The sequence below is a fragment of the Aegilops tauschii genome, chromosome 2 (assembly GCF_002575655.3).
Source record: "Aegilops tauschii subsp. strangulata cultivar AL8/78 chromosome 2, Aet v6.0, whole genome shotgun sequence".
NCBI lineage: Eukaryota > Viridiplantae > Streptophyta > Magnoliopsida > Poales > Poaceae > Aegilops > Aegilops tauschii.
The window spans coordinates 356886332-356947279 of record NC_053036.3 but is presented as its reverse complement, the minus strand read 5'-3'; the positions used below and the strand labels follow the sequence as shown (position 1 = coordinate 356947279).

Sequence of the window (60948 nt, the reverse complement as noted above, 5' to 3'; positions counted from 1 at the left end):
CTCCGCCGGAGGAGGCATCCATCATGGAGGGCTTCTACATCAACACCATAGCCTCTCCGATGAAGTGTGAGTAGTTTACCTCAGACCTTCGGGTCCATAGTTAGTAGCTAGATGGCTTCTTCTCTCTTTTTGGATCTCAATACAATGTTCTCCCCCTCTCTCGTGGAGATCTATTCGATGTAATCTTCTGTTTGCGGTCTATTTGTTGAGACCAATGAATTGTGGGTTAATGATCAAGATTATCTATGAACAATATTTGAATCTTCTCTGAATTCTTTTATGTATGATTGGTTATCTTTGCAAGTCTCTTCGAATTATCAGTTTGGTTTGGCCTACTAGATTGATCTTTCTTGCAATGGGAGAAGTGCTTAGCTTTGGGTTCAATCTTGCGGTGTCCTTTCCCAATGACAGTAGGGGCAGCAAGGCACGTATTGTATTGTTGCCACCGAGGATAACAAGATGGGTTTTTTTAATCATATTGCATGAATTTATCCCTCTACATCATGTCATCTTGCTTAAGGCGTTACTCTGTTTTCATGAACTTAATACTCTAGATGCATGCTGGATAGCGGTCGATGAGTGGAGTAATAGTAGTAGATGCAGGCAGGAGTCGGTCTACTTGTCTCGGGCGTGATGCCTATATACATGATCATACCTAGATATTCTCATAACTATGCTCAATTCTGTCAATTGCTCAACAGTAATTCTTTCACCCACCGTAAAATACTTATGCTCTTGAGAGAAGCCACTAGTGAAATCTATGGCCCCCGGGTCTATCTTCATCATATTAATCTTCCAACAATTATTTATTTCCTTAGCTCTTTACTTTGCTTTTATTTTACTTTGCATCTTATCATAAAAATACCAAAAATATTATCCTATCATATCTATCAGATCTCACTCTCGTAGGTGACCGTGAAGGGATTGACAACCCCTTATCGCGTTGGTTATGAGGATTTATTTGTTTTCTGTTGGTACGAGGGTACCTTGGTTCTCAAAAACTGAGGGAAATACTTACGCTACTTTGCTGCATCACCCTTTCCTCTTCAAGGGAAAACCAATGCAGTGCTCAAGAGGTAGCAAGAAGGATTTCTGGCGCCGTTGCCGGGGAGGTCTACGCAAAAGTCAACATACCAAGTATCCATCACAATCCCATATCTCCCGCATTACATTATTTGCCATTTGCCTCTCGCTTTCCTCTCCCCCACTTCACCCTTGCCGTTTTATTCGCCCTCTCTTTTCCGTTCTCCTTCTTCTTTTTTGCCCCTCGCTCTCTCTGTCATTATGTCTGAAATTGGGGAAATTATTGCCGATATGGACAATAATAATATCATAGAAAATTCTGATGCTCCTGCTGAAGAACCCCCTACCTTGCATACAAAAAGATTTCGAATTGGTAGTGGTAATATCATTGGAAAAGGAGTTATTCAAGATTTCTTTACTTGTGCCGGTGCTTTGCCTTCTATGGGTGGTTCTATTCTTCATAGAACTAGTAGTCTTGCGGACGCTATTGCCATGCTTATAGTTGAACTTGAAAGGCAATTTATGCACATGCATCCTTGCATACAAAGAATTTTCCTAGAATTCTCTAATATTGAGCATTCTTCTGTTAAGCGTGCAGCCACTATCTTTTTGGCTCATGAGTTTAGGTTCATAATAAAAGAGGCCAAAGAAATCTTTGCGCATTATAGGGTAGATGCTAGTCATCCTCCCATTGAAGCTATCCTTTTTAATCAAGAAGACATGATGCGTTTACAATCTTTGGAACATATTGCTTATAATGAAAATCTTAGGAAAAAGGTTCCAACTGATATTCTAGTTGATAGAATTTCCGAGCTTAATGATGATTTTGCTATTCAGAATAATGGATTAGGTTTTCCTCTTGAACAAAGGCTTGTGACTTTTTGCCAAAAGAATGCTTGTAATGATGAATTGGTTGTGCAATACAAAAGGCCTAGGGAGGAACCCATACCTCCCGAGATTGATCTTGGGGACTTTTGTCCCATTAAATTTAGCCCTTTTGATTATTTTTGCTTGCCTCAAAGAAAACTTGATGCTGAACGTAGAGAATATGAGAAAAGTTTTCATGACTTGCCATACCACTATTATGGCAATACCTAGATCTATCCTTGCTTTTATGCCTAGCTAGGGGCGTTAAACGATAGCGCTTGTTGGGAGGCAACCCAATTTTATTTTTAGTTTTTTTTGCTTTTTGCTTCTGTTTAGGAATAAATCTTTGATCTAGCCTCTGGTTAGATGTGTTTTTATGTTTTAATTAGTGTTTGTGCCAAGTTAAACCTATAGGATCTTCTTGGAAGATAGTTATTTGATCTTGCTGTAATTTCCAGAAACTTTCTGTTCACGAAAACAATTGTTAAAAATCACCAGAACGTGATAAAATACTGATTCCAATTGCTGATGATCAATAAACAAATTGTCTAGGTCGTCCTATTTTTGCTGATTTTTTGGAGTTCCAGAAGTTTGCGTTAGTTACAGATTACTACAGACTATTCTATTTTTGACAGATTCTGTTTTTTCGTGTGTTGTTTGCTTATTTTGATGAATCTATGGCTAATAAAATAGTTTATAAATCATACAGAAGTTGGAATACAGTAGGTTTAACACAAATATAAATAAATAATGAGTTCATTACAGTACCTTGAAGTGGTCTTTTGTTTTCTTTCGCTAACGGAGCTCACGAGATTTTCTGCTAAGTTTTGTGTTGTGAAGTTTTCAAGTTTTGGGTGAAAGATTTGATGGATTATGGAACAAGGAGTGGCGAGAGCCTAAGCTTGGGGATACCCATGGCACCCCAAAGATAACCTAAGGACACCAAAAATCCAAAGCTTGGGGATGCCCCGGAAGGCATCCCCTCTTTCGTCTACTTCCATCGGTAACTTTACTTGGAGCTATATTTTTATTCACCACATGATATGTGTTTTGCTTGGAGCATCTTGTATGATTTGAGTCTTTGCTTTTTAGTTCACCACAATCATCCTTGCTGTACACACCTTTTGAGAGAGCCATACATGATTTGGAAATTATTAGAATACTCTATGTGCTTCACTTATATCTTTTGAGTTATATAGTTTTGCTCTAGTACTTCACTTATATCTTTTAGAGCACGGTGGTGGATTTGTTTTATAGAAACTATTGATCTCTCATGCTTCACTTAGATTATTTTGAGAGTCTTAAATAGCATGGTAATTTGCTTAAATAATCCTAATATGCTAGGTATTCAAGTTTAGTAAAAACTTTCTTATGAGTGTTTTGAATACAAAGGGAAGTTTGATGCTTGATGATTGTTTTGAGATATGGAGGTAGTAATATCAAAGTCGTGCTAGTTGAGTAGTTGTGAATTTGAGAAATGCTTGTGTTGAAGTTTGCAAGTCCCGTAGCATGCACGTATGGTAAACATTATGTAACAAATTTGAAACATGAGGTGTTCTTTGATTGTCCTCCTTATGAGTGCGGTCGGGGACGAGCGATGGTCTTTTCCTACCAATCTATCCCCCTAGGAGCATGCGCGTAGTGCTTGGTTTTTGATGACTTGTAGATTTTTGCAATAAGTATGTGAGTTCTTTATGACTAATGTTGAGTCCATGGATTATACGCACTCTCACCCTTCCATCATTGCTAGCCTCTTCGGTACCGTGCATTGCCCTTTCTCACATTGAGAGTTGGTGCAAACTTCGCCGGTGCATCCAAACCCTGTGATATGATACGCTCTTTCACACATAAACCTCCTTATATCTTCCTCAAAACAGCCACCATACCTACCTACTATGGCATTTCCATAGCCATTCCGACATATATTGCCATGCAACTTTCCACCATTCCGTTTATCATGACACGTCCATCATTGTCATATTGCTTAGCATGATCATGTAGTTGACATAGTATTTGTGGCAAAGCCACCATTCATAATTCTTTCATACATGTCACTCTTGGTTCATTGCATATCCCGGTACACCACCGGAGGCATTCATATAGAGTCATACTTTGTTCTAGTATCGAGTTGTAATCATTGAGTTGTAAATAAATAGAAGTGTGATGATCATTATTTTCTAGAGCATTGTCCCAAGTGAGGAATAAAAAAAGAGAAAGGCCATAAAAAAAGAGAAGGCCCAAAAAAATGAGAGAAAAAGAGAGAAGGGACAATGTTACTATCCTTTGCCACACTTGTGCTTCAAAGTAGCACCATAATCTTCATGATAGAGAGTCTCTTGTTTTATCACTTTCATATACTAGTGGGAATTTTTCATTATAGAACTTGGCTTGTATATTCCAACAATGGGCCTCCTCAAGTGCCCTAGGTCTTCGTGAGCAAGCAAGTTGGATGCACACCCACTTAGTTTCTTTTGTTGAGCTTTCATACATTTATAGCTCTAGTGCATCCGTTGCATGGCAATCCCTACTCCTTGCATTACCATCAATCGATGGGCATCTCCATAGCTCATTGATTAGCCTCACTGATGTGAGACTTTCTCCTTTTTGTCTTCTCCACATAACCCCCATCATCATATTCTATTCCACCCATAGTGCTATGTCCATGCCTCGCGCTCATATATTGCGTGAAGGTTTATAAGTTTGAGATTACTAAAGTATGAAACAATTGCTTGGCTTGTCATCGGGGTTGTGCATGATGAGAGCATTCTTGTGTGACGAAAACGGAGCATGACTAAACTATATGATTTTGTAGGGATGAACTTTCTTTGGCCATGTTATTTTGAGAAGACATAATTGCTTAGTTAGTATGCTTGAAGTATTATTATTTTTATGTCAATGTGAACTTTTATCTTGAAAATTTCGGATCTGAATATTCATACCACAATTAAGAAGAATTACATTGAAATTATGCCTAGTAGCACTCCGCATCAAAAATTCTGTTTTTATCATTTACCTACTCGAGGACGAGCAGGAATTAAGCTTGGGGATGGTTGATACGTCTCCAACATATCTATAATTTTTGATTGCTCCATGCTATATTATCTACTGTTTTGGACATTATTGGGCTTTATTATTCACTTTTATATTATTTTTGGGACTAACCTATTAACCGGAGGCCCAGCCCAGAATTGCTGTTTTTTGCCTATTTCAGAGTTTCGCGGAAAAAGAATATCAAAAGGAGTCCAAACGGAATGAAACCTTTGGGAGCGTGATTTTTGGAACAAACAAGATCCAGGAGACTTGGACCCTACGTAAGAGAAGCTTCCAGGAGGCCACAAGGTAGGGGGGCGCGCCTACCCCCCCCCCCAGGGCACGCCCCCAACCTTTGTGGGGCCCCTGTTGCTCCACCGACGTACTCCTTCCTGCTATATATACCTACGTACCCCCAAACGATCAGAACAGGAGCCAAAAACCTAATTCCACCGCCGCAACCTTCTGTACCCACGAGATCCCATCTTGGGGCCTGTTCCGGAGCTCCGCCGGAGGGGGCATCCATCACGGAGGGCTTCTACATCAACACCATAGCCTCTCCGATGAAGTGTGAGTAGTTTACCTCAGACCTTCGGGTCCAGAGTTAGTAGCTAGATGGCTTCTTCTCTCTTTTTGGATCTCAATACAATGTTCTCCCCCTCTCTCGTTGAGATCTACTCGATGTAATCTTGTTTTTGCGGTGTGTTTGTTGAGACCGATGAATTGTGGGTTTATGATCAAGATTATCTATGAACAATATTTGAATCTTCTCTGAATTCTTTTATGTATGATTGGTTATCTTTGCAAGTCTCTTCGAATTATCAGTTTGGTTTGGCCTACTAGATTGATCTTTCTTGCAATGGGAGAAGTGCTTAGCTTTGGGTTCAATCTTGCGGTGTCCTTTCCCAGAGACAGTAGGGGCAGCAAGGCACGTATTGTATTGTTGCCATCGAGGATAACAAGATGTTTTTTTATCATATTGCATGAATTTATCCCTCTACATCATGTCATCTTGTTTAAGGCGTTACTCTGTTTTCATGAACTTATACTCTAGATGCATGCTGGATAGCGGTCGATGAGTGGAGTAATAGTAGTAGATGCAGGCAGGAGTCGGTCTACTTGTCTCGGACATGATGCCTATATACATGATCATACCTAGATATTCTCATAACTATGCTCAATTCTGTCAATTGCTCAACAGTAATTCGTTCACCCACCGTAAAATACTTATGCTCTTGAGAGAAGCCACTAGTGAAACCTATGTCCCACGGGTGTAGCTTCATCATATTAATCTTCCAACAATTATTTATTTCCTTAGCTTTTTACTTTTCTTTTATTTTACTTTGCATCTTATCATAAAAATACCAAAAATATTATCCTATCATATCTATCAGATCTCACTCTCGTAAGTGACCGTGAAGGGATTGACAACCCCTTATCGCGTTGGTTGCGAGGATTTATTTGTTTTGTGTAGGTACGAGGGACTCGCGCGTAGCCTCCTACTGGATTGATACCTTGGTTCTCAAAAACTGAGGGAAATACTTACGCTACTTTGCTGCATCACCCTTTCCTCTTCAAGGGAAAACCAACGCAGTGCTCAAGAGGTAGCAATGGTCACACAATCTACCACGATCGGACCGTCACCATCTACCCAGGTATTCCATTTTTTAACCCTCTCGCCTTCTCTTTCATTGTTGTACTAGTACTCTACTTACGTACTAGTAGGAGTACTTTTTACCTTGGAGGACGCGTATAGCTAGCTAGGCCCTTGAAGACTTGAACCCACTAGCTGCCACCATTTTTTGTTTTTCCATGTCTTACTATCTCATCCATGTAGCCAAGAGTGGCTATATATAATAAGCCGGTTATTTTACTTCCTCTATACCGGAGTAGTACTATTTGCTGCACAGTATTACTGACTGACATATTTGAGCACAACATTATTATGCATGGACCTTGACTATGTACGTCACCATGTGTCCAGATCTGAGATGCCGCGTGTACCAGATGAACGGCGCCGAGTTCGACCCCCGTGATGCTACGTGGGTGCCGAGGAACACTCTTGGAGAGTACTCGCTTTTCATTGGGGACAGCTACCCCATTGTGAAGCGGATGCCACCTTCCGTGCACAACACGGAAGGCCTGCCGTTCTGAAGCATGGTTGTGTCTTCAATGCGCACCGCCGGATGAACGACATGCTGGGACACGCTATCCCTGATTTATGCCGCTTCAGCTTCGATGAGTCTCCATCGTGTGGAACCGGACTAGAAAGCTGCGACAATGATTCCCGTTGCCCACCACTATGGATCGTGCCATCCATGAAGAACACCTGGGACTGGAACCTGGAGGAGGACATGTAGCCCATCTATAACGTTTAAGTGGAGTATGGTAAATTGTGAACGGTAGCGCTGTGAATATATGTAGACTAGTCGTGCACAAATTTATCACATGAATTGGAGATGAACTTGTGTGGCATACTGGCATTTGTCCTTTAGAATTTATTACTAGTAAATGTGTTATGTGTACGTGCAACTTGTGTGGTTGTTGCACGGGCTCCAATACGCTCTTTGAGAAAAAAAAAGGTGGCACAGCTTTGGATATACGTGACGTGGCGGCATCATACAGTAGCATCGTTCGCTATAGTTGTAGTACGCTCCTACTAGGACGACAACTCCTATAAAACCTTGCGCTTGGCTCTTTGCCTCTTTGGGAGGTTCAACAGTTCGTACTCGTGTGAACCTTGCACTTGGCTCTTCGCCTCTTCGGAAGGTCCAACAATGATGATACTACAGTACACATTATGCTTCTGTCAATCTGACACCGATTAAACTGCTGCACGTCCACCGCGAGGGCGAGGGCGAGGGAGAGGGAGAGGGAGAGGGAGAGGGCGCTGTAGTCAAAACCCTCTCCTCGTCCTGCGAACCACCGCACTCGTGGGCGAGGGAGAGGCGTAGTAAGCAAGCTTCTCCTTGTTCGGTGAGTTGACGGGACACATCAAAGCAGTACTAGTACTAGTCCATACCGTGTCCTTTCCAGTTAATATGGCTTAATTTGAAACGAGAAAATACACTGGCGGTCAACGTATGTAACAATACGCTCTTTACGGTCACTATATATAATTTTGTGGTGATTATACGATCACTGGCTCATCGTAGAGCACCGTATTGCACCCTACTGACCGGCCACATAGTCGACATGGCACTTTGTTGACTGGTTAAATTGTCACCTGGTTTCTGGGTCCCACCTGTCAGTTGGCAGAGCAAAGAAATCAGCTAAAAAACAAAGAGTGTAGTACATCTTCACTTCCAATGCATTTAGCCTTTAATCTAAATCGATATTGATTGACTAATGCACCAACTTGTGCTCTAGGTATAGGCTGCATGTCTATCCTTAATTACAGCATGCAACGACCTTCATTTAATCTTCTTCTCTCAATGGTCGCATGCACACATAAGTCTGCTACTTTTGGGCGTTAATTATGCCCTGGTCAATGTGTAAATCTCTAAATGTACAGTCTTTCACGGACATAGGGAGTAGGTTGAGCACTTGAGCGTGAGCATGTGTGTTGCATCGTGTGCTGTGTGCCGCATGGGTGTGTCAGTGTTGTGTGTGTCCATGTGTACGTGTGAGTGTTGCATGTTGCATGCATGCATGCATGCATGGGGCTTACTCCCTCCCATTGACATGTTCATATTTCAAGCTTCCTCTGTTCCCTCCATATGGTGATACTCCCTCTGTTCCCAAATACGGAGTAAAATACTCCCTCTGTTCCCAAATACGGAGTAAAATCCTCCCTCTATTCCCAAATATGGAGTATTTGTCTTTCTAGAGATTTCAACAAGTGACTACGTACGGAGCAAAATGAGTGAAGTGAGCGTAGAGGCATAGGATAATGTAGGAAGGAAGTCTTCGTGATCCATTATTCCCCATCTCGGTCAGAGAGAACTATTCAACTAGTCTTCCCAGTGAAGTGACAATACCCGCTGCAGCAGATGGGACACTTAATTAATAAGCTGAACCAGCATGCTGGTGTTACTAAATCAGCCTTACCCAGTACTGCCATCATGTTTGCCAGTAGAGCACGCTTCTGTCTTCCATTAACTGACATATGGGCCCTCTTGTGGTAGACACATATGTCATCGATGTAACTATTTACACTCCGAAGGACGGTACATCCTGGTAGTAGTAGTAGTAGAATTGAGATTTAATGCACTTTCTTCCCCGTCTTCCACTCTTCTTCCTCCTCTCTTCTTCTTCCTCCTCTCTTCCCCATCGTCGTCCGCACACCATTTCCCCCGCTCTTTGCTCGTCTGCCCGCGCTATCTTCCTTGGTAGCTCGTGCGTACCATATCCCCCCGCTCACTGCTCGGCCACACGAGGAGAAGCTTCTTCGTTCGCCCGCCTGAATCCACTTCCCCGCTGGCTCGCAGGCACCAAAAACCCCAATGGCAGAACCGACTGACATGCAGAGCCGCGATTGGAATTCCCTCCCCGATGTTCTCTTGGAGCAGATCTGTAATCGTATGGACCTACTCAGCACCGTCTGTCTGGCCGCATGCTCGGTGTCTTTGTACTGTCTACTCGTCTGCAACCGGCCGGCTCTTTTCAAGACACCCTGCTTGCTGATGCTCGATCCTCGCAGGTGGCCCAGACACCGACTTGACGATCCTACAGAGGTTGTCGTGGTGCCCCTCAACATGCTACCACTACCCGTCCACCTGTCCTTCATGCGCGGCCACTACTGGGCGGGCATGAAGGCCAACTGGATCGTCCTCATCCACCAATCCGGTAGTTCGTGGCATCTCGTGGATATCTACACCCAGCGAGAGATCACCCTTCCATCTTTGGATACCGCCGCCATCGAGCCTCGCGGCCCGCCGGACACTCCTGCCTACTACGCATGAGACGCGTCGAGCTTTTGGCTCGACCTCTGTTTGCTGAAGGTTGTAATATGCGAAGTGCCCACACCATTAGAAGACTACATGGATTACAAGCTCATTGTCGTGTTCAACATGGGATTAGTCTATCTGGAATCCGGTTGCCATACATGGTTATGGCTCATCGTCAATCCTCTTTACCCAACACTTCTGTCTGATGCTATAGTGCACGATGGCATCGTTTATGCGGTCGACGCACAGATTGGCTGCCTATACTGGTGGAATCTATCGTCGTGTAATTGTTCTATCTCATCTCATCTTTACCTTAAGAATACGACTGCATGTTCATTGTTACAAATTTAGAATATATAGTATGTCTATAACCACATCATTGCTATATGTTCCTCTCATTTACTAGATTTTTATGACCACACATGTTATTGTTAGAGTTGATATGAGAACAATTGGTATCTAATGATTGTTAGAATAGATATTATGAGTATAACCTCATGATTGCTATATGTTACTCTCATTTCCAGGATTTTTATAACAACGCATGTTATTGCTTAGAGTTGATATGATAACTGTAGTAAGTGCTATGGTAGAATATGAGTAGGCCCTGTCATATCTCTTTTCCTCTTATTGTTACATGATGTTTGAACCATGATATATTGCTAGAATATGAAAGCCATTGGCTTTTTTTAACTTGGGGTATGATTATGACCACGGCATTGCAATTCTCTGTCTATGATATGTGTCACTGTTATAATAATTTTAATTCCACACATACTCTGAACATGATTGTTTATTTTTGTCCTTTTGGTCTCCAATTTGAATTGTTGCAGCAGACGCAAATGCGCTGGCCTTCATGATTCCAGGACCTGGAATCATACCAGCCGATGGGTGGTGCTTTATCACTCGTTCAGCTGACGGTGGTCATTTGATGCTCATTTGCACGTACCAAATTGACCAAACCATTTCATCAAACCACATGCAGTACAATGCCTGGGGCGTTCGTGACATTGATGGCTATGGCTGCTTCGTGTTCGAGAAAGATCCCAGCTCCGTTGGGCCAGGCGTATTCAACTGGAGGCGGGTTTACAGCCTCGGCAACCACTCCATGTTCCTCGGGCTCAATTATCCGATCATCCAACCAATCATCGATCATATCACCGGCGATGATTACCGTGCTATGCAACTTCCATTCGCCAGGGGGGACTGTGTTTACACATCATACCATGGGTTTCATGAATCACCATATCCAGAGATTCGTCGACACAGCTTGTTGCCAGATAATCTTCAGTGTGTGAAAGGCATCAAGCTTCCATGCGATGGATGGCTTTTGCAAACCTGACATGCAGCGATGTGGTTCATGCCAACAGCAAATATGCACAACTTGATTCGTACTGATATGTAGACTGAGCCATGTATTCTACTGCTGTAGCACGACCCTCTTTTGTTGGATATTATGTATTGTTGTTAGTTTGAATCACTCCTCTAGTTTGAAGGATAGATACCTTTCTGGGATCAAGTGCATCCTAACTCACCTGCGCAGGATGTACTGATAATGATGATGGAGATGTTGTGTAGTATGTATATATATATATATATATATATATATATATATATATATATATCACTTAGGCTCCAAGTGCGTACTTGTTAGTTAAACCTATGGTTAAAATGTGACATTAAATACGACTAGTAAGTAGTACAATAGCAGTACTAGTATACGCCGGTCAAATTATTCATCACGTCCAGACATTTAATTGACATGACAACTCGCTGCGCGTGAGGTGACACAAGAATCCCGGTGGCTTGTTCGGGTATTCTGGACTTCAGATTTGGAGTACCACTTATCTATCGAAATATTTCATCATTCACTTAAAACAGTCGATTGATCATACATTGAGTACCATATAACTGGAATTAACCCATGCAAGTCGAAGAAGGATTAGCCGGTGCTGCCGGCTGGTGTCAAGTTCGATCCCACGGTCAGGAGCTGATCGAGCACCTTGAGGCCAAAGTGAGTGCTGACAGCGCGAGATCTCACCCTCTCATCGATTTCTTCATACCAACCATCGACAGCGAGCACGACATATGCTACACCCATCCTGAGAAACTTCCAGGTAAGACACCGATCGGCCGTCTACTTGCACAAACATATTCCTTTGTTTATAGCTCTATTTTTCTTTTTAGACGCAGACCTGGTGAAGCAATTACAATTTGACAGTTAATAAAAAGTGAAACAAGTGACTGCAACATGCCAAAGATGTTATGAAAATGCCAACTACGTACACTAAAACCTGTATTCGACAATACTGCAGGTATCACACTGAGTGGCCTAAGCAAGCATTTCTTCCAGCGCAATTCCAGGGCGTTCAAAAGGGGCACGTGGACGCGTCACAAGATACAGTCGGAGTGCGGGATGCACGCGATGTGGCACAACACCGGCAATACCTTGCCAGTGATGGTCAACGGCCGGCAGACGGGCAGCAAAAAGGTTCTGGTGCTGCACACCAACAAGAACTTCGACCAGCAGAGGACCAACTGGGTGATGCACCAGTACCACGTCGGGGACCTGGAGCAAGAGAAGGAGCGGGAGCTGGTCCTCTGCAAGATTTTCTACCAGACGAACACTAGGGCCAGCAGTAAAAAGATTATAAGTTAGTTTGGTATTGGTACTTGTACTACCTTGTCGTTCGCAAGTTGGTATTGTTGTTAATGATCTTTTGGTATGAACTTGGCATTTCTTCCAACCATCATGCCGAGGGTCGACGTGGATATAAAGCTGAATCATTTGTTTCGAAACGAATTTTCAGGCACCTGATTTTTATTTGATGGGTAGCATAAGCACCTGCCGTTCGAATTCCCAGTTCTCCAAATTTTTCGAAACAAGTGCATGCTCTTATTATCACGATGAAAAAAAAATATCCCTGCTACATCCCAGTTATCAGTCTGTACTTGCAGAATTCTCTCGTTTATTGAGCACGTATATTGTTTTTTCAGGTCGAGCAAGTTTCAACTGGGCTGTAGACTGCCCAGGCTTGGTTTTTTTAACAGGACCAGCCCATGATGATAATGGGGCACAAAGATCCAGCAGGTATCTACTGGCCTCTGGCCCGTCAGCGTTAGTTATATTTTGTCTTATAACATCCGCAGGCACTTTTTTTACTGAATCAAACACACAGCCCAGTTCTACTTTCCTCTTGAAACGCATGTCCTACATCCGTTTTCTAATCTCTACCTATAGTTTTACTAGTTCATATACACGTATCATTATATTGAAAATACATAAAATTCACTTTTCATATTTACATCCTTATTTTTGTTTTTGTTTTCCCTCCTAGCGCTGATTTTTTTACCACTAGTTTTCCCTTAAACCAACTCAATTGTCCCACGTCTTATTTGCTTACAAAAACAAAATGATTTTTTGGCAAATAAATAAGTTCTTAAAAATGTTTATCATTTCGAGATTACAAAAGTTCGGACTCCACCAAAATATGCAAAATAAGGTTGAACTTTTTGACCGTGGTCCTGGGCAGAAAATGGGCTGTAATAAATTACTTAAGAATTAGCAAATGGGCTGCAAATTATTAAAAATAGCAAATGGGCTCTATGTTGTCTACCACAGATTTGGAGGTTGACTTGTGGGCCTACTAAGTTCATGCGTACACAAGGTTTATCAAAAAAGAAACTTAGTCAACAATCGACTCTACCAGCGTCAGACCGTTAGATGTCAATCTAATGGCAATCGTGCTTCTTCAGTCTCTGATCTTCCTGCCCCAGCCGCCCAAACCAGCGCCGTCGGAACCGCCTGCTCCCGCCTCCCGTGGCCGGCTGTGCTGCCGGGCAGGCCTCACGGCCCCATCATATACTCGCATCCCTGGCCTGTCTATCCCTCTACTCACCCACACCTCCTGTTATTTTCCGGCGATGGCAGCCGAACCAGTCAACCCTCATACTCTCTGCCGCGTGGGCAGCCATTGCCGTGTCTTCCCCGGCTCCGTGTCGTTCCCTTCGTAGGCCTCGTCGTCGTCCACCGCCCTGGTGCTCTCGGCGCGGCGTGGTCAACATGGTCAACGAACGACATCCATAGGAAGTGGACTGTACGTGGAGAGGCTGACAGCTGGGTCCACGGCCGCACACAAGGAAATGCCTCCTTATTACACGCAAAATAATGATTCCTCCACCTGACATCTGGGACCCGCCGGAAGGGCCTCTGTATTTCGCGAAAAAAACGTTCCCTCCGCTGACAGGTCGGACCCACCAACTATATCTTCGCACGCAACAAAGTGCCTCCTTATTGCGCACAAAAAAATGAATACCCCCTGCCAGCTGGGACCCACCACAGTGGGAGGCTGACTTGTGGGCCTACTAAGTTGACGGGGATGGAGGGCTTTGTCAACTTAGTCAATATGAACGATTCTAGCTCCAGTGACCGTACGATGTCCATCCAACGGCCTTAGTGCTTCTTCAACCTCTGGTCTTCTTGCTCCAGCCGCCCAAAGCAGCGCCGGTCGTGCCGCCTGCTCCTGCCTCCCATGGCCGGCTGTGCTGCCGCGGAGGCCTCACCGCCCCCATACTACTCTCACCGCTGGCCAGGCCATCCCTCCACTCACCCACACCCCCTATTATTCTGCGGCGATGACAGCCTCACACAGCAGCCGAACCAGTGAACCCTCGTACTCCTCTCCGCGTGGGCATCCACTGCCGCGTCTTCCCCGGCTCCGCGTCGTCCCCTTCCTAGGCCTCGCCGTCGTCCACCACCTTGGTGCTCTCGGCGTGGCGTGGTCAATGTGGTCAACGACCGACTTCCATCGGAAGAGTACTGTACGTGGAGAGCCTGATAGCTGGGTCCACGGCCTCAGCCCAGTTTTTTTGTGATTTGCCAAGTAAGTTGCTTTGTCAGGCATGTTGGGCTGCAAATCTTTCAAGACGAGGAGAGCTTCATTCGGCTGGCCTACAAAATGGCCTATCAGTAATGAGAAATGGGTTGTACATTTTTAAAACACATCAAACCCGCAATTAGTTTTAAATTTCTTTTTTTTCGTTTCGAGATTTTCAATTGCATTGATTTTTATGCATGGAAAATTTGTTGGATTTTATATTGATATACATTTATTTTTTAAATCAGTTTGAATGTGACTCGAAATTTCAGGATTAAAAACAGTTCAGACCGCACCGAAATATCCAAAATTTCGTATAATTTTTTAACCGTGGCTACAATATGGGTTGTAATGCTAACAAAAAGAATATGGGCTCCAAAAAAACCTTAAGAATTAGCAAATGGGCTGTAAATTATTAGCAATAATGGCAGATGGGTTGTATGATGTTTTCCACACATTTGAGGCTTTCCTAAAAAAAGGTTGATGCACAAGCAGTGACTGTTGGATGTCCATCCAATGGCCGTCGTGCTTCTTCAATCTCTGCTCTTCCTGCTCCAGCCGCTCAAACAAGTGCCGACGGGACTGTCTGCTCCCTCCTCCCCGCGGCCGGCTGTGCTGCCGCGCAGGCCTCACCGCCCCACCGTACTCCCATCGCTGGCCTAACCATCCCTCTACTCACCAACACCTGTTGTTATTCTCCGGCGATGGCAGACGAACCAATAAACCCTTGTACAGTCATACTCCCCTCCGCGTGGGAAACAACTGCCGAGTCTTCCCTGCCTCCGTGTCGTTCCCTTCCTAGGCCTCGCCGTCGACCACCATCCTGGTGCTCTCGGCGCGGCCTGGTCAACATGGTCAACGACCGACATGCATCTGGAGTGGACTGTACGTGGAAAGGCTGACAGCTGGGTCCACGGCCGCACGCAAGGAAATGCCTCCTTATTACGCGCAAAATAATGATTCCTCCACCTGACATCTGGGACCCACCGAAAGGGCCTCTGTATTTCGCGAAAAAAACGTTACCGCCGCTGACAGTTTGGACCCACCAGCTATATCTTCGCACGCAAGGAAGTGCCTCCTTATTACGCACAAAAAAATGAATACTCCCCCTGCTAACTGGGACCCAGTATAGTGGCAGGCTGACTTGTGGGCCTACTAAGTTGATGGGGACGGAGGGCTTTGTCAACTTAGTCAATATGCATGATTCTAGCTCCAGTGACCGTACGATGTCCATCCAACAGTCGTAGTGCTTCTTCAACCTCTGGTCTTCTTGCTCCAGCCGCCCAAACCAGCGCTGGTCGTGCCTCGTGCTCCTGCCTCCCGTGGCCGGCTGCGATGCGGCGGAGGCCTCACCGCCCCATACTACTCCCACCGCTGGCCAGGCCATCCCTGTACTCACCCACACCCCCTGTTATTCTGCGGCGACGGCAGCCTCACACCGCAGCGAACCAGTGAACCCTCATACTCCTCTACGCGTGGGCATCCACTGCCGCGTCTTCCCCGGCTCCGCGTCGTCCCCTTCCTAGGCCTCGCCGTCGTCCACCGCCCTGGTGCTCTCGGCGCAGCGTGGTCAACATGGTCAAGGAACGGCTTCCATCGGACGTGGACTGTACGTGGAGAGGCTGACAGCTGAGTCCACGGCCGCAGCAAGGAAGTGCCTCCTTATTACGCGCAAAATAATTATTCCTTCACCTGACAGCGGGGACCCACCGGATGGGCCACCGTATTTCGCGAAAAAACGTTTCCCCCTGACTGCTGGGACCCACCAGCTACATCTTCGCACGCAAGGAAGTGCGTCCGGGCAAAAAAAAATGATTCGCCCCCTAATTGCTGGGACCCACCAGCTACATCTTTGCAGGCAAGGAAGTGCCTGACAGTCGGGACCCACCTGGTCGAAGTGTACGTACCGTTGTCATTCTGGTCGTGAACGTGTACGTACATACTGGTCGATGTAGAGGCGCGCACGTGTCGTAGTAGAGGCGCGCACGTAGCATGTACACGTATGTACAGCGGCGAGTGTGCAAGAAAGAAAATACGGCGGCGTACGTACATACGGGCAGGGTCTCGAACGCCTACTCGCGCATACGTACAGCCCGGGCTTGTGTACGTGGTTGGGTCGAAACGGAGAAACTGCGTCGTCGTCGTGTTCATGGGGAGCCAACCGGCTGGATCGGAACGGAATGCGTCGTCGTGTTCATCGGGAGGGCTTGGATGGAACAACCGATGGAAACGAGGCCTGGCGTACCGCAGAACGGAGGAAACGGCCTTGTGTTTGACCGGCCACGTTCGAAATAGGATCCTGTTCATCGGGAGGGGTCTGGCATACCGCAAAACGGAGGAAACGGACCTCCTACGGTCGAAACGGGGGTCCTGTTGATCGGGAGGGGTGTGGCGTACCGCAAAACGGAGGAAACGGACTTGTGTTGGAGCGCTACGGTCGAAACGGGGTCCTGTTCATCGGGAGGGGTGTGGCGTACCGTAAAATGGGACTCCACGGGATACTGTTCTCTCCACTGTCGACCCCCTCCAGCCTCCACGGGCTACTGTTCATCCACCGTCGACCTCCTCCAGCCTCCACCTGCGACTGTTCATCCACGGGCTCCTGTTCATCCAGCCTCCATCGCGCGCTACTCCACCGGCTACTGTTCCACCAGCCCTCTCCACGGGCTCCTGTTCAACCACCCCTCCACGGGCTACTGTTCATCCAGCCCTCCACCGTCTACTGTTCATCCTGCCCTCCACGGGGTGGTCCTGTTCATCCAGCCCCAACCGGCTCAATCGATCGGGATCCTGTTCATCCAAAGGCAACACCACGGGGTCCTGTTCATCCACCCCGCCGGGAACTGTTCATCCAAACCCCCCAGCAACGCTCACTGTTCATCCAGAGGCAGCATCGATCGGCTTCAGTTAGCAGCAGTAGTGAAGGAATCGCTTGATAGGGTTCAGTTAACAGCCATTGATCGATCGCTCGGGTTCAGTAACGCGTAGCCTGCAGTGCAATCGCTCGGGTTTATTTAGAGCCCAACGCCTCGCTCGGGTTCAGTTAGAGCCCAATGCCTCGCACCCACGCGCGTGTGTGTATGAGAGAAACGCGCATCGCTCGGCCCCGACCACCCACCGTAACCGGGAACACCCCGATATTTTCCTCGCTCTCGCTTCTACCACGGTTTTTTCCGTCATGGACGGCCTGAAGAATGTCATGCAGCTGCGTCTCCGGCCCGCCCAGGACGAAAAGCCCATTTTCTGTCATGATTTTTTGTCATAGAAGTAGGACCCCACCACATCTATGATGATACTAGGTTTTGTCACAATTATCGTCATAGAAGTGTCATAAGTATGACAGAAAAAAAATTCGTTCGGCCCAAAATGTCACGGATGTGTCTTTTTTTGTAGTGTAAGGACCCATCATGGTATGGATTTTGAAGTAAATCTGTACAATTCTCAGAGCGTAACCCATTTTGGTTGCACAAAATGAGAAGCACTTTGCAAGATGTATGGTTTTTATGAGGATATGCTTGTCACCATGGACATTTGGGTTTTATGGTGATCCAGACATCGAGCAAGACAATATGGACATTTGGGTTTCAATTCTACCGCTGTGTGAGTTTCTCAAACATAGTTATTAACTAATTTATATTGTTTATTTCAAAATAGTTGACAGCTTATTTTCATTCTTCAAACAATGTGCGGAAGATGGTAGACAGAACCTACTACACTGATGGCTCCGAATTAACTTATCAGGAGAAAAAGCATATGATCGCATTTTGTACTGAGCTTGAGAATTACAATATCTATTATCAAACTCCTCCACATTATGGTCAATACGTGCCACTAGTGCACGTGTTGAACCACAGTAACATCCATGGAGATTCCATGGTAAGATGTTTTACTATTACGACATCCATGCATCTTCTGCATACTTCTAAAACTGAACTACATTGCTAACTACGAAGTTATTACTATGTTTTTCAACAGAAAATCCCGAAGGATTGTGTGCCTCATCTGATGTATCAGAATGGTCGCCTTGATGTTTTGAACATACAACCAGGTCATCCTACGAATCTCACCTGTCCATATCGGATTTCTAAAACCGGTGAACACATGGTAATCAAAGAATAGAAAAAAATGTATGGACAGTCGTAAGGAGGTTCTTGGAAGCAACATTGTGCGAAAGGCAAAGAATTGGAGACAGGATAATCTCCATTCTCCATAATGGAGAGTCAGGGGCTATCTTGTTTTATGTATTTTACCTAAGAGAATATAGTAGGTCCTAAGAGAATGTAGTAGGTCCTATGAGGTACAATGTTTATTATGTGGTACAATGTGTTAGAGTTGATGATGAGGAGTAGTTGTGATTATGACTAGTGACCAACTTGCTATGTGATGTCTCATTGATGAAAACGATGATCATGAGGAGGTGTTATATGACAATGATGTATTATGATGATAAGTTGTTAATGATATGATGATGATGATGATATTTATTATATCATTGGGTGAAAGAACCGCGGATTAGTTTCAAGTGGATGTTCATCCACTTGAAACTAGTCCACGGTTCTTTCACCCAGTGATGTAATAACTCATTATGATGTAAAAACAATATCTAAATTGCTGATGTATGAAAACTTGTATAAAGGTGTACGAATAACACATGAAATAAAAAAGAAATAAAATATGGAATAATAGTAGTAGCGCGGGCTGGGAGAAGCGCTACTACTAAGTCGATATAGCCGTAGTGTGGGTTAACCCACGCTACTGCTAGCCTTTAGCTGTAGCACCGTACCAGTAGCGCTCCTGCCCGCGCTACTGATAGGCCCAAAACATGCGCTACTACTAGGCTTTTCCCTAGTAGTGGATGCATACAACCACTTTATTAATTATTCACAAAAGACCTTCCAAAGAAATACAATAGTAAGTCTGGAACCACCGTCTAGGCAACATCTGTCGCTACTCCTGTCCAGATGATGAAGGGATGCTGATAGTTCGGGTCTAATACCAAACAGACCTCGCAGCCAAACCTAACATCTAAGACCTAAGGCCCCAACCAAGCCACTTGCCGGGTATGGGGCACACACCGGTCCGACACCCTCTCAGAGGCCGCTGCCGCCAACTGCCACCACTCCATCTTCAGAGTTGTACTGATGCATCAACCTTTCCCGGTCTAGCTGGCGTTGACTCCACCACGATGCCAGACAACGCCACCATCCTGCGCTCGTCTATCAACACACGCCTAGCAGCGAGACCCCCGCTGCTCCATGCCGCTGAGACCCGTCGTTGTCGACGTGTCAGATGCAACGTCGCTCGTCCTTCGCGAATGACACTTGCTGCCACTGGTCCCATCCCCTCCACCTGCAGTTTCTCTGCACTCCCAACCGATCCCCAGTGCCCCTGACGACACCTCCAGGAAGATCAGGACGCGAACAACGCCGCTGCCCCCAGATTCGAAGAGGATTGAAGGTTTTCACCCGGCCGGGGATCGGGTTGGGTAGATTGGGCCCTCAGTTGCGCCTTCATGAAGGAAAGCGGTGCCCATGGGTGTCGCCACTGCCTGGCCGGCCAGACCGGCCAAGGTTTCCCCCGGAACCAAAGTACACCACCAATGCTCACCATCACGGAGCCTGCAGCCGCAAACCACCAGGATGACGAGAGAGGCAGCAGGAGAAAGGGGAACCTCCAAATCTGACGCATCGGAGCATCGCACCACGGCAGGACTCCACCAGCGACTTGCCGCCCGCGCTGCCGAGCACGCTAGCCAGCGTCGCTTGCAGCCGCCGGCCGCCGCCACCTCGCCGACAGGGCCGCCGCCCAAGGATCCGCAGGCCGATGGGATCGATCCGGGCGCCGAGATCCCTGCCGCCACCTTCCCCGGCGCCTGCGCGGGCTTTGCCGGCGGCCATCTCCGATGGCGGAGGGAAGGGGAATGAGGGGAGGCGGCGCAGCGAAAGATCTAACCGCCCCCGAGTCGCCCCTAAAAATGGGAGAGATTTTCACTTCCCGGCCTATGCACCAACTAGGATAAACATGGTCGTCAGATTTTTTTAAAATGAATATCAAGATATTTCTTGATGAGTGGTTTCACCACACACCAAGCTTGATCCTCAATAAATGGGGAAAAGCCCTGTGCTCCACCTATCAAATCTAGGAATTGTATTCGGGTCGTTAGGCTGCACAACGGCATGCCCAACCACTCAGCCAAGGCTCTTTTTGCAAAAAAATTAGGGGAGAATTTCACTTCCCTGGCCTGTGCACCAACCAGGGATGTATACGACCTTTTAAGTATGAGTACTAGGAGGACGGGGCGTCGACCCTTTGGCTGGCAGCTGAGGTTGCTGCCAGCCCACCCGAGTTCAAGTCCCGGCTTGGACGTGTGGTGCTCGCAGAGTTTTTCCTATAAAAAAAATGCCAACGAGGGTTAGCCCTTGAGTTGGTCTCATTTTTTTAAGTATGAGTATTAGGATTTTTAACCTCAGTTACGCATCGAGCCTAGTCCTCAATGATAAGTGCACGAGTACAAGAAAAACCTGATCCTCAAAAATAAATAGGAGTCTAAATTCGCCTTCATGAGGATTTAAATTCAGGTGTTAGTTTTTTTAATATCCACTCCTTCAACCAGTTGAGCTAGGCTCACTCGCGCAACGGGATTGACATCGCAGCTTGGCTACTTGCCGTGCATCGGGCACATCAACATTCCATCGAACACGTCGTCTACAAGAGCCCATGTATCTGCTTCTGGATGATTTTGTACTAATTTGAGCCCACGCAAGTTAGTGGACTGGGTGGTTGCACTTTTGCATTTTCCAGGCTTGTGTATGAAGGTGAACCCAAGACGCAAGTTTGTGCACTGCAGGTGTCATGATCTCTTTTTCCATATGCATGCAGGGTGTGGCGTTTTCAGTCTTTCTCTAGCTTTTCTTTGGACAATTGGACTATTTCTTTCCACGACTCCGATTCTACATCGATATCATCACTTTGCTTTGCAGCAATCGCGATCAGAGCGTCTGAGGTGTTAAGTTATCCTCTTGTTCAACTGCCATGATGTTACGGCGTAGATGGTAGGGGTCGTCGCCGCGGACCGCATCCGTCACCTCTTTCTAAGCTTGGCGCCTATAAATGGCCGGATGCCCGTGATCTTCCTCTCCACCACCCGCGCATGTGGCATGCAGTTGATCCACGATAGCTACTTTGTACGCAACGTGACATTGCAATGGACATGAGCACTGCCAACACCGATCTGCCTCCGTCTTCCGGCAAGACAAACTTCCTCAAGACTTGTTTCAATGGAATCAATGCGCTCTCAGGTTAATCCCTAGCTAAATTTCTTCCTCTGTGATCTGAACGATCCTAATTTTAATTTCAGAAACAACTAGTTGGATCGATCTAGGTATACTGCCCAATGCTAGTAGTTCAAGAAGCACTTGTCACCTGCACGTACACATTTCGATGCATGCATGCATGCACTTGATTAATTAATTGTTTTGTTTGTGCTTGGGCATACGTTCATCCATGCAGGGGTTGGGCTGCTCTCGATTCCATACGCACTGTCTCAGGGCGGATGGCTGAGCCTGATCGTCTTCATGGCCATCGCCGTCATCTGCTTCTACACCGGGCTTCTCCTGCAGAGGTGCATGGACTCCAGCTCGCTCGTCAACACCTACCCGGACATCGGAGCCCACGCCTTCGGCCGGAAGGGCCGCGTCATCGTCGCCACCTTCATGCACCTCGAGCTCTACCTCGTCGCCATCGACTTCCTCATCCTGGAGGGGGACAACCTGCACAAGCTCTTCCCGGCGGCGAGCTTCCGGCTCGGCGCGCTCCGTGTCAGCGGGAAGCAGGCGTTCGTGCTGGCGGCCACGCTGGCCGTGCTGCCGACCACTTGGTTCAGCAGCCTCAACGTGCTCGCCTACGTCGCTGCCGGCGGTGCGCTGGCGTCCCTTCTTCTCATCGCCGCCGTCTTGTGGGTCGGGGTGTTCGACGGCGTCGGGTTCCGCGAGAGGGGCAGGCTGGTGCGTTGGGACACCATGCCCAGCGCCATGAGCTTGTATTCCTTCTGCTTCAGTGGCCATGCCGTGTTTCCCATGCTATACACGGGGATGAAAGACAGGAAGAGGTTCCCCATGGTACGTACGTCCCGTTGCAATGTTACATTGAATTTATTTATTTGAATTGTTTGGATTGCTTACCACATGTGTCATGTGGTTACGTTGAATTCTTGAAATCATGCCATGATTCATCACTTCCTACTCCTATATGTGATTCGCAAAAAGAACAAGATTATTTGCTACTATATGAAATATATGTGAAATTATCAATGGCCGGACATTTTACGTTTGATTCACGCCGCGCAGGTGCTGTCCCTGTGCTTCATCGTGAGCACACTCAGCTACGGCCTGATGGGCATCGTCGGGTACCTGATGTACGGCGACACGCTCAAATCCCAGATCACCCTCAACCTCCCGTCGGCGAGCGTGGCCGCCAAGGTGGCCATATACACGACGCTGGTGAACCCGCTGGCCAAGTACGCGCTGGTGGTCGCCCCCGTCGCCGAGGCCGCCGAGGGCGCGCTGGGCGTCGGCAAGAGCGCGCCGCTCCGCGCGCTCGTCAGGACGGTGCTCGTCGTCGGCACGGCTGTAGTCGCGCTGGCCGTGCCCTTTTTCGCCGACGTCGTGGGCCTCACAGGCGCTCTCCTCAGCTGCACGGCGACTATGCTGCTGCCGTGCCTCTGCTACCTCAAGGTCCGGTCAAAGATCGGCGGTGACAAGGGTATGGGGCTGGAGACTGCAGCTTGCCTGGCCATTGTCGCGATTGGCACCGCGATTGTTGGGCTGGGAACCTACAGTTCCGTGAAGCAAATTGTACGCAAGTTATGATTAACACAAGCAAAACCTGGGGGGTGGGAGCTTACCGCGGTGAAAACTTACGGACTGGAGTTTTTCTACTAATTCTCCTCTGAATTTAGCTTGGGCCTTCTCCTCTTTCAGTCAGATGTTGCAATCTTATCCTGCGAGTTTAATGCCATATTTTTTTTGAAAGGTTAATGCCATAAAATCAGTCCTTAGGTGTAGCAAAAACAATCGAAACGTCTGAGTTAACAATTGATGCATGGACTTGTGGGTCCTGCTGTCATGAGTAAATTGGTGGATGGACTTGTGGGTCCATACCCTAATAAGTAGACTCAAGGCATCCCCTAAAATAAGTAGACTCAGGGCATTTGCGAGAATTGTTACTTTTCGGGCAATGCTATTCAGGGAATGTTCACTGGGATGGAATTTGCGAATGTTTTTCGCAGAAATTTATGTTGCTGGAGCGTGACAATTTGTTCAAGCAAACGCGGCAAATTTCACAGCAAAATCCCTTCGTGTTAAGAATTTGTCATGTGTTTCTGAAGAAATTGTCATGTGCGTTTGGAGAACATGCCATAAAAAACGTTCGCAAATGTCATCCTCCCCAGGCAAAGTTCACTGGTTATTGCGGTCCTATTTTTCTGTAAAAAATATGTGAATTATCGTTATCTATTATGGAAAATTGTGTTTTTTTACATATATACTATTTTGCAGTTGGTTGAATTCTTTTGGGCTTTATTCGAACTTATGTCCGCTTGGTTCAGCATCGTGTTTTTTGGGGTCAACCATCTTGTTGTCTTCATATCAGGCCGAAGTTAGCATGGTGTTATTCAGGTTGCCCCTTGAGCGACACACTCTTTGTATTTTTTGTGTCCTTATTTTTGAATATTTTCTCTCTCTCATTGCTCTATCCATCTTGAATCTCTCAAAGTCGAGGCAGAGGTGAGTGAGAATGACAGAGTGGACGGAGGGAAGTCGACTTTCATGGTGATTTCAACGTCCAAGTCATTGATTGTTGTGGATTTCGGCTAAGGTGTCTCTATTGAGGTCGAATTTAGCTTACGATTGTTACCTTCATGTTCGTTTCTAGATCTCATCCGTGTTTATCTCTCTAGTATCCCCCCCCCCCATTCAATCCTTTTTGTGAGTATTTTTTGCGGCTTTTCATGCATTTCGTAGGTTGGTAGATTGTTGGTATCTTGTTCATCATAGAGATTTGGGGTTCTTCGGTTGCTTTGCAAATTTTTCAGGTTGATTTATAGGTTTTTCCATTCATCTTATCATGCTTCTCTCCTTAGATGTATGCATGGTATTATCATATTGTTTGTGTATGATTTGAGGTTCTTTCGTTTCTTACATTTCGCTTGATTTCGTCTTTTTTATTAAGCTGGTCATGTATCTCTTGTTAGCATTGAGCCAGATGGTCTTGTTAGGGGTAATTTGTGTCGTGTTCATGGGTTTGTTATGGAAACATAGCTACCTTTACTTGTTGGGTATTTTCACCCTTGTTATGATACTTAGCAAGTGTGAGTAGTTGTAGTATGTAATGCTTTGTAGCACATGCTTTAAGGCACTATCTATCATATTAATAGCTATCTTTATTTCTGCTTTTACCTCCATAGGTTCAATAGTTAGGTCGTTGTATGTAGTTCTCTTCATGTATGTAAGTTCTTAGTTTGTACATTGTATTGTTATTTCTTTTGTTTGACACGACTTTTTGGTTCCTGATACTCATATTTGAGTAGGCTAATGTGTTGGATGAATATGTGTGTATTCAATCGTGTAGTGTTTATTTTTATATGAAGTTTTCTATCGGCCCTAGATGAATTATTCTTGAAAATTGTAGTTACTTCTTTGCAGGTCCATACGATAGTATTTAGTTTTATTTGTTTGTCTAATTTGTATCGATAGTTGGACACTTTTCTGTGTTTCTTTATAATGTGGATCTTTGGTCTCTCCTTTCTGTTCTTTATGGCATGTAATCCATTGATGAGTTTATTTATAGTTGAGCTTTGATTATTATAATTCACTTTGATTATTAATAGTTGAGATTTGATTATTATAATTTCTCCAGCGGAAAAAGCACCCGGCCCTGATGGTTTCGCCGGGCAATTCTTCAGAGCTAGCTGGAGCATCATCAAAGTGGATATCATGGCAGCTTTTCACAAGTTTTATCATGCTGCTGGTGATAATTTTGGGGAGATCAACAAAGCCTTCATTGCTCTGCTGACCAAAGAAGATGGAGCGACTGAGATCAAACACTACAGGCCGATTAGTCTGATCAATTCGGTGGCCAAACTAATTGCCAAGGTGATTTCGATGAGGCTAGCTGGAGTCATATCGAGCATCATCTCCCCAGCTCAATCAACTTTCCAAAAAGGAAAATGTATCCATGATTGCTACCTATACGTCCAGAGTTGCGTCAAACATCTACATAGAAATAGCAAACCGGTGCTCCTCTTCAAACTAGATATAGCTAAGGCCTTCGACTCAATCTCATGGGAGTACCTGCTAGAGCTTCTTCAGCAAATGGGTTTTAGTGCACGTTGGAGGATTGGATCTCCATTCTACTGACCACGGCTACGTCCTGCTGTCTCCTCAATGGTGATGCAGGGCCACCAATCTATAACAGACAGGGCCTGCGGCAGGGCGATTGATGTCTACTACGCAACCTTCTTGTAGACGTTGTTGGGCCTCCAAGTGCAGAGGTTTGTAGGACAGTAGCAAATTTCCCTCAAGTGGATGACCTAAGGTTTATCAATCCGTGGGAGGCGTAGGATGAAGATGGTCTCTCTCAAGCAACCCTGCAACCAAATAACAAAGAGTCTCTTGTGTCCCCAACACACCCAATACAATGGTAAATTGTATAGGTGCACTAGTTCGGCGAAGAGATGGTGATACAAGTGCAATATGGATGGTAGATAAAGGTTTTTGTAATCTGAAAATATAAAAACAGCAAGGTAACTAATGATAAAAGTGAGCACAAACGGTATTGCAATGCTAGGAAACAAGACCTAGGGTTCATACTTTCACTAGTGCAAGTTCTCTCAACAATAATAACATAATTGGATCATATAACTATCCCTCAACATGCAACAAAGAGTCACTCCAAAGTCACTAATAGCGAAGAACAAACGAAGAGATTATGGTAGGGTACGAAATCATCTCAAAGTTATCCTTTCTGATCGATCTATTCAAGAGTCCGTAGTAAAATAACATGAAGTTATTCTTTCCGTTCGATCTATCCTAGAGTTCGTACTAGAATAACACCTTAAGACACAAATGAACCAAAACCCTAATGTCACCTAGATACTCCAATGTCACCTCAAGTATCCATGGGTATGATTATACGATATGCATCACACAATCTCAGATTCATCTATTCAACCAACACAAAGTACTTCAAAGAATGCCCCAAAGTTTCTACCGGAGAGTCAAGACGAAAACGTGTGCCAACCCCTATGCATAAGTTCCCAAGGTCACTGAACCCGCAAGTTGATCACCAAAACATACATCACATCACGTGAATATCCTATTGTCACCACAGATAAGCACATGCAAGACATACATCAAGTATTCTCAAATCCTTAAAGACTCAATCCGATAAGATAACTTCTAAGGGAAAACTCAATCTGGTGATGTTCCCCTCTGCACTTCCTTTTCGATGATGTTCCAACACTCCAGGCGCAAGACCAGAACAGTTGCTGAAGCGCTTCAGGAGGAGCAATGGATAAGAGACCTGCAACATGGAGATTGGCAACCCATCGTCACCGATTTTGTTTGCCTGGCTAGGCTAATCCGGGAACAGGCATGCACACTAAACGAGCAACTCCACGACATGATCAGATGGACCCAAAGAAGAAAAAGGTTGTTACTCGACAGCCTCGGCGTACAAGATGCAGTTCAGTCACCTCCCCTCCACGGACATGAAGAACACTATATGGAAAGTCTGGGCCCCTGGAAAGATCAAGATATTCTCTTGGCTGTTACACTTGGACAAACTCTGGTGCAACGACCGTCTTCAACGCCGAGGGTGGCTAAATGCATACTTCTGCCACTTTTGTTTAAGAAACTTAGAAACCTATGTCCATCTATTTTGGAATTGTCACCTCTCATGAGCAGTCTGGACAGAGGTGGCTAAGTGGAATGGATGCTCGGCTTTAGCAATCCCAAGCGAAGAACAGCTCAACACGACCTCCACAGTCAAAGCAGTGATCTCGCGCACGAATGGAGAGTGCAGAAAAGGAGTAAAAATCATGATCATGGCCACCACATGGGAGCTCTGGTGCGAGAGAAACAGCTGCGTCCTCAGAGATAAACGGGCAAGCTTTGCGAACATCATTGCAGCGATCCAGAGGAACATGGAACAATGGCGACTGGGAGGTTCAAAAGCCATAGAGACCCCCTTCGGGGATGTAATTGCGAGATAGAGGGTTACGACAACTAGCAGGAGGAAGAAGGGCGGGCCTCTCCCCCTCTTCGGTCTCCCCTTACCCTTTGTCTTTTTTTCGTTTGGCCCCTTGGGCCTTCTCTTGACCATCCTGATCAATCCATGTATTTTGTTACTCTACCCCTGCTAAATCTATTGAAGCCAGCCAAGCTGGATCTTTCAAAAAAACTTTATGTTTATAAATTTATTTTTAAATAAGATTGGTGCAATGGGTAGATGTGTTGGAAATATGCCCTAGAGCCAATAATAGAGTTGTCATTATCATATTTCCTTATTATTGATAAACTTTTATTCTCCATGATATAATTGTATTGACCGAAAACTTAAATACATGTGTGAATAAATAAACATACATTGTGTCCCTAGCAAGCATCTACTAGACAAGCTCGTTGATTAAAGATGGTTAAGGTTTCCTAACCATAGACATGAGCTGTCATTTAATAACGGAATCACATCATTAGGAGAATGATATGATGGACAGACCCAACCATAAACTTAGCATCTGATTGTGTCACTTAGTTTAATTGCTACAACTTTCTTCATGCCAAGTATCTGTTACTTAGACCATGAGATCGTGCCACTCCCTAATACTGGAAGAATACTTTGTGAGTAATCAAACATCACTTCGTAATTGGGTGGTCATAAAGGTACCCTATAGGTATCTCGGAAAGTGTTTGTTCGGTTGCATGGATCGAGACTGGGAACACTACGTAAAGGCATCCCCTCGAGATGGAGTGCCAACTTCAACTTCTCCACAAGTCCGACAATAGCCCAATAGCACATCAGTGGATCCGATCTAGACTTCCCGTCTTGATCGTCCACCTCCATACTCGACGAGTTGACATCCAACTTGTTGAACCCATCATTGTACATCTCCATTGCTATTCGCCTCACGATACATTCTCATATAACCTAGAGTAGGGTCATTACTAACATTGCGGTGCCCCGAACCTGGATAAAATGTGTCCGTTGTGTCCATCGGATAACCAAAGGTTACATCATGGTGTCATACAAATCTGCGTGTGACTACCGTTTTGTTGTTAGGAACGTCGTGAAACACCTCGACATGCAAGCAAACCAAACCTTAAACCGAAGACATGACACAAAACAAAGCAAAAACAGAGGAGTTAACAGTAATGCTATTGTGATTCTAGCATGGATAGAAATCGAGGAGGGAGTTGTTGCTCGTTAGTGTAGTCATCACCTTCATTGCCCCTGCTTGCAGCCGTGACAATTCACGAGCTGCATGTGTGTGGTCATTCACCGACACCTAGTGCCTGATCCTAATGAACGCCCACCAGAATGAACCATGGTGAGGAGCGACGAGCTTGTTGGGGAGGGGGGAGGCATATGTAGGGTTTGGGGCGGCGTTTTGGACCGTATGTGCACCCGCTTGCCAACTTGATTGCGTTGAATCAACAATTTTCAAGATGTGTTTCCCTGTGCCAAGTTGACACATAGACCAGTGGTGTCATTTGTTCACAGATTTTCACTCTGTGTATTTTGTGGCGTGCATTTATTAAATACAGTTCTATAGTACTTCCTTCATTTTAAAATATAATATATTTTTTACGATTTCAATAAGAAGTACATACAGAGTAAAACGTATGAATGTACACTCTACGCTACCTATATATACATTCATATATAATTTATATTGAAATCTCTGAAAGCGCTTATATTGAAATCTCTAAAATGTATGAGTGTAGCAGGCAGGTCGCTTTTTGATTTGGATGGGCTTTGTGGCCAAACTGCGGTGGGTGCTAGCTAGCTGTTCCTGTGCCGAGATCCCGGCCACTTGCGGATGCATGCGGCATGACGCTGCACTGCGCTTGCCATTGCCTGCTTGCTGGTCCATGGTTGTACGCGGGCGATTCGATTCGACAGCTCGCGGCGCCGGCTGCTTTTTGTGCCATGGCCATTTGGGATGGGAAACCTTAGCGGCGAAGGATTCCTTCCCACATGCAAGCACGCAGGCAGCATCGACCAGTACGTACGAAGAAGAGCTGCTTAATCTATAGTCGTACTCGTGGTTCCCAGAATACGCACTTTTGAGCTCCCCCTCCGACGTTGAGTGTGGCACCGTCCCAGCTGAGATTTACCAAACACTTTAATTTGGCCCGCTACGGTATGGTAAATCTCATGTGTTCTTTTTTTCTTTTCTTTTTTGCGAGGAAATCTCTTGACGGCATCACAATTTACAACAGCCCCGTCTCTCACTAGCTATAGCTAGCAAGCGGAAACAAGCTGCCTACAATAATGTGAGTGCCTGACTCACAATGACCGCGATACCACCAAAGTTAAAAGGCCACAAACTTGGTAGTAGTAGTATATTCATGAATGAACACCTCACCATGAACTTTGTTACCACACAGACATGGAAATAACTATTAAAAATAGGATAACCTAAAGCTTTTCCTTTGAAAGGAAAGAACCCGGCCGGCCGGTTAGCCAAAACATTGGACAACTGTTACCCACGAGGAGCCCTTTGCATGCATGCATACCCATCATCTTTTTTGACTACTTTTCCTTTTGCCCGCGGGCTGCGGCCTTTGTTAATTGTTACACACACGCACCCACACATCCATTGTTTCCCCATGGCGCCCTTTCCTTAGCTCACCTGCTTTCGTGCGATGCTGAAACTTCTCTAGGAGACATCCACTCGCAATTGCTCACCCCCACCGTCTAATACTGCTATATATACCCATGGCATCCCACGGGCAAAACTCCATGTCCAAGCATCAACTACACACACCTTGCGCTACTGTACAAGTACAACCAACACAATCCACGCAGCAAGCATCCCCTCCGGCACCACATACACACCTTTATTTTGCAAGCTAGTTAGACTAGTGAACTATAATCAAGATGAAGACCAAGGCTTCGACATTCTTCAAGCAGATGCTGTCCACCATCGTGGCCGTGGTCAAGGCCAAGTCCACGGCGGTGCGCGCCAAGACGAGCACCCTCAAGACGCGCCTCCTCGTCCTCGGCGTCCTCCGCAACAGGAAGCTCCTCGTCAGCGCCATCAACCACAAGATCCACGCCATCATGGGCCAGGACGACCACGCGCGCAAGGAGGAGGCAGCCCAGGAAGACGACGGAGGCAAGAAGGCCATCGTGCTCTACACGTCGCCCAGCTACGTGACGGAGCGCGACGTGGAGGCCGCCGCCGAGGAGGAGGAGGAGGAGAGCGACGACGAGTACCTGACGCACTCGCTGTTCCGCGAGGAAGACGACGATGACGACGAGCTGGTGAACGCGCCGGGGTCGGTGATTGACGTGGTGCGCGACGCCAAGGAGAAGGAGGCGGAGGGGGCTGAGTTCCGGCTGGAGGACGAGATCGACCATGTCGCCGACGTCTTCATCCGCCGGATCCACAAGCAGCTCAAGCTGCAGAAGCTCGAGTCGTTCAAGAGGTTCTGCGAGATGATGGAGAGGAGCGCTTGATCCACATCCCTAGAATCAGATCCGCCTCCAGTCCAGTGATTTATTATTCATAAGTATGCAATGGCGCCAGCTCCATCACTCCTTAAGCCAGGATTATGTTTAACTTAATCCGAGACCCATGCATGTAAGTAGAAGGAAAAGATAAATCCAGGCAAGAAGATGCTTATCTTCTGCTAGGGTTTTAGTGGGGATGCGAAGGTCTACTACGTGGTACTTTAATCATTACGTACTCCTGTTCTTTTGTTCTTTGATCTGGGGGAAGATTGTAAAAGTGCTCAAGTTTTGAGTGAAAAAACAATAAATGAAGCAAATAAATAGACGGCATATACTGTACTTCACGTCAGTACGGCAGGCAACTGAACAAATTAGCTTCAACTAATATTTTCTACTAATCCCCGAGAGTTGAACTCAACACGTACTAACATACAGTTCAAGCAGTCATAAGAAAAGCAGAATCAAGCTGATGACCGCACATGACAACGAGAAAGGGCTCGCTAGTTTTATGGACGGATGCCTCTGCTTTTGGCCAAGAACAGAACAGTTAATGCATACCAGTAATCCGTAGGATCGGATCAGTGTCGTCGGCGTTTTGCATTGCGGCGCGCCGGCATCCCCTCGGCCTCCTCCAACTTGACGTCCTTGGCGAGGGTGACCGCCGCCACGTCCTCCATTGCCTCCTCCTCGGAGAGACGCAGGGAGAATCTCACGGGCGGCGCCGGGGCATTCCGCTGCCTTGCCCGCCGCCGCGGCCTCTGTTCCCTATTGGCCTCCGGCCCGAGATACCTGGCGATCTCGGATCGTAATACCTCGGTGTCCATCGCCAACGCTGCCGCAACTCCTATGTCGTAGAGATCGCGCTCGCCGTTTGTGTCGCCGGAGGTGCATGTGGATGACGACGAGGACTTCAAGGACCCGATCGAATTGTCCTGCAGTGCCGACGAAGAGATGTGTTCCCCAGAAGGAACCCTAGGAGAGTGTATATCCGTTTCATGATCAACCGCGGACACTTTGCCGCTTGCCCCTGCTTTGATGGCCAGACTGACCGTGTTGTCTTGGCCGGCGATGACGTCCACCGGCGGCGCCGTGGGCGATCTAGACGGCGAACGGATGGACACAGTTAAAACCCTGACATCTTTCCCCGTGGAAGCAGCCTCAGCGACGCCCACACGAGCATCCTTTCTCTCAGCCATGGGAGCGTGTTCTCCACGGTTCGCCCCATCACCGTCCGGCGACGGCGAGGCAACTCGTCCCATAGCCACTTCTCTCCTTTCGAGCGACGAAGAGTGTACAGATCTAACATTCCTTTCCCCAGCACCGCCGATGAAAGCTATGCGATCCGAGCAGAGATCGGAAGAAAGAGCGGTTTCCTGGCGGTCCGATCCGGTATGCGCCGCGTTTCGGCCGTCGACGACGTTTACCGATCGCGCCGCCGCAGCGACACCTCCGGAAACAAGTTGCCCTGTTTTAGCCGGCGCGACGAGCATCACCTGGCTGCTCATGCCGGCCTTCCTTTCCCCTCCGCCGGAGCCCGTCGCGCGATCTGTCTGCCAGAGGGCGCTGCTTACTTCTTCCACACGCACGGAATCGGCTGGTTCCACGATGTGCTTCAGAATGATGTTATTATGGCCCAACATCAGCGGCGGCGGCATGTCGTGAGCGCACACGAGCTTGACGGCCGACGACGAGGACAAGGGCCAAGGCGACGACAGGGTTGACAGATCCTTCGAGTCATCAAGCTAAATGGGGGCCTCTGCGGTGTTCCAGTTTTATCGTGTCAGCAGGGAGTTACGAGTCCTGCTCGCGTACGTCAACAACTTCGCTGAGACCCACTCGGAAACAGACCACGCAATTTCACCGTGGGTGGGGGGTGGGGCCCCTCCCCCCCTGATCCAATGAAAAAAAATCAGACCGTAATCCTCAATTAACTCTCCGTTGATGTGATTTCTAAATAAAAGCTCTCCGTTGATGCAGATTATTTTTTGATGCTAAATTCTTAAAAGCAAAGCTTTGCTCGTTAGACGTCCCGAGCAAACGCCATCGCGAACCGTCGGATCCAAATCGCGCGCTCGCGCTTGCGTCCAGGTGTTCCACTGTCCGAACCGCCGCACAGGTGCCTTGCTGTCCTTCCGGTCCTACCACTAGGCCACTCCACCGCACCCCTCCCCCAACCCACCGAACGGCTTGCATTTTGAAAACTGCTCGCACTCTCCCCTCCACACGCCGGAAATCCCCATCTCTCGCTGTCGTTTCTCTCCTCCTCTCTCGCCGATTTCTCGCAACAAATCCACTCCTCGTCGGTGATTTTGGTGCGATTCTCCGTTGCGAATTTGCGGCGCGGCAGTTTTTGAGGTACGGGGAGGCGACGGAGGCGTCGGTGGGTGGAGGGGGGGGTGCAGAATCCACGGCTCATCTGCGGCTGCAGGGGTAGCGGACGCAGGGGCTTCCATCGGCGGCGTGGTTAGCTGTGGAGGGAAGAGAAGGCGAGGGACGCGCGGCGGTGGGTTCGCTGTAGCGGCGACGCGACCTTCAGCAACCGCCGCTCGTCTGTCTAGGTCGTGACGCGGTAAGCACGCCCCCGCTTCTCTCGTTTTTACTATATGAGGTAGGAATTGCTAGATGCGCTCGTCGTTGATTTCCCCCCTCCTAAGTGCGTGATGCGGCAAGGCGTTCTGGGTCGTCGTTTTCTCAGTTTGTGACGTGGTTAGGGTTGGGGATCTGTGGATCTAGCATCTTCTGTTTGCGAGATAGATGACGGCGAGGCCGATATATGAGAGGTTGATGAGGCTGATACCCCATTGCATAGTTTCTCCCAACTAAGGTTGAGTTGCCATGATTTTTACAGGCCTTTTTTGCCTGTAGGCTGTATGGTAGTTGCCAGTTTTTCAAGCCGAAATTGCCTTTTCACGCATGTTTTTAGTTTCTGCATCCTTCTGAAATATGTGAACCATTATATAGGGCATCTAAATATGTTGCTGCATCCTTAGTAATGTATTTGTTTGGTGTGCATTGGAAGGCGTTTTTGCCTGGGCTGTGCCTGGATTTTGTGCCTGAGTTTTGACAGTATATCCAAAAAGTCATCTGGATTTGTTGTTTTAACGACAACACATGCCTCAGTTTTTGCCAATAAACGATCCTGGTATGTTAACAGCAACAACACACCCCTTATATGATTGCTGTTTTTTGTTTTTTTTATGCGCACAATTTTTGAAGGTGATTTGCCTGGTTTTTATGTGATTTTGCCAATATTTTGTGTGACGATATTCAGAAAGTCATCTTTATGCAAAAAAAATTCTATCAGTGTAGTAGGAACTAATGGATGGACCAAGCAAAAAGGGCATTGAAGGAGATCATCAAGCAGTTAATCGTGATGCCGATCCATCGGTTGCGACTGAAGATCATCAAGAGGTGTGTCCGAAAAAAAATTCAATAAACAATTTTTCAATTTAGATTTTCGCTTTTTAAGATCTTTTTTTAACTTGTTTTGCGTCTTCTTTTTGCAGGGCCAGAGAAGCACACCCTTTATTTCGTAACGCCGTCGGGGAAGAAAGGAGATAGCTGTCCGTGGCAAACGTCCGCTGGACATCAACAGCAATCCCAGTGTTTCTGCAGATGGCGAAGAAAACGCCAAGAAAGATACTGATGTGGAACAACCACCAAAAGCAAAACGTCAAAAGACCGGATCTAACTAGGTAACACACAGTTGCTCAACTTTTGATCAACACTTGCCCAAGTTGAGCTGTCAAGTTGCCTAACTGTCCATGATATACACATGTATAATCCGTTGTTTTGTTTCTCCTAGGATAAGAGAAACAGGGCATCGCCTGCCAGGCTTTTCAAGCTGAATAAACTTCTTGTACCTCTCCAGAAGGGGGTTATCATTGATAGAGAGTTTGGAGGTTTATTGGACATTGCAGCGAGCAGCATGCCCAGAGACCTCAGTCAATGGATAATGAAGCACTATGATCCGGAGAAGTTACAGATTGTTATACCAGAAAGGGGGAAGATCCCAGTAGACGCAGCTAGTGTCCATAGGATATGGGGGCTGCCTAACAAGGGGAGGAAGGTGTGCTACGAGATTCGGCCTGAAATCACAAAGGAGTTCTATAGGATCTTCAATGTCCATGGCAAGAATGCGCCAACTCTCACTGCATGGTGTAAAATGATCCAAGGAATGGATGGAGCCCATGATGATGACTTCCTACGTGCTTGGTTAGCCGCTGCTTTTTCTTGCTTCCTTGCACCATCAACCAGTCTTAGCATTGAAAAACACTTATTCAAATAGGCCTTTATACTTTCCAAGAATTCTATATCATTTCCCATCAATAGTATGTCATCCACATATAATATGAGAAATGCTACAGAGCTCCCACTCACTTTCTTGTAAACACAGGCTTCTCCATAAGTCTGTGTAAACCCAAACGCTTTGATCATCTCATCAAAGCGAATGTTCCAACTCCGAGATGCTTGCACCAGCCCATAGATTGAGCGCTGGAGCTTGCATACTTTGTTAGCATTCTTAGGATCGACAAAACCTTCCGGCTGCATCATATACAACTCTTCCTTAAGGAAGCCGTTAAGGAATGCCGTTTTGACGTCCATCTGCCATATCTCATAATCATAGTATGCGGCAATTGCTAACAAGATTCGGACGGACTTCAGCTTCGCTACGGGTGAGAAAGTCTCATTGTAGTCAACCCCTTGAACTTGTCGATAACCCTTAGCGGCAAGTCGAGCTTTGTAGATGGTCACATTACCATCCGCGTCCGTCTTCTTCTTAAAGATCCATTTGTTTTCTATGGCTCGCCGATCATCGGGCAAGTCAGTCAAAGTCCATACTTCGTTTTCATACATGGATCCTATCTCGGATTTCATGGCTTCTAGCCATTTGTCGGAATCCGGGCCCGCCATCGCTTCTTCATAGTTCGAAGGTTCACCGTTGTCTAACAACATGATTTCCAGGACAGGGTTGCCGTACCACTCTGGTGCGGAACGTGTCCTTGTGGACCTACGAAGTTCAGTAGTAACTTGATCCGAAGCTTCATGATCATCATCATTAACTTCCTCCCCAGTCGGTGCAGGCACCACAGGAACATTTTCCCGCGCTGCGCTACTTTCCGGCACGGAAGGGGTGACTATCACCTCATCAAGTTCCACTTTTCTCCCACTCAATTCTTTCGAGAGAAACTCCTTCTCCAGAAAGGACCCGTTCTTGGCAACGAAGATCTTGCCTTCGGATCTAAGGTAGAAGGTATACCCAATAGTTTCCTTAGGGTATCCTATGAAGACGCATTTCTCCGACTTGGGTTGGAGCTTTTCAGGTTGAAGTTTCTTGACATAAGCATCGCATCCCCAAACTTTTAGAAACGACAGCTTAGGTTTCTTCCCAAACCATAATTCATACGGTGTCGTCTCAACGGATTTCGACGGAGCCCTATTTAAAGTGAATGCGGTAGTCTCTAAAGCATGCCCCAAAATGAGAGCGGTAAATCGGTAAGAGACATCATAGATCGCACCATATCCAATAGAGTGCGATTACGACGTTCGGACACACCATTTCTCTGAGGTGTTCCAGGCGGCGTGAGTTGTGAAACTATTCCACATTTCTTTAAGTGTGTACCAAATTCGTGACTTAAATATTCTCCACCACGATCTGATCGTAAGAATTTTATTTTCCTGTCACGTTGATTCTCAACTTCACTATGAAATTCCTTGAACTTTTCAAAGGTTTCAGACTTGTGTTTCATTAGGTAGACATACCCATATCTACTTAAGTCATCAGTGAGAGTGAGAACATAACGATATCCTCCGCGAGCCTCAACACTCATTGGACCGCACACATCGGTATGTATGATTTCCAATAAGTTGGCTGCTCGCTCCATTGTTCCGGAGAACGGAGTCTTGGTCATCTTACCCATGAGGCATGGTTCGCACGTGTCAAATGATTCGTAATCAAGAGACTCCAAAAGTCCATCTGCATGGAGCTTCTTCATGCGCTTGACACCAATGTGACCAAGGCGGCAGTGCCACAAGTATGTGGGACTATCGTTATCAACTTTACATCTTTTGGTATTCACACTATGAATATGTGTAACATCACGTTCGAGATTCATCAAAAATAAACCATTGACCAGCGGGGCATGACCATAAAACATATCTCTCAAATAAATAGAACAACCATTATTCTCGGATTTAAATGAGTAGCCATCTCGAATTAAACGAGATCCAGATACAATGTTCATGCTCAAAGCTGGCACTAAATAACAATTATTGAGGTTTAAAACTAATCCCGTGGGTAGATGCAGAGGTAGCGTGCCGACGGCGATCACATCGACCTTGGAACCATTCTCGACGCGCATCGTCACCTCGTCCTTCGCCAGTCTCCGTTTATTTCGTAGTTCCTGTTTTGAGTTACAAATATGAGCAACCGCACCGGTATCAAATACCCAGGAGCTACTACGAGTACTGGTAAGGTACACATCAATTACATGTATATCACATATACCTTTGGTGTTGCCGGCCTTCTTGTCCGCTAAGTATTTGGGGCAGTTCCGCTTCCAGTGACCACTTCCCTTGCAATAAAAGCACTCAGTCTCGGGCTTGGGTCCATTCCTTGGCTTCTTCCCGGCAACTGGCTTACCGGGCGCGGCAACTCCCTTGCCGTCCTTCTTGAAGTTCTTCTTACCCTTGCCCTTCTTGAACTTAGTGGTTTTATTCACCATCAACACTTGATGTTCTTTTTTGATCTCCACCTCCGCTGATTTCAGCATTGAATATATCTCAGGAATGGTCTTTTCCATCCCCTGCATATTGAAGTTCATCACAAAGCTCTTGTAGCTTGGTGGAAGCGACTGGAGGATTCTGTCAATGACCGCGTCATCCGGGAGATTAACTCCCAGCTGAGTCAAGCGGTTGTGCAACCCAGACATTCTGAGTATGTGCTCACTTACAGAACTATTTTCCTCCATTTTACAGCTGAAGAACTTGTCGGAGACTTCATATCTCTCGACCCGAGCATGATCTTGAAAACTAATTTCAGCTCCTCGAACATCTCATATGCTCGATGTTTCTCAAAACGCTTTTGGAGACCCGGTTCTAAGCTGTAAAGCATGCCGCACTGAACGAGGGAGTAATCATCAGCATGCTGCTGCCAAGCGTTCATAACGTCTTGGTTCTCTAGGATTGGTGCATCACCTAGCGGTGCTTCTAAGACATAATCTTTCTTGGCTACTATGAGGATGATCCTCAGGTTCCGGACCCAGTCCGTATAGTTGCTGCCATCATCTTTCAGCTTGGTTTTCTCTAGGAACGCGTTGAAATTGAGGACAACGTTGGCCATTAGATCTACAAGACATAGTGTAAAGATTTTAGACTAAGTTTATGATAATTAAGTTCATCTAATCAAATTACACAATGAACTCCCACTCAGATAGACATCCCTCTAGTCATCTAAGTGAAACATGATCCGAGTTAACTAGGCCGTGTCCGATCATCACGTGAGACGGACTAGTCAAGATCGGTGAACATCTCCATGTTGATCGTATCTTCTATACGACTCATGCTCGACCTTTCGGTCCTCCGTGTTCTGAGGCCATGTCTGTACATGCTAGGCTCGTCAAGTCAACCTAAGTGTATTGCGTGTGTTCCGAGGCCATGTCTGTACATGCTAGGCTCATCAACACCCGTTGTATGCGAACGTTAGAATCTATCACACCCGATCATCACGTGGTGCTTCGAAACAACGAACCTTCGCAACGGTGCATAGTTAGGGTGAACACTTTCTTGAAATTATCATAAGGAATCATCTTATTTACTACCATCGTTCTAAACAAATAAGATGCAAAACATGATAAACATCACATGCAATCAAATAGTGACATGATATGGCCAATATCATTATGCTCCTTTGATCTCCATCTTCGGGGCACCATGATGATCTTCGTCACCGGCATGACACCATGATCTCCATCATCATGATCTCCATCATTGTGTCTTCATGAAGTCGTCACGCCAACGATTACTTCTACTTCTATGGCTAACGCGTTTAGCAACAAAGTAAAGTAATTTACATGGCGTTATTCAATGACACGCAGGTCATGCAAAATAATAAAGACAACTCCTATGGCTCCTGCCGGTTGTCATACTCATCTACATGCAAGTCGTGATTCCTATTACAAGAATATGATCAATCTCATACATCACATATATCATTCATCACATCTTCTGGCCATATCACATCACATATCACTTGCTGCAAAAACAAGTTAGACGTCCTCTAATTGTTGTTGCAAGTTTTTACGTGGTTTGTAGGTTTCTAGCAAGAACGTTTCTTACCTACGTATGACCACAACGTGATTTGCCAATTTCTGTTTACCGTTCATAAGGACCCTTTTCATCGAATCCGTTCCGACTAAAGTAGGAGAGACAGACACCCGCTAGCCACCTTATGCAACTAGTGCATGTCAGTCGGTGGAACCTGTCTCACGTAAGCGTACGTGTAAGGTCGGTCCAGGCCGCTTCATCCTACAATGCCGCCGAAACAAGAAACGACTAGTAGCGGCAAGAAGAATTGGCAACGTCAACGCCCACAACTTCTTTGTGTTCTACTCGTGCATAGTAACTACGCATAGGCCTGTCTCATGATGCCACTGTTGGGAATCGTAGCATAATTTTAAAATTTTCCTACGCTCACCAAGATGCATCTATGGAGTATACTAGCAACGAGTGGAAAGGAGTGCATCTACATACCCTTGTACATCGCGAGCGGAAGCATTCCAATGAACGTGGATGACGGAGTGGTACTCGCCGTGATTCAAATCACCGATGACCGAGTGCCGAACGGACGGCACCTCCGCGTTCAACACACGTACGGTGCAGCAACGTCTCCTCCTTCTTGATCCAGCAAGGGGGAAGGAGAGGTTGATGGAGATCCAGCAGCACGACGGCGTGGTGGTGGATGTAGCGGGATGTCGGCAGGGCTTCGCCGAGCTTCTACGAGAGAGAGAGGTGTAGCAGGGGAGGAGGGAGGCGCCCAAGGCTGTAATGTTGCTGCCCTCCCTCCCCCCTTTATATAGGCCCCCTGGGAGGGGGGGCGCCGGCCAAGCCCCATCTAGATGGGGGGGGCGGCGGCCAAGGGGGTGCCTTGCCCCCCAAGGCAAGTGGGGCGCCCCCCCACCCTAGGGTTTCCAACCCTAGGCGCAGGGGGGAGGCCCATGGGGGGGCGCCCAGTCCACTAGGGGCTGGTTCCCTTCCCACTTCAGCCCACGGGGCCCTCCGGGATAGGTGGCCCCACCCGGTGGACCCCCGGGACCCTTCCGGTGGTCCCGGTACAATACCGGTAACCCCCGAAACTTTCCCGGTGGCCGAAACTTGACTTCCTATATATAATTCTTCACCTCCGGACCATTCTGGAACTCCTCGTGACGTCCGGGATCTCATCCGGGACTCCGAACAACTTTCGGGTTTCCGCATACACATATCTCTACAACCCTAGCGTCACCGAACCTTAAGTGTGTAGACCCTACGGGTTCGGGAGACATGCAGACATGACCGAGAGGCCTCTCCGGTCAATAACCAACAGCGGGATCTGGATACCCATGTTGGCTCCCACATGTTCCACGATGATCTCATCAGATGAACCACGACGTCGAGGATTCAATCAATCCCGTATACAATTCCCTTTGTCAATCGGTATGTTACTTGCCCAAGATTCGATGGTCGGTATCCCAATACCTTGTTCAATCTCGTTACCGGCAAGTCTCTTTACTCGTACCGCAATGCATGATCCCGTGACTAACGCCTCAGTCACATTGAGCTCATTATGATGATGCATTACCGAGTGGGCCCAGAGATACCTCTCCGTCATACGGAGTGACAAATCCCAGTCTCGATCCGTGCCAACCCAACAGACACTTTCGGAGATACCCGTAGTGCACCTTTATAGTCACCCAGTTACGTTGTGACGTTTGGCACACCCAAAGCACTCCTACGGTATCCGGGAGTTGCACGATCTCATGGTCTAAGGAAAAAAATACTTGACATTGGAAAAGCTCTAGCAAACGAAACTACACGATCTTTTATGCTATGCTTAGGATTGGGTCTTGTCCATCACATCATTCTCCTAATGATGTGATCCCATTATCAATGACATCCAATGTCCATAGTCAAGAAACCATGACTATCGGTTGATCAACGAGCTAGTCAACTAGAGGCTTACTAGGGACACGATGTGGTCTATATATTCACACAAGTATTACGATTTCCGGATAACACAATTATAGCATGAACAATAGACAATTACCATGAACAAAGAAATATAATAATAACCATTTATTATTGCCTCTAGGGCATATTTCCAACATATGTTTCAAACAGTTTTTATTTTTCCTGCTGTGTAGTCTTTAGGCAAGTCACCCAAGTGTACAATGGCAATTTTAATTTGTAGTACAGGCAACTAAATCAAAAATATATAATATATGCTAGCAGTAGAAGGAGGTAGGGGTGGGGGAGGGTGGGGGTGGGGTGGTGTGTTTTTCGATTAGGTGGGGAGGTCTTGATCACACAGAAGATAATGCATTGTCAATCTTATATTTTTAATTCTTTTTTTTTCTGTTCTTGTTTTATTTTGCAGCCCCATTGTCATCAACTACCACGGTTACCATGTTACTGTTAGGGAGCTTGCAAATTCAATGAGAAAAGAAGGATTCCTATTGTCTAATGTTGTTCAATTTGGCATTTTGTCGATTATAATGAACTTGCCACCAGACTCAAAGAAGGTGCTTATGCCCCTTAAGTTCTTGGTAAGAAAAGGAAAAATGTATTATCACTTGCCAATGTACATTTTCTTTTTCATTGCACACATGCCATTCGTTACTTGGATCATTCATTTTTTTCTAAACTTCTGTTGAAATCTTTTTTCAGATAAGGATGCAACAGATGGACTGCTTTGATAGTAAAGAGATTGCATCGAAATTCAATAAATCCAACCGCTTGGACCGCAAAGACATGGCCAGTTTCTCTCACTACATCTCTGTTGGTGTGCGCACATTAATTGCACTTCTTACACAATTATTATTTTCTAGTAGTTGCCTTATAGGAATGTCATAGTTTGTTCGACATCTTACAACTTTTTTTCAGAAACAATTGTGTCCATCAGAAATCATTAGCATTTTTTTCTCCGTGCACAATGATAGAAGTTACAGATATGCATATGGAACCTGATTTCTTTTTTGAGTGAACATGTTCCATATTTGTTTTTTCATCCCCCAAAGTTGCTTGCATAACATCATCAAGTTGCTTGCATAACATCATCAAGTTGCCTGCACAACAACCTTAAGTTGCTTGCATAACACATCCCCTCATCATAATTGCTTTTTCACCCCCCCCCCCAAGTTGCTTGCATAACATCTTTTTTTAAGTTGTCTCCATGCATGATAGCAGTTGCACACATACAAACCAGAACCGCAACTCTAGTTACGAGAACCAACACATTTTTCTTCAACGATCTAACACCCTTTTTGTCTGGTCATCATTTATGCAGATCATGTTTCCTGTTTTAGAGAACATTGACCCTTCAAAGCCAGTCACAGGGAACCATTATTGGCTTTTCAATGTGAATATAAGAGACCAAAGGTTCGAGGTACTTGATTCATGGAGAACTCTTGAATCCCCATTGCTTGATAGGTGTGCAAGGGCCATAGTTGCAAGCTTCCGTAGTCTATGGGAACTGCACTACCCCAAGTCACATGTTGTCCTGGACAACTTCGGGCTTGTCAACATTGATGTTCCAAGGCAAAATAATGAGTAAGTACCCATAAGCCCCTAGATCTTTTTTCCCACAAGTATGAACATGCCAATAAGTCAATAAAAATGTTTAACTTATGGCTCGTGTTTCTGTGAAACAATTTGTTTGTATAGTGTTGACTGCGGGGTTTATGCTCTTACAATTGCCAATGGATGGGAGGCAAGGAACGTTCCAAGTTTTACACCTGATGATATCCCAAACATCAAGAAGCAGCTGACTATTCAATGAGTTGACAGCATTCACAACAAGGCACCATGGAAAGACGTCCTCAAATTAACATAGGTTAGTTTTTTACCTCAATGTTTTTGCTATTTAAAACTTTTTTTAATTTGCATGAACTCCTCAATTTCTTTGTCATTTTTTAATAGCCTTAAGAAGTAATTAAAGTTACCTTGTATTAACTTGCAACAAAACCAGAGAGTGGTCTCTTTTTGAAACTGATTTTCTGCCAAAAAATGAAAAATTGGAATTTATCCTTTATTCTTATGTTAAGGCACTTTGGGTATCTTAGTGTAGTTTATTTAGACAGAAACATGGCTTAGTTGCACAAAGCGACACAACATGAGTTAGTTGCATAGTTTTATCATGCAACTTGCAAAAATAGATTTTAGGAGTTGCCTGCCCACAGATCAAATGATACAAAAATAACTCGCATAGGAGTTGCTTGTAGTTAAAGGAGACAAGCCCCTAATTGCCAAAATAAAAAGCAGAGGTTGAACTTCAAAAACAACCTTTCTCCCATTAAGACATCATAACCATAAAATCTTAGATAGATAACAGGTAGGCTAAGGTAAGTCATAGACATAAAAGAGTAGCAACATCCCATTCATAAACAAAAATTAATTCCCAGACACGCGTTCTACCAGCATTCTTTCTTTGCAGAACCTTATACCCAAAAATTGTCAAAATTGCCCAATGTCCATCAAACCAATCTCGTCTTGCATAGTGCTGAATTGTGGTCTGTAGAACTACAATAACTGCACTTGTTCTTCCTCTTGGGGTGCAGCTCTAGAGCTGATTGAATCCTCCGTTGCTTCGCTCTTCCTTTTGTTGTCGATTTTGGAGGGTCTCTAGGAATGGTAGGGTCTGCCGTGGTAGTAGGATAAACAAGATCAGGATCAAGTACAGGAGCACCTTCAGGAATGGCAGGTCCTTTGCCCAGTGACGCAACCCCTAGCTGTACGCGTTCATCACTGGTAGTTTGTGGAGAAGGAACCAACAGCGGGTCTGCATTTTGTCGGGAAAATGTTGAGCGTATGGCATATTGTCCAGAACCAGTAGGCGAGTTCAATGTTTGCGGGGCAGTCCATGCCATTAGCCCACCACTAGTAGCACTTGTGTTTGGCAGCAGATACACAATTGCTGGTGGCCTGGGTTGTTGTGCATACCCTCTGGGACCCCTGGGACGTTGTTCAGTTCGGGCGGGATGTGTGGCAGGAGACATGGCTTCTGGAGCAAGGTCTCTGTTTTGCAGAGTAGGATCTCTAGGTTGCAGTATGGGGCCTCGGGGTTGAGGAACACACATCCTTGTTGCTTGTGCAGGCATCCTGGGTGCAGGCATTCTCGGTGGAGGTGGAGGGCGCCAACTTGCTGGCACAGGGCCGTAGTGTACTGGAGTGGGGCCCTTTTGAAATGGTGCAGTTGCTGAAGATGCTTGCTCATGCAGAGCAATGTTCATAGGGCTAGGAACTTTCGTCGCGGCAATTTTTTGATGTGGTGCAGAAGTAGGCTGTTGAGTTCTCGGACCAGGTGGTGTTTGCACAGGCCCATTAGGTGGTGGTGCAGGTCGATTAGCCTTGTGACTACTTGACGTAGCAGGGTTACCACTTCCTGGCGGTACTGAAGAACTAGGCGGCGGTGGAGGCCCACCAGGGTTGCTACTAGATGATGCCGATGTCTTTTTTTTCCTTGACAACTTCAGATTTTTAATTTCTTGCCGTGCTGCACGCATATGTTTCTTTACAATGTCTGTAGCAGCATCAGGTGCGCTAGCTCCGTGGGCAAGATTTGCAAAATCCATTTGCATGTTTGCAAGTCGAATCTCTTTCTTTGACTGTTCTGGTAACTCATCGGGCTCATGATCAGGAGCAGGTGGTGCATCAGGTATTGCCAGTGGAGTCCATCTGCGAATGATGTACTTCTCAGGGATTTTATTGACACCCAGTTGCGTGAAAACTTTCAAAATATGGCAACAAAGCATGCCATCCCTGTCCATTATGCAACATTCACATCTATAGTCTTCAGCACTTGGTTCACATGTCACGTAGTAGCTTCTAGATCCATACTTCACAACCCACTCCTGGTTGGGGTAAACTTCATACAAGTTAGAACCATGAGGCCGTACATTGTACCTCGCAATCAACGCAAACTCTGTTCGAAACTTAACATACAAGTCCCTGGTGTAGGCCTCATAAGCTTGCTTCTCAATGGGGTAAGATGACCACAGTTCAGTCTGCAAATGCTCTGTTCTATAGTCTTTGGCACCTTCTCGGACTAGTATGTGGGTTTGAATTTTTTGGTACTGCTTCACGAAGTTCAAGATGGATTTATGTGGGTTCACATATCGCTTAAGGACAGCGTTGAACCCCTCATCGTGCTGGGTTGATTGCAAGAAAGGGAAGAACTGGTGCTTGAAGTAACAAGGAACCCACGTTGCCCGGTAGTTGTATAGATTCTCAAAGTGGGTGTCAAGCATACCCTCATACTTCAACAACAGAGCATTCCATCCTGTCTCAAACTCCTCTGGTGTCAAGCTGAAGTCAACACATTCATTGAAATCACGCGACAAACCAGGGTTTCGCGCCAACATTGATCCAAGCTTCTCTTGTGCCTTCTTCATTATATGCCAACGGCAACAACGATGCACACTCGTAGGAAACATCTTTTTGATGGATTGTGCCATCGCAATGTCTTGGTCAGTTATGATGTTGGTTGGTGCTATACCATTCATTGCCTCAAGGAACGTCTCAAACAACTAATCAAAGCTCGACATGAACGACTGCCCGTGTCTATTAATTCCAATAAATGGGGCAAAGGGCATGTTGTACATGTTAGTCATGTATGTCGCGTCGAACGAGATGCAATCGTGGTAAGCCTCGACATAAGCTTTCCTAGCTGCACCGTCAACCCAGAAAATGTTCTCCACCCTGTCCTCCTCATCGTACTTTATCTTATAAAAGAAGTCTGGATCATCTTTTTGTTGATCTTTGAAGTAGGCAACTGTCTCAATCATATCTCCTTCTTTGGTGGCATCTTTGTTTAACATTGTCTTCAGGTTTGTAATGTGCTTAGTACCATAGGGGACGATCACCTCTGTGCCATAGAAGTCTGACATAATATGCATCATACGCCCTGAAAAGTAGTTTATAAAAAATCATTTTCATAAAGTAACAGATTTTTATGCATGGCACTGAGAAGTAGTTTATAGGCAGCAATTCAGACGCACAAAAACATGTGAAAATGCGCAGGCAAGCTCAGGACATGGTTTGAGCAAGTAATAACTTATGGTCAAGCAAGTAGTACAACTAGACTAATATATATGCACACACCAAACCATTTTGATTGTTCAGGGAAAGTCCTACTTGTATTTTTTTCACACAACCCAATACGTGAAAAGTGTGCAACAATTGCAGGCAAGTTGAGGACATGTTTTGAGCAAGTGCTAACACCTGGGCAAGCAACTAGCACAACAAGACTAATTACTGCACACTAACAAATCATTTAGCATCAAGGGGAATGAGTGCTTACAAGCACAGGCAAGTTGTGCCCTTCACTTTGAGCAAGTACTAACAGTAGACCTCCAACTTTGCTCAGCAAAACTAATCTAGTTTAGGACCATGTTTTCGAGCAACTGCCAAACTCATGGTCAAGCAAATTGCTCAACAAAACTAACCTAATCAACCCCCAGCAGTAACAAAGGAAACATCAAAAACAATAAAGGAAAGGAATTGAACATCTTAACACGTTCTAGGGCATGAGCCAAATACCACACTTAAAAAGACCAGCAGGCAAGCATTAAATTGGTGTTCAGCAACTTAGACAAAAAACACAGGCAAGCTAGTGATCATTTTTCACCTATAGTTAAATTGCAGTTGTGAAGATGTGTTAGCAATGCCCTTTCTTCTGGAGGTATTCCTTGGTGCGATCGCAAGTACTTCTTCAAAGATGGCTTGTCTACTAACTTATGGTTATGCTCACCAACATAGTACACCACCTCCCAATGACCATCTACTAGTTTCACCACCATCTTGGCCTTGCAACCAGTTTGAATTATTTTATCTCGCTTTCGTTTCTTGCTTTTCTTTTTTAACTTACTTTCATCATCAAGAAAGACAATATCATCATCTTCGTCAACATGTTCTGCCTGATCAATAATTTTGTCTAGGACAGGGGGCTTTTCTGCACCTCCATCGTCCTCTGTAGGTTTTCGAAACTTGTTGCAAACAAATTGCTGCTTTACCAACATACGAGTGTCGCCAGTTCTCCTTATTGTATTCATTTTGATGGAAAACCCAAGCTGCAGAGCATACGGATTGTAGTGCTCCTTTGCACCTTCCAAAGTGTCAAACCTCATCCCCACGTAAGGTTCCTTGGGCTATGACCATGCCTCGTCATCGTTCTCACCAACCAAGCCTGCCAAACTGTTTCCAACAGTCCCACCTGTTCCACCTGCGGTGTTAGTGTCAAGAAGCGTGTGTTCATCCGTCTCTGTTGCTGCCGCTGGATGTGTACTTGCTTTGACCGTTGCACCCATATCTGTAGGCATAGTTTGCACCACATGTGTCGAAGCATTGTGTGCGGCGACAGGGTTGGGAGATCCAGCCACAAACTCAGCATTGTCAGCTCCACCAAGTGGGGTGCTCTGTTGTGTGCAATATAAAGGATCAAGTATATTCATGTCATGAACAAAGGCAAACTCTGGCATATCTTCCTCTCGTACTTCATTTAGGTCAATCATATTCCAAACCTGCATTTTTACACCATGAAAAGACATCAAATCTGAGAAGAGGCAAGCAATTAATACTTTTTTAAAATGGGGACAAGCACTGTATAATCTTTTGTATGAAAGTTTTGTGCTACAACATTTTTGTCTAATCTTTTTTTAATCATTGGCAGACATCAAATCACCAGGTTGAAGCAAACAGTTGAAGCACAAGTCATCGGGTAGCTTCTTATTCAAAGAGTGTATTCATCATGGAAATATCAGCAATTATCATGAAGAATGCAATGGATACTTCTACTTTTAGTTGAAAGTAATCTAGGAATAGGAGCAGCATCACTACTTTAGTTGAGTGACATGGTTTGTCATGTTCGCTAGTATCACTTTTATTACTGTATCTTATGGCAAGATTTACCTCCTACTAGGACCTGTTTTAATTTTTGTGTCTGTTTTTGCTCTTTTTTCTTACTTCATAATGCTGGAGCATAGCACAGATTTGTCCCAGATTTTTTGTTCTTGCCTATCGTTTTTTTATCCCAGGATGCACATTCCATTTTCCAATGGAGAATAATGGTTGCAGCTCCACCCATCCTCCCGATTAACATCCAGCAATGAAGCATTTCTGCTCCACACAGAACCTTCTATAGGTAAGTTGACTTATGTATGTAGCATCATTATTTTTCCATGATCAAATATATTGTAAGCTCCAAATGTTTTTACAAGATTTGCTTGTCTGTTATGATGCATTTGCCCCGTGATAGTATGGAAGTTGCCATGATTTTGTGTGCAAGTAGATGAAGTAACTCTTCATCCTGTTCATGTAGCACCACCATTTTTTTATATGAACTGTTTTGCATTTTTGCTAAAAACTTTCATGTAAGTTGCTATGCTTTTTTGTTCAAGTACATGAAGTTTTCTTTTAAAAACGTAGCAACTAGCAAATCTGAAGGTTTTCAACAGTCAATTTTTGTTTTTTTTGCTCATACACATTTTTTTATGTTCATACAAGCAGGTACACTACAGACATCATATCTCCAAGAGCATTCAATAAGCAAGTTACATGGAATCTACCACATTGAGCCAAGGAGGTGAGAAAACTGATCTACAATTAAAACATCAAAGCATCATACATTTATAAGCAAGTTAGGTTACTAAAGTAGTGATGCTGCAACCACATTTAGGAGTTTTTGCATCTTAGGTTACTTTCAAGTTTTTGTTCATACCAGTATGTTTTCTCTTGAAACCAACACTCATCTGCTTAAAACCATCTTTTTTTGCTTATGCCTAGCTTTTTATGATCTGCACTTTGTCCGTTCCACAAACATGCTAACAAAACTGCACAGTTTATTAGTTCAACAGCACCAAGTTTTTACACACGACTTGCCTCCCTATTGTGTTGCAGTTGCCTAAACAATGCATATAAGTTGCCACTTATAAGTTGCTCACAAAACTGCACAGCTTATTAGTTCAACAGCACCAAGTTTTTACACACGACTTGCCTGCCTATTGCGTTGCAGTTGCCTAAACAATGCATATAAGTTTCCACTTATAAGTTGCTCACAAAACTGCACAGCTTATTAGTTCAACAACACCAAGTTTTTACACACGACTTGCCTGCCTATTGTGTTGCAGTTGCCTAAACAATGTATATAAGTTGCCACTTTTTTAATACAAACCTTTGTAGGATCAGTATAATGACAGACTAAAAGCATGTAGTGATTAAGAGCATCTCAAATGTAGTAGTTAAATTGCATTATGTATGTCAACAACAACGTTTTCTCACGATGAATAACTTGGACTTCTAAGGTTCTAAGACTTGCTTGCCTGTCACTTGTGCATTTGCCCAAAATAGCATGAAAGTTGTTTTGTTTTACATGCAAGTGGATGAAGCATCTAGTGATTAAGAGAACCTGAAGAATAGCAGATTAGATGGCTTTTTTTACAGAGGTGTTTATATGTTCTTGTACACAGGGGGACTTATATGTCGCGGGAGACAATTTGGCTTTCCGAATACTGATGAGAAACAGCAAAATCAAGTGGAAGGAGGTGAGAGATCTGACCTCTAAAATTACAGCCCTGCCCTTTTTCTCTTGTTTTTCCCCTTCTCAGATCAGAGAAGATTTAAGAGGAGAAGCAACTAATCAAGACACCATTGCAGGTCATCTGAAGGTTTTCTTGGCGCCATTACAAGGGATCTGAAGGTCTAATGGATCTTGTTAGAGCGTGGGCAAGTAATCTGTGCCTTACTTGGGGGAGAAGAAGATGGCTGGTTGGGTAGGTAATGGAGGTGGAAGCAACCGCCGGGTGCAAGGTATGGGGGAGGAAGAGCACGTGAGGAGGGGACCAATAGATATCGCATGGAGGAGGTTGGTTGGGTCGGGACGAAGGAACCGGTGGCTGGGGGCGAGGGAATCGGCGGGTTGTGGGCCTTACCTTTTCTGTACTAGGGGAGACAGGAACTTACCTTATTTGGCTGGGCCGCCAGGAAACGCTAGGGTAAGGCGGCGTTGATGTCATACTTATGTCATATCTAGATGAGCCTTAGACACATCCAAACAGATTTATTTCTCTATAAACACATCTTCTAAGCACCTTGTACGGTCTTAGGTTTGCGGTCATCGGTTTAGTCCAGGACCAAAAGTACTAGCAATGCTTAACTGTAATTAAGTTGGGTCTTCACTGTAATTAAGATGGATCAGAATACAAGCACAAGCATTGGGCAAAAAGGGTTTTAGGTGAGGTTTACTCTAATATAACGATTTCTCCACCAGTTCTACGTATTACTCCCTCCATTTCTAAATATACGTCTTTGTAGAGATTTCACTATAAACCACATACGGATGTATATAGATGCATTTTAGAAGTAGATTCACTCATTTTGCTTCGTATGTAGTCCATAATGAAACCTCTACAAAGACTTATATTTAGGAACGGAGGGAGTACAAAGGAATCAAACGAACAATAATCTATTCAACATACTGAACAGCACATAGCCTTGAACCACATGCATGCGGAGAAAAATTCACATGTGTTGGTACGAAGCCAAGATGGAAACCCTGAACCTATGCATCGATTGATCAGAGCTTCTGAATTTGATGGAAGCACTCGATGTCATATAGTCGGACCAAATGATCGATGGTGTTAGCCGCGCTATCCAGAGGTTGGCAAGCACGTCTCCTCACTTTCGCCGGCAGCCGGCGGCTCTCTTTAACTCGTTGGCAGTTCGCAATTGCTGCCATCAGCCTCCTCGTCGTCGTTTTCTGTTGCGGTCCCTCGCCGGCGCCCCCGCCTCTGGTTTGACGTCCTTGGGGGCGGAGACCGCCGCCACGTCCTCCATCGCCTCCTCGTTGGGGAGGCGGAGGGAGAATTTCACGGGCGCCGCATTCGCCACGGCTCTCCGCTGCACGCGCCGCTTCGGCCTCTGTTCCTGGTGTCGATGAACGCTGAATTGCCTCCCCACCTCCGATCTTATGGCCCCCTCGTCCATCTCCATGGCTGTCCTCTCTCCGAGACTATGTAGGTCGATATCATCGGCGGCAGCGGCGAACGATGGCGCCATCGCCATGGGAGGCATGGAGGCATCGCAAGGCTTTATGTGCGAAGGTGGGCTCCTTTCCACACAAGGATTCGGAGAACTCGGGCCGGAATCTTGGTCGCTGCCGCTTGCTTGAGCGGGCATCTGGAGATGCGCTTCTATGTGATTGGTCGGGATATCTTCGCCGTTGGCGGCATCGTCCGTGGATACGGACGAGTGCTCCAAGGCCCCGGCCGCCTTGGTGTGTGACGAAGGTGCCAACTCAGCAAAGGAATCTGGAGAAGAACTCGGATCGGTTTCTTGATCACCGGCGCAGATTTCACCGCTTCCCGGAGCAGGTACCTGGTGATATTCTTGGATGGCCGGATCAGTCCGGTTGCCGTTACCGAAGATGACATCCGCCGGCGCAATGGTGGCCATGGCCGTCCCGGACGGCGACCTGATGATTACATTCAAATAATTTGCACACGCGGAACCGGCCTCGTCACCTGCGCGATCATCCGTCTTCGCCGGCGGCGCGTGGTCTCTTCCTTTCTCCGAATCATGGCCAGGCCGGCAGAGGCTGTCCAGGCGACGGGTGTTCTGCTTCTTCTTCAGGCCGCCGCCACCGACGTCGGCGGCAGCAGCCTTTCTGCTGTCGGCGTGGGCAACGTTCTCCGACTGCACCGCAAGCGCAACCAAGGAAGCAACCTGCGCCACCTTCTCCGACGCACCGGGAACCTCGGCGCAGCTTATTCCGGCATTGCTTCTCCGTTCGACTCCGCGGGACGCCGCAGAATTAGCATCCATATGATCCGGCTCCAATCGTGCGACGGCTAGGTTGAATTCTTCAAGACGGCCTGAATCTGCCGGCTCCTGGAGGTGCTTCCACGAGAACTTGTGCCTCAGCAGCAGGGGCTCGTGGCGATGCGCGATCTTGAGACCAAGCCCGATGGTTTCCGTTGCCGCGGACGACGACGACGACGGCGACCTGCGGAGGAGATCAGTTCCAACCAAATGACCTAGCCGATGCAGCTCTCCCATGATGCAATTGCAAGCGGAGGCTTTTGTGCAGGGGTCAAGTAATCCATATCCATATTTATGAGTTGTTCCTTGGACGGATCAGTCCGAGTACTGCATGGTCGCGATCAGAACGTGTGTTCCAGACGGAGTCGGGCAGGAAAGGATCACGGGATCAGATTTGTTGTCTATTTGTCGATATTTCTCCGTCGTTCAATTGTTCGCCGGAATCCTCCTATACCCCGCGTGGGTCGTTAGGTTTTTTTTTTCTTTGTTTGGGAAGCGTGGGTCGTTGGGTTTTTTATTTTTGAGAATCACCCTCTAATTTATTTCATACTGTTTTCAGAAAGGCCAACACAAGGCACCGGCGGAAGGCCCAAACTTTTGGCCGGTCACGTCCTAACCGCCGGGTACAGCGACTCCTAGCTGCCGGATTAAGTCTTCGCTTCCTCCCATGAACAGCTTCGTCCTCAAATCACACGAGCGCGAACAGAGGAGAGTGCGACGAATCAAGCTCCGCTGACCCTGCCATTGACTAGCTCCGCTGACCCTGCCATTGACTAGCGCCACCGACCTCACCGCAAAATAGCTTGCTGCAATCGTTGTCTAGTATCAGCTAGCCGCCCTCGCCGACGGTCTAACTTGTCATCAAGTCAATGCGTCGGCCGTGCCCCTTCCAGCAAAATTACCTGACGTAGCTCGCCATTGCTCTCAGGTCGGCGTTGCAGCATACCCAACTCCGGCCATCACCGTTGCTAGTGGATGTGCTCCCCCTCGCAACCATGGTTGTAGGCTTGTAGCTCACAGCAGCTGATTCCAGCAAAAAAAAAACGTGGCCGTAGCTTCCAGCACAACGGTTCCAGCATCTCATGTCATCTATGTATCGTGTTGTAGCCGGCTCCAGCAAATTTATGTCGTGGTTGTAGCATCTGCGCAGAACAATTCCAACTTCTGCCAAAATGGTTGTAGCATCTGAGGGCATGTACAACGGAAGGAGCACCTACCGATGGTCTCGGATGCCACATCAGTTCAGGCTATAGCACACAAATAATTTACCCAACGCAAGTGATGTCATGTGGTAGCCTGCTGAGGTGAAGAAAGCTCCAAACATGAGTATATAAAAGAAAACTGGGCACATGCACTCTCCTCTCTCTCCAGTTTTCTACATGGACCACTCTTTTTCTCTGAAGCACTCGGCTCCTCTGCAGGATCCACCTTCCCTCTGCAAGCTACCATCTTTTTGGTCAGACGTGTCCACGATGGCTTGTTTCTGACGTGTAGCCTCTGAGGCATCTGTCCAGGGTGGCGCATTGGCCATGCCCTGATACAGGGAGTTCCAGTTTTTCTGCACTTTTGCCGGCGACAATTCTAACAAAAAAATGCCGATTGCAGCTCCGATGGAAGTCGGTTTGAGCAAAACAAATCGTTGTTTGCAGCTCCGGTAGAAGCCGGTCCCAGCAAAAGAAATGTGTGGCTCCGTGCTGATCGCAACACCGTCTGCTATGGATCCAACTGAAGGAAATATGCCCTAGAGGCAATAATAAAGTTGTTATTTTATATTTCCTTATATCATGATAAATGTTTATTATTCATGCTAGAATTGTATTAACCGGAAACTTGATACATGCGTGGATACATAGACAAAACACCGTGTCCCTAGTAAGCCTTTACTAGAGTAACTCCTTAATCAAAGATGGTTAAGTTTCCTAACCATACACATGTGTTGTCATTTGATGAACGGGATCACATCATTAGAAGAATGATGTGATGGACACGACCCATCCATTAGCTTAGCATATTGATCGTTCAGTTTTATTGCTATTGCTTTCTTCATGTCAAATACATATTCCTTCGACTATGAGATTATGCAACTCCCGGATACCGAAGGAATACCTTGTGTGCTATCAAATGTCACAACATAACTAGGTGATTATAAAGATGCTCTACAGGTATCTCCGAAGGTGTTTGTTGGGTTGGCATAGATCGAGATTAGGATTTGTCACTTCGAGTATCAGAGAGGTATCTCTGGGCCCTCTCGGTAATACACATCATAAGAAGCCTTGCAAGCAAAGTGACTAATGAGTTAGTTGCAGGATGATGTATTACGGAACGAGTAAAGAGACTTGCCGGTAACGAGATTGAACTAGGTATGTGGATACCGACGATCGAATCTCGGGCAAGTAACATACCGATGACAAAGGGAATAACGTATGTTGTCATAACGGTTCAACCGATAAAGATCTTCGTAGAATATGTAGGAGCCAATATGAGCATCCAGGCTCCGCTATTGGTTATTGACCAGAGAGGTGTCTCAGTCATGTCTACATAGTTCTCGAACCCGTAGGGTCCGCACGCTTACGTTCGATGACGATTTAGTATTATATGAGTTATGTGATTTGGTGACCGAATGTTGTTCGGAGTCCCGGATGAGATCACGGACATGACGAGGAGTCTCGAAATGGTCGAGAGGTAAAGATTGATATATAGGACGATGGTATTCGGGCACCGGAAGTGTTCCGGAGGGTATCAGGTACTTATCGGGTCACCGGAAGGTGTTTTGGGTACCCCCGGCAATCCTATGGGCAATATGGGCCTTGTGAAGGAACACACCAGCCCACAAGGGGCTGGTGCGCCCTATACGGCTATAGGAGGAGGAGAAGGAAATGGGGGAAGGGTAAGGAAAGTGTGGATTAGGATTCCCACTTCCTTCCCTCACCCCCCTTTCCTTCCCCTTCATCCATACATGGAAAGGGGGGCGCAGCGCAAGGCAGGCCCCCTAGGGGGCGGCGGCCAACTCTAGGGCGCCCCTGGCTGCCTCTCCTCCCCCTCCCACCTATATATATGTGGGGAGGGGGCGCCTAGAACACACAACATCAATTGTTAGCCGTGTGCGGCGCCCCCTCCACAGTTTACACCCCGGTCATATTCTCGCGGTGCTTAGGCAAAGCCCTGCGCGGATCACTTCACCACCACCGTCACCATGCCGTCGTGTTGGTGGAACTCATCTACTTCCTCGACACCTTGCTGGATCAAGAAGGCGAGGGACGTCATCGCGTTGAACGTGTGCAGAACTCGGAGGTGCCGTACATTCGGTGCTTGATCTGTCGGAGCTAGAAGAAGTTCGACTACATCAACCGCGTTGTCAAACGTTTCCGCTTTCGGTCTATGAGGGTACGTGGACTCACTCTTCCCCTCTCGTTGCTATGCATCTCCTAGAAAGATCTTGTGTGAGCGTAGGAATTTTTTTGAAATTGCATGCTACGTTCCCCAACAGTGGCATCCGAGCCAGGTCTATGCGTAGATGATATATGCACGAGTAGAACACAAAAAGTTGTGGGCGGTGATCGTCATACTGCTTACCACCAATGTCTTATTTTGATTCAGCGGTATTGTTGGATGAAGCGGCCCGGACCAACCTTACATGACCACGTTCATGAGACCGGTTCCACCGATAGACATGCAACTAGTTTTGCATAAAGGTGGTTGGCCGGTGTCTGTTTCTCCTACTTTAGTTGAATCGAATTTCACTGCGGCCGGTCCTTGTTGAAGGTTAAAACAGCAAACTCGATAAATCACCGTTGTGGTTTTGATGCGTAGGTAAGAATGGTTCTTGCTAGAAGCCCGTAGCAGCCACGTAAAACTTGCAACAACAAAGTAGAGGACGTCTAACTTGTTTTTGCAAGGCATGTTGTGATGTGATATGATCAAGACATGATGTGATATACGTTGTTGTATGAGATGATCATGTTTTGTAAAAGTTATCAGCAACCCGCAGGAGCCTTATGGTTGTCTCTTTATTGTATGAAATGCAAACACCATGTAATTGCTTTGCTTTATCACTATGCGTTAGCGATAGTTGTAGAAGCAATAGTTGGCGAGACGACCACGACACAACGATGGAGATCAAGGTGTCAAGTCGGTGACGATGGAGATCATGACGATGCTTTGGATATGGAGATCAAAAGCACAAGATGATGATGGCCATATCATGTCACATATTTTGATTGCATGTGATGTTTATCTTTTATCCATCTTATTTTGCTTAGTACGGCGGTAGCATTATAAGATGATCCCTTCACTAAATTGTAAGGTATAAGTTTTCTCCCTGAGTATGCACCATTGTGACAGTTCGCCGTGTTGAGACACCATGTGATGATCGGGTGTGATAGACTCTATGTTCAAATACAACGGGTGTAAGACAGTTTTGCACATGCGGAATACTCGGGTTAAACATGACGAGCTTGGCATGTACAGACATGGCCTCGGAACACTGGAGACCGAAGATCGAACGTGAATCATATAGTAGATATGATCAACATAGAGATGTTCACCATTGATGACTACTCCATCTCACGTGATGATCAGACATGGTTTAGTTGATTTGGATCACGTATCATTTAGATGACTTGAGGGATGTCTATCTAAGTGGGAGTTCTTAAGTAATTTGGTTAATTGAACTTAATTTATCATGAACTTAGTCCTGATGGTATTTGCATATCTATGATGTAGATCAATAGCTCGCGATATAGCTCATATATATTTTTGTTATGTTCCTAGAGAAAAGTTGAAAGATGATAGTAGCAATGATGCGGACTGGGTGCGTGATCTGAGGATTATCCTCATTGCTACACAGAAGAATTATGTCCTTGATGCACCGCTAGGTGACAAACCTGTTGTAGGAGCAGATCCAGACGTTATGAATGTTTTGCAAGCTCGATATGATGACTATTTGATAGTTTAGTGCACCATGCTTTACGGCTTAGAACCGGGACTTCAAAAATGTTTTGAACGCCACAGAGCATATGAGATGTTCCAGGAGCTGAAATTGGTACTTCAGACTCATGCCCTTGTCGAGAGTTATGAGACCTCTGACAAGTACTTTGCCTACAAGATGGAGGAGAATAACTCAACCAGTGAGCATGTGCTCAGAATGTCTGGGTACTACAATCGATTGAATCAAGTGGGAGTTAATCTTCCAGATAAGATAGTGATTGACAAAGTTCTCTAGTCACTATCACCAAGCTACTATAACTTCGTGATGAACTATAATATGCAAGGGATGACGAAAATGATTCCCGAGCTCTTCGCGATGCTGAAATCGGTGATTGTAGAAATCAAGAAAGAGCATCAAGTGTTGATGGTTAACAAGACCACTAGTTTCAAGAAAAAAGGCCAGGGAAAGAGAGGGAACTTCAAGAAGAATGGCAAGCAAGTTTCCACTCCCGGGAAGAAGCCCAAAGCTAGACCCAAGCCTGAGACCGAGTGCTTCTACTGCAAAGGGACTGGTCACTGGAAGCGGAGCTGCCCCGAATACTTGGCGGATAAGAAGGATGGCAAAGTGAACAAAGGTATATTTGATATACATGTGATTGATGTGTACTTTACTAGTGTTCATAGTAACCCCAGGGTATTTGATACCGATTCAGTTGCTAAGATTAGTAACTCAAAACAGGAGTTGCAAAATGAACAGAGACTAGTTAAGGGCGAGGTGACCATGTGTGTTGGAAGTGATTCCAAGGTTGGTAAGATCACCATCGCGCACTCCCTCTACCTTAGGGATTAGTGTTGAAACCTAAATAAATGTCATTTGGTGTTTGCGTTGAGCATGAATATGATTGGATCATGTTTATTGCATTATAGTTATTCATTTAAGTCAGAGAATAATTGGTGTTCTGTTTACATGAATAAAACCTTCTATGGTCTTACACCCAATGTGAATGGTTTATTGAATCTCGATCATAGTGATACACATGTTCATAATATTAATGCCAAAAGATGCAAAGTTAATAATGATAGTGCACATACTTGTGGCACTGCCGTTTTGGTCATATTGGTGTAAAGCGCATGAAGAAACTCCATGCAGATGGGATTTTGGAATCACTTGATTATGAATCATTCGATACTTGCGAACCATGCCTCATGGGCAAGATGACTAAAACTCCATTCTCCGGAACAATGGAGCGAGCAAATGACTTATTGGAAATAATACATACCGATGTATGTGGTCCGATGAGTATTGAGGCACGCGGCGGGTGTCGTTATTTTCCGACCTTCACAGATGATTTGAGCATATATGGGTATATCTACTTAATGAAACACAAGTCTGAAACATTTGGAAATTTCAAAAAAAAATCAGAATGAAGTGGAGAATCATCGTAACAAGAAAATAAAGTTTCTACGATCTGATCGTGGAGGCGAATATTTGAGTTACAAGTTTGGCCTTCATTTAAAAAAATGTGGAATAGTTTCACAACTCACGCCACGTGGAACACCACAGCGTAATGGTGTGTCCGAACGTCGTAACCGTACTTTATTAGATATGGTGCGATCTATGATGTCTCTTACCAATTTACCACTATAGTTTTGGAATTATGCATTAGAGACAACTACATTCACGTTAAATAGGGCACTATCTAAATCCGTTGAGACGACACCGTATGAACTATGGTTTAGCAAGAAACCTAAGCTGTCGTTTCCTAAAGTTTGGGCTTGTGACACTTATGTCAAAAGGCTTCAGCCTGATAAGCTCGAACCCAAAGCGGAGAAGTGCATCTTCATAGGGTACCCTAAGGAAACAATCGGGTACACCTTCTACCACAGATCCGAAGGCAAGATCTTTGTTGCCGAGAATGGAACCTTTCTAGAGGAGTTTCTCTCGAAAGAAATGAGTGGGAGGAAATTAGAACTTGATGAGGTAATTGTACCTTCTCTCGAATTGAAAGTAGCACATTAGTGAAATCCATTCCCGTGATGCCTACACCAACTAGAGAGGAAGCTAATGATGATGATCATGAAACTTCCAATGAAGTTACTACTGGACCTCGTAGGTCAAACAGAGCATGTTCCGCACCAGAGTGGTACGGTAATCTTGTCCTGGAAGTCATGTTATTAGACCATGGCGAACCTACGAACTATGAAGAAGCTATGACGAGTCCAGATTCCGATAGATGGCTTGAAGCCATAAAATCTAAGATAGGATTCATGTATGAGAACAAAGTGTGGACTTTGGTGGACTTTCCCAATGATCGGCAAGCCATTGAGAATAAATGGATCTTCAAGAGGAAGACGGACACCGATGGTAGTGTTACTATATACAAAGCTTGACTTGTCGAAAAAGGTTTTCGACAAGTTCAAGGTGTTGACTACGATAAGATTTTCTCACTCGTAGTGATGCTTAAGTCTGTCCGAATCATGTTAGCAATTGCCGCATTTTATGAAATCTGGCAAATGGATGTCAAAACTGCATTCCTTAATGGATTTCTTAAAAAAGAGTTGTATATGATGCAACCAAAATGTTTTGTCAATCCTAAAGGTGCTAACAAAGTGTGTAAACTCCAGCGATACATCTATGGACTGGTGCAAGCATCTTGGAGTTGGAATATACACTTTGATAAGGTGATCAAAGCATATGGTTTTATACAGACTTATGGTGAAGCCTGTATTTACAAGAATGTGAGTGGGAGCTCTGTAGCATTTATGATATTCTATGTGGATGACATATTTGTTGATTGGAAATGATGTAGAATTTCTGGATAGCATAAAAGGATATTTGAATAAGAATTTTTCAATGAAAGACCTCGGTGAAGCTGCTTACATATTGGGCATCAAGATCTATAGAGATAGATCAAGACGCTTGATGAGTACATACCTTGACAAGATTTTGAAGGACTTCAAAATGGATCAGTCAAAGAAGGAGTTCTTGCCTGTATTGTAAGGTGTGAAGTTGAGTATAGACTCAAAACCCGACCACGGCAGAAGATAAAGAGAGAATGAAAGTCATTTCATATGCCTCAGCCATAGGTTCTATAAAGTATGCCATGTTGTGTACCAAACATGTTGTGTACCTTGCCATGAGTTTGGCAAGGGGGTACAATAGTGATTCGGGACTAGATCACTGGACGGCGGTCAAAATTATCCTTAGTTACCTTAAAGAGGACTAGGAAATGTTTCTCGGTTATGGAGGTGATAAAGAGTTCGTCGTAAAGAGTTACGTCGATGCAAGCTTTGACACTGATCTAGATGACTCTAAGTCTCAATCTAGATACATATTGAACGTGGGAGCTCAGTACTGCAGGATGCTGCTAACGCGACACTACGATCAGAGACCCTTCGACGAAACTGTGTGCGATGCAATAATCACAAACGATGGTGTAAAAAACCCGTCAAAAAAGGTGCAAAACGTTTGCGATGGAGGATGCTTCAAACAAGGTTTAGATTTTAGTTGCGTGTGCGATGCAGGGCATACGGTT

General features: G+C 45.7%; 3 protein-coding genes and 1 pseudogene across 3 annotated transcripts; 2 read left to right on the top strand and 2 right to left on the bottom strand.

Moving 5' to 3' along the window:
* Positions 1 to 21741: 21741 nt before the first annotated feature.
* Positions 21742 to 23718, top strand: LOC109779016 (amino acid transporter AVT1I). The gene is made up of 3 exons (XM_020337596.4): positions 21742 to 21984; positions 22196 to 22803; positions 23032 to 23718. Exons 1-3 carry the CDS (start codon positions 21891 to 21893, stop codon positions 23551 to 23553), a joined length of 1224 nt encoding a protein of 407 aa, XP_020193185.1. The 5' UTR covers positions 21742 to 21890; the 3' UTR covers positions 23554 to 23718.
* Positions 23719 to 30689: 6971 nt separating this feature from the next.
* Positions 30690 to 31750, top strand: LOC109779015 (uncharacterized). Its single transcript, XM_020337594.4, has one exon. The coding sequence runs from the start codon at positions 30845 to 30847 to the stop codon at positions 31424 to 31426; it is 582 nt and encodes a 193-aa protein (XP_020193183.1). The 5' UTR covers positions 30690 to 30844; the 3' UTR covers positions 31427 to 31750.
* Positions 31751 to 44148: 12398 nt separating this feature from the next.
* LOC141041022 (uncharacterized) lies at positions 44149 to 46219 on the bottom strand. Its single transcript, XM_073507134.1, has one exon. It carries the CDS (start codon positions 46174 to 46176, stop codon positions 44149 to 44151), a length of 2028 nt encoding a protein of 675 aa, XP_073363235.1. The 5' UTR covers positions 46177 to 46219.
* A 1046-nt stretch (positions 46220 to 47265) lies between these two features.
* Positions 47266 to 48383, bottom strand: LOC141042025 (protein FAR1-RELATED SEQUENCE 5-like; annotated as a pseudogene).
* Between the last annotated feature and the right edge of the window lie 12565 nt (positions 48384 to 60948).

Bases quoted from the DNA above. Each gene is read 5' to 3' on its own strand.
- LOC109779016 (XM_020337596.4), top strand. From the start codon at position 21,891: ATGGACATGAGCACTGCCAACACCGATCTGCCTCCGTCTTCCGGCAAG. The intron at 21,985-22,195 runs GTTAATCCCTAG...TCATCCATGCAG, and splicing joins TGGAATCAATGCGCTCTCAG to GGGTTGGGCTGCTCTCGATT. The intron at 22,804-23,031 runs GTACGTACGTCC...CACGCCGCGCAG, and splicing joins ACAGGAAGAGGTTCCCCATG to GTGCTGTCCCTGTGCTTCAT.
- LOC109779015 (XM_020337594.4), top strand. From the start codon at position 30,845: ATGAAGACCAAGGCTTCGACATTCTTCAAGCAGATGCTGTCCACCATC.
- LOC141041022 (XM_073507134.1), bottom strand. From the start codon at position 46,176: ATGAATGGTATAGCACCAACCAACATCATAACTGACCAAGACATTGCG.